Below are 72089 nucleotides of genomic sequence, written 5' to 3'. Positions count from 1 at the left end.
CAGCATGTGGAGGGGTCGCAGTCGGACAAAGTGTAACAACTCAGTTCGGTTGTTGAACCATTCTTCTTAGGGTGGGAATTTTGCTGAGCGGTTTTGACTGTGGCGTTTTCGCTAGGTGACTGGCACTAGTACAGAATTTTGCGAGAAATTTGCGAGAAATGGACACTTTCTCGCTGTATTGCGAGAAGTAAGCGAGAATATATACTTTCTCGCGATCAAGCTGCGAGAACTGTGCTTTCTCGCATGCATCTGCGAGAAATTGAATTCTCGCAATCAGTCAGCGAGAACTATGTTTTCTCGCTCTGCATCTGCGAGAAATTGTGAAATTTTTGTGAAATGCTTACACAGAAGAATACAATTTCTAGCAGATAGAGCGAGAAAACAAATTTCTCGCTGATCGATTGCAAGAATTCAGTTTCTCGCAGATGCTGAGCGAGAAAACACAGTTCTCGCCAGCTGATAGCGAGAAAATTAAATTCTCGTTAAGTTATTGCAAGACAGTTAGGTATTCTCGCTTACTTCTCGCAAAAGTGTCCATTTCTCGCAAATTTCTCGCAAATTTCGGTACTAGTGTGGGTGCCGTACATTGTGAGTTCGAACCAAATTTACTGAATTAACTATATTGTAACCACCCTATTATAATCAAGCACAGTTATATCAAATATCACAAATATCAAACGCTATAAATGCCCATATATTGCAATTTTCATATTGCAAAAAAAATATTCATAGCTTTGTTATTGACTCTGTTGTAAAGTGGATAGAAATTTCGGTGAAATTCCAAAATCCAATTTCTTGTACACATATGCCCTTTGTACCACCCTATTCTAATCAATAACAATTAGATAACAACTACCAAATGTCTATAAATGCACAGATATTGCTAGTTTTATATTAGAACAAGTCATCGTTGATGACACAGTCCCCGCTTGTCTATGTTGTTATAATCTTTGGTGTCTAGCAAGCTGTGGAATTACATTCAGTGTTCTCCATAGCTTAGAAATCGCCAGGGGTGGCTTATTTGCATAACAATGTATCATTTACATATTCTTTTGTTGTGATAATGTATTCTTTTGTTGGGCTATTAACATATGAATATATTTCTCCAAAAATGCAGGGGTGGCCCACCCGTCTAAATATTGGATCGTATCGCAATATAATTCGACATGCATATGTAGGCCATAGTGTTATGCCTTTATGCCAAGTTTGAACAGAATCGGTTCAGGGATGTTTGAGTTAATGGTTCAAAGACACGAAAAATCGCAAACAAAATGGCCGTCTCACGCCCATATTGGATCGTATCGCGAAATAATTTAACATGCATATGTATGCCATAGTGTTATGCCTTTGTGCCAAGTTTGAACAGAATCGGTTCAAGGATGTTTGAGTTATGGTTCAAAGACATGAAAAATCGCAAAAATACTGCCAACTTGCGACCATATTGGATCCTATCGCAAAATAAATCCATGTGCATCTGTAGGTCATAGTGCTATGCCTTTGTGACAGGTTTGAACAGAATCGGTTCAAGGATGTTTGAGTTATGGTTCAAAGACATGAAAAAATCGCAACAAAATGGCCGCCTCGCGCCCATATTGGATCGTATCGCAATATAATTCAACATGCATATGTAGGCCATAGTGTTATGCCTTTGTGCCAAGTTAGAACAGAATCAGTTCAAGGATGTTTGAGTTATGGTTCAAAGACATGAAAAATCGCAAACAAAATGGCCGTCTCACGCCCATATTGGATCTTACCGCAATATAATTCGACATGCATATGTAGGCCATAGTGTTATGCCTTTATGCCAAGTTTGAACAGAATTGGTTCAAGGATGTTTGAGTTATGATTCAAAGACATGAAAAATCGCAAAAATATGACCACCTTGCGGCCATATTGGATCGAATCGCAAAATAAATCCATGTGCATCTGTAGGCAATAGTGCTATGCCTTTGTACCAAGTTTGAACAGAATCGGTTCAAGGATGTTTGAGTTATGGTTCAGAGACACGAATAAACGCAAAGAAAATGGCCGCCTCACGCCCATATTGGATCGTATCGCAACATAATTCGACATGCATATGTAGGCCATAGTGTTATGCCTTTGTGCCAAGTTATAACAGAATTGGTTCAAGGATGTTTGAGTTATGGTTCAAAGACATGAAAAATCGCAAAAATATCGCCACCTTGCGGCCATATTGAATCGTATGGCAAAATAAATCCATGTGCATCTGTAGGTCATAGTGCTATGCCTTTGTGCCAAGTTTGAACAAAATTGGTTCAGCAGTGTCTGAGAAACGGCTGAGGACGCACGGACGCACGGACGGACGGGACCCAATCTATAAGTCTCCGCCGGACTTTGTCCGCGGGGACTAAAAAAATAGTCACAGTTTTCTCATAGACTACGATGTATAGTGAATCAACATTATCGATGAAATCCAAACATCAATTTTTTTGTACACACATGCACTTCTACTTGTCACTTCAAGCGAAGTACATTTATATGAATTATCAAAGTGTGTGTGTGTGTGTGTGTTTCCAGATATAGCTTGTTTTTATTGGAAAAATGTTAATAATTTGCCCAATAGACTCCCATTTATTATGGTTTGATATTTTGGACGAAGCATTCTATCGACAACATTTTGATCTCTAATAGTTGCGCAAAAATGGTGACCTCCCAAAAGGCATGCGTAAAATTAGATGACCCTTAAAATATGCTTGCGCAAAAAAATCGACCCAGCTGTGATTCCTGTCCTATCCCTTTGCGGGGGATTACAAAATTATAGCAAGTCAAAACGGGAATTTCAACGCATTGTGAGGTTGTTAGAGGGCATTCGAAAAAATATGAGAACTTTATTTTTTTTATTTTGTATTCTAACCCCCCCCCGATGTATTTGTGACTGCAGCCTTATTATCGGTGTAAAACCTACGACCTTACATCAAATACACATTTTCCAAACAAAAAGTTATTTTTGGAAATTATCTTTAAATAGAGCATATTTTAAGGCCCTGGACAGAAGGTACACTAGGAGCATTTCTTGGTGTCAACGTAATGAATCGGCAATACTCATAGCATGCCGTGTGCTTACCTGGACAACAAAACCTGACTCTGTAATCTTGACACTGTCCATCACTTTGTGAATCCTTTTTGCAGACAAACCCTCGGGCTGTATCATAATATTCAAAAACCTCTCCTGTAGATTCAGCTGGGGTCCCATCCAGGGTTTCTGCATATATCGCTGATGGAGCTGAACAAATTTCGGAATAATCATGTCTTAACGAGCTGAGATCTTCGTAGTCTCCAGTTCCATCAGGATTATCGCCATCGTAAAATTTAGTGATCCATCCATTACAATCTGCAGCCAAATATTTTTTCGGTATAAGAATGGGACAAATGTGCCATTAGACGTACATCACTGTCCTGACAGTTAATGCCATAAAGGGGACTTTATCATTCCAATACAAATAAGAATGGTGTCAATGACTCTAGATGTCCATTTTTTCACGATCTACTGATACTAATATCAACTGTGTCTATATCAAACAAACTCAGTATCATGCTGGTCAATATCGGTGTTGGTATTTTTGTATTACTTAAGAAATAACACATAAAGACGCTACGAAACAACAAATTTGAAGCTACAAGTCCGTCTTCTCTTTAAAATATATTTTATCAAGATTCACTAATGTTCTTAATTTTGTTTTGTTTTTTCTATATAAAAGACATCCTGTCTGTCACTTCGAAATTGACTTTTAAGGAGTGATTATTAGTACATGGAATCCTATCAGGAACCTTTGAAAACTAGCTTCCAAACATAAAAGGGTACGTTAATGTTAGCATGACACCAAATACACTTGCAAGATACAGTTCTCAAATAACTGTCACGATGTATTACATCACTCATTTTATTTCAACTTTAATAGATGTAATATGTAAAAACACGTGTACGAAACGGCGAATAAAATTTCAACTCAATCCGATATTCAATTTCTGAGAAGATAACTTTTACCTAAATAACAAAAAGCGATAGAATTCACTGATCAAAGTAAAACTTTCATTGCCCCTGTGCTATATGGTTGTAATAGTTAAAATGTTCATTGCGCAATCAGCAAGATTTTTTTAACTTAATCGCTCCGTTGCACGTAATATCAAATGGAGACATAAATGAAACACATACATTTTGACCTTCATTACTAAATATTTAGGGGTTATTACACGAAGTTTGGGCGATACCGCGTCGTATTCGAGTGATGTGTCCGTATTTTGATGAGTTGCGCAGAAACGAGTCAAAATGCGGACAGATCAAGAGAATACGACGCGGTATCGCCCGAACTTCATGTAATAACCCCTTTATCATACATGCATGCTTTGGTTATGACTGTTTTCTTACGGACGTTTCGAAATTAACCACGAAATCAACTGAAATCGACCTTGCTTGCTCATCGCTGTACTGATAAAAAGTTGGTTGCTGTGGAGTGATGACAACCGTATCACTTCTTGATATTATTCCGCTGTTGGACCATTCCACTTCAAAGGAGGGTACACTTTTAAAGCGAACAATTTGAAATTAAGATGTCGACACAGGTTTTCACACTTTGAAGAAGATTCATATTTTGCTTGAAATGGCGGTGGATGTAAAAAATCGACTGGAGTGTGTAAAATGAGTGTGTTTTCGTGTTTTGAAACATAAACTCATTCCTTCGCGAAAGTTATGTGGCCGGTCTAAATTGGGTTAAAATACTCGCGCCGCGCCAACGTTCGATTTCAAACTCGATCGAGTAGCTGAGAGCACAACCATAAAGCATGCAGCTCTGCGACATCTATGAATGTACCAGTCAGTTTATCTCCAAGAATTATACATGTCCTCAGTCGTCAAATATGCCGAATTTACCATCTTAGAAAGGAATTTGTGAGCGGATTAGGGAAAACTTGAAGTGAGTACACTGTAAGCTGTAAGCTGTAGTGTCGTAACTCGTTCGTGGTTTTGTTACTGTACTAATAAAACATTTCAAAGGTATTTTCATTGTCTACTCGTATATTTTCGTCACTGGCTTGCCTTAATAGAAGTAAAATTCTTTCACAACAACCTAAACAAAAGTTTTACTTTCCCTAGTATCTTACATTGTCTCCGAAACCCGCACCGGTGCCACCGGACACTGTTATGACCTGTGAATCTCACTGACGATACAAATCGGAAATATAATACAATGTGCACATCGCCTGTCGTGCGTATTTTCAGTGCGGTTGGATTTTTGTGGCTGATTTATGGCTGTAAACGATGTTATTCACGACTCAGATACTCAAACTCGTCAACAGGAAACTTTTCGTATAGCGGTTCTGTCAACCGAGATCGTAATCTTCGGCAGCGCAGAGTAGACGACATGAAAACACCGCCGTATGGGACTGGCCGTTACGATGACAGGTGTCGGGTCAGCAAAACATACACATTTTCCATAATGACATTCACAATGACGTTTCGGAGTGTCACAAGTCTAATTCGCTCAGCAGTTTTACGTGTATGTGAACATCCCAGCGAAGGTCACGCGTACGCGTAGCCGTAAGTAGTTCGGTTACAGTGAAAATATAACTCGTATTTTCACTAGTTAAAATACGGGTTCATATTAGTGCCGTCTAAACAATAAGAGAATGGCAATCAAGGCATGGCATGTATGATAAAGGAAAGTATTATGCAAATGTCATCATCGTTTACACAAAATACAATGCAGACACGTTAAACAGAACAGAAGGGGAAGGGATTAGGGTTAGCATGACTGCTGGCTCAAGATGACAGCGGCCATTGCAGTGCAGTCTGCCCTGCCCGCCTATTCAGTTTGAAAGAAAATTACGGCTATATTAGAAAAACGCATTAAAATTGATGCATCAAAAACCTTGGCTTTAAACTGCCTTTTAAATAGCCTCAGTTATAATCTTTGGCTTTTACAGACATAACATCTGTGCGTCGACCCTGACAGTTCTGCCAAGGCGTACAATACCATTGTCAACAATTATATTCGTATTTCTCAAACAATCTATAATATCGTCAAAACCACGTGAGCGATCCATATGCCTTTCACAAACTTGAAAGAGTATACACCAACAATGATACAAGTAAAATGTCAGTTCAATCGGAGCATTGGTTCTGGGGAAGATTTTTAAAGATTAAATTGTTATTTCTCAAAAATCAAATATGGCGGCCAAGGTCACGCGACTGTAATATGATTTTATTTGCAAATATCGGAGACCTAAAATCATACTTGCTACACATCAAGTGGTTACCTTGGTTAAAAGTACTTGCACTGATTTTTGTGCAAATCTCGAGCTTGAGTGGTACATTAGTCCTTGTAAAGAAAGGTTTTTAACATCGTCTCGTGGTTATTATAGTTTTTTTGTGAAATCCAATATGGCGGCCAAACCACCTGACTGGTCCGTATGCCTTTCGCAAACTTAATAGTACTCTCACTATGATATAAATGATATGAATAAAATTTCAGTTCAAATAGAGAGAAGGTTGTGGAGAAGAAGATTTTTGGATATTATTCAAAGGTGTTCGCAATAGCCAATATGGCCACCAAACCACGTGACCGTTTGAAATGTTTTCCCAAACTTCAAAATGCTCACACAAACGATGACATGAGTCAAATTTCAGTTAAATCGCTGTATTCGTTCTGGAGAAGAGATTTTTAAAGATTGAATGGGTATAATTCAAAAATCTAATATGGCGGCCAAGGTCACGTGACTGCCCGCGATTTTATTATCAAATTTTAAAGATCTACAGCTATGCTTGCAATACACTTAATTTCAAAGCTTCCAGACCCCTGGGTCATCAGAAGAAGTCATTTTCAGAATCGGGTAAAATCCAATATTGCCGCCACATCACGTGACCGATCAAAATTTGTAGGGTTAGGTGCACGAGTACTTATATGTACCAATTAGCCCTGCAGGTTTGAGAAGTTTACGTCAAGCGGTTTTTGAGCTCCAGGTGAGCAAAAAAGTCCTGGAAGAACATGAAGAGAAACAAAAAGAATATTGATCGCCTAAAAAACAATAGAGGCCAAGCCCCTAGGCTTGGGCTCCTAATAATTCTGCTTTACTATCACACGAAGTGTTCTGCGCGGGTTGAATTGTTGTTCTGTAATATGGCATTAAACTGGTCCAATAATCATTTCAATTCAAGATAATACATTACCAGGTCCATGGGACATTTGTGATTTACAAATTTAAGTAGGGCCATCCTCAACCATGATGCTTAGCTGAGCAGACGCGCTGAACGCATCTCCGATCTGCGTGAGATCGTGTGACGCAGAGTACGACAGGCCGCAGCATTCTGAAAATGCTATACCTTCGACATTTCATGTTAAATTTCACTAAAAAGGTGTATAACATTAAGGTTATTCACAAGACCTTAAGTATTCATCATAATGGTGTATGTCTTTGACGATCGTAATCACTGAAATTTCCTGGTACTGTGCTTCTCGTAAACGAAGATCACATGAAGCATCTTCCATACGTATTTCTATTTGAAATGATTAAAAACTATTTACTGAATTTGATAATCGTACGTTAGTAATTGGGTTACATTTGATGCATGCATGGTGTTAGATATATGAATAAAGTTGGTTTTCTTACCACGGCAACAAAATTTGACTTTGTAGTCACGGCAAGATCCATCGCTTTGGTCTGTGTTACGGCAAATAAATCCGTCCTCTGTGTCATACGATTCAAAGTTCTCGCCGGTTTCAGACGCCGACACGCCATCAACAGTTTCTGCATACACAGCCAACGGGTCACGGCAGATAGCTCCAGCATTTTCTCTCCGTAAATTTGCTAAGTCCTCCCAGTCGCCCGTTCCTGATGGATCATCACGATCGTAAAAGGAAGTCCAGGTGCCACTACATTCTGTAGAGGATATAGAACACGTGAATTTTCTATTACTCTGACGAAGTACGTTTTAAAGAAGTTTTGATGATTCAATTTGTATCAACATGGTAACTGACACGGAGGGATTTTCGTGGCGTCGAATGTGCTGACCGTAAATACTATATATTCCACGTTTGTAGAAGATAAGACAAATCTGTCGTAATATGTTACATTCTTTATACTGAACATGTATGACGAAATTGTCCGTTATTAGATTTGAAATTTGGTTTTCGTTTATATTATCTATATACGTCATCGTTTAGTAAATACACAATGGCAAAGACAAGTTTTCTTCATGTTATTTTCAAACTCGATGTACGACATGTGCACATTGGTGATCAGTACGTTGATAGTCAAGACAAATAAGTCGATATTCAGGGTCGGTGAGCTTAGAGTTGGCGATAATGCAGTCGGGACAAGGGGCCACACAGCTGACACTTAGAGATAGCCAATCGATAGTTATTTTAATGTGAGTCACCTTTACAAAAATTAGCTGGAATTGGTAGTTGTTTTTAAGTTCGTGTTTCTATCGAAGTTGTTTAAAATGTGTTCATATATTTGATATTCCAAGACTCTTGTTTTGTTTTAAATTTTCTGACATGTTTATAGATTTTTTGTATTTAGTATATGTCGAAGCGCACAAAGAATTTATCGCCTTATTTCTGAGTCAAACAGCAATACAAACTAGATAGGTTTCAGAAAATAATTAATAGTTGGGAGGTCTTAACGTTTTAGTTTCCGAAAGTAAAAATCACAATGAATTTCGATCCTGTCTTTTCTACGCTCAATGTATATAATCCTGCACGGTAAAAACAGCGAACGGCAGACGTGAAACTACGTGTGTAATGTTGTTACCCGTGTATAAATGTGAACTCAGAGTATAAACGCCCTGTCACATTTAAAACATCGATATTAAAAATCTCACCACATGTTCAAAGTCTTCGTATCCTAAAACACAGCAAAACAAAAACTTTGTAATATTTAAAAACAGAAAAAAGTAGAACAATGTCCCTTTTCTCAACTTAACTGTGTAACATCCTATACGTATCTTGATGCTATGCAATTCACATCAACTGAAAAGTACCTCTTGCATACACTTTCTAAAACTTTGGTTTTCCACAAAATTCATGTCATAATTCCCTTTTACTCATTAAATCCGGGAGAAAATATTTCAAAAACAAATCGACCAAAGCATCCTTAATGTTCAATTATTAATATGGGAGTGCAAAATAGTATTCTATTCCTAAACACATCCTGTCATACATCAACACTAAAGTGGAGCTATCACTTTCTGTATGGACATATGGTGTGGTTGTTCTCAAGGCCGGACATAGGTAAGGCATCTATATAACAAATCTCGAAAGACCCAAGCAACTAATGGCGTCAACCTTTTCATCAAAAGTTTGTTCGACCACCCACCAAGTACGATTAGCTACGACGGTGAAGACACTGTAGTTGCCTTTGGTTAGCTAAGGTGAAAGTCATGTGCAGGCTGATTACAACCGATGAGGTAAGTTAATCGCCGATGCCATTTTAATCATGAGCCGTAAATAACGGTAAACCGTCAAATGAGCTCAAATATTTAAAATGATCCTCTGATAATTTTATGACATTTTGGTACCGCAGTATTTGTGCAGCAGACAGAATATACGGATAGTTTTCAATCGGATTCGAACCCACAACATACGGCATCAGTCGCCTAGCTGAGAGGCCACAGACAGAACCACTCGGCTAAATCTCCATTCCAAAAAAGAGTGGTTCAATAGCCGGCTAAGTTGTTACATTTTTCTGACTGAGACCGCTCAACACGTTGTAGAGTTCGTGAAGCACTCACGCACGCATGCTCACTATCATACATCGCACATACACGTTTGTTCAGAACGTTTGTTCTGAAGTTCTAATATAAATACAAAGCATTCATTTGTAATATCATGTGAATCACCCAACTCGATTGTTCAATTCAAAATCGTCAATTCTGAATTATCTAAGAATAGAATGACGACGTTCAATTCATCCGATTCAGACATCCGTTTTCAGGTTTTATTATATACAGAACGACAAAAGGGTTATCATAAAAGGGGGTTAAATTAAAACACTTGTGCTTTAGTGTGTTTCTTGCGTTGGGTGGATTACTCCAATATTTTACTGGACACTGGTGTAACAGTGTCTGTTAATAAATATACTCTTTGTTGAAATTTGAAAAACTGCAATCAAAATTGTATCTTAATCTAAGAAACGTGACGGTTACCCGTGTCTAAAGTGTTTCGCATTAATAGCAAAGGGGTGATCAACTTTGCGTATAAGCAGTGGTGACGTCAACACATGCAAGTTAAAGACGAATTTAAATACAACATTTGCTACAAGGTCACATACAATAATTTGCTTACCTGGTTCGCACCCGACGCACACGTGTGTTGTTGCAGGAACACTCCTATAAGATGAAGAAACAAAGAAGGATATAGTGTAGGAAAGATGGTGAATAGCATTTCAAATCTGATGAAATCCGTGTTTAGTATGTCGTTACTGTTTGCTTGGTACCTTAGAGATGTCACAAAAAATTATAGAGACTCTTAAATCGTTGTTGAGTGAGGTGTATGATGTAAATTATCGTTTAAATATTCACTTAAAGCGCATTTTACATCGGTATACAGTCCAGATTAGACATGTATAGGGCCACTGTTGTATAGATACAAGCTTTAATTAAACATACACATGAAATTATTTCATATTTTGACGTTTACTCGTTACTAAAAGCCCCACTGCCTGTAACACTTGAAATTCATTCTCCCTATTCTCTTCTCGGTTTTCTCTAAATTCTTCCCTCTCAAGGGATATGGGCTTTTACTGCATTAGGAAACCATTCCTTTGTGAAGCATTTGACAAGTTGATTCAAATGTGAACAGTCATTTTGATTTTCCGTGATTTTCCAAAATTGGTAATATTACAAAGGAAACAGAACATACGATGTCATAGTTGAAATCATTTACCCATATGCATTTCATTGGACTACCATCTGTAGTTTATGTGAAGATTTCGGTGCAGATATGCACAGTATCGAGAGTTTTTGCTTTTCAACATGGGGCTATACAACTAGTGGGGCTTAAACATATATATTTTACATCGATAATATTCGCACACATTTACTTAGCTCATATCCTGTGACCCGGAGGGCAACGGTAAGATCTTGAAATAAAAATACAGGGTACAGTGGACGTGGATAGATGGTAGCTTAGTATATGTTATCCTTAATATGTTGTCCTCACGTTTTTTACATCAATGTACATACAGTTGACGATGCTCTTCATAAACAGTTCAATTTCTTGTTTCAGATGACACTGGATATCACTTGACAGATTATCCTAAAGATACGGGAGTATGTGTCGCCTCAGTACTATTTGAAAAAGGGATACTCACCATCGCCGAACGCACCATTCCTATCAAATTACTCGACAACGGCTAACGTGTAGTGTGTCCGCTGCTCGTTGTAGACAAGATCGGGCATATTTGTTGAAATACAGCCTTACCGAGGACTAATATCTATCTCAGCACATAAAAAGAGAGAGGTCATGTCTGAATAAAGAGGCAGACAGTCGTATACCCGTCATACCGCCGAACATTTGTACCTACCTTGCAAGCTGCAAGTGCCAGCAACAGATCAAAATTAGGACCAGGAAGGTTTTCATCGTGTAAAGCGAACTTTGTACTGCCGAACGCTGAACAAAACTTGGTATTGGAGTACGGACAGATGTTTATATAGTATGAATGGCTATACAATTCGAAGAAGCATGCATGCAACTGCCCACGCATAAAAATCTTCTTGCACCGTGCTCCTAAATAATTCGGTCCCTTGTGTCTCAATACATCCAATTTTATGAGTCATTGTAAAATTTTATCGACGATTACAAAATATCATTTATTTTAAAGGTTTTCTCTGACCAAAAATACAATCACCCCTTCAAACTTCTAAGGTTGCATACCGTCAGTGTTGTCATGTGTAGACATTCGCTATTAACATGCCAACATATTCAACGTGGCCATTTAAAATGATCGAGAAATCTAGAATGTACATGGAGTAATAGATGAAATAGGGCAATCCAAGATTCTTGATTAAAAACTTTGTCTTTTGTTATGCATGGAAGGATAAAAGGTACATGTCAGAAAAGTTCAAAGACAGCGTTGCAAAGCACTCCAGAGTTTATCCGTACATCCATTATTTTAGTTAAAACTTAAAGTCACCAAAGGCTGATAACGGACCGTTTGTCTCCACGGCACACTAGAAGCTATTCATGGAACCATTTTACAAGTGGTATAGCCAGAAACTTATGACGTCAAATTGCCGTACACAATACATAGTGCCATAATTACAAGGCGTCTGTGTTTTGTGTACGGCGATTTGACGTCATCAGTTTGTGGCTATACCACTTGTAAAAAGATGCCCTATTCATTAACCTCGCCTAAAATGTGCTTGTTTTGCGTTCGAAACAGCTCCAGACGAGGGATAGAATTGGCACTTGACAACAAAAAACCGGGAGACATCTGACAATGAAATCTAGGATCAATATATAAACCAAATGTTCACTTTGCTATTCCTCTGAGCACGTTCTGACTGGTTTGCAGAAATCTTATTCTACTGTCCATTGTACCGCTGCTAATTACCCTACCTCGCACATTTTTGAAATGATTTCTTGAAAATCATTTCAAGTCGACAGATCAAATCACATTCAGAGATTACTCAAGGCTGAATGTTCAGGAGTTTCATCACGAACGTCATGAAACTAACTGGTCCGGAGTTTACAATAGTAATGAAGTAAATGCTGCATATGAGTATTTCTCCAAAACATTCCTAAGTGTATGTAATAAACATGCTCCCCTCAATAATAAAACCAATAATCTTAGGACAAGGATACAAAAACCTTGGATTACTAAAGGAATTAAAAAATCAATTAGACGAAAGCATAGATTATTCTCTAAAGTCATTAAAAGCAATTACAATCCCGAGGTTTTGGCAAAATATCAAAGGCATCGTAATATTCTCACAAATATACTTAAAATGGCAAAGCAAAGGTTTTATTGTGATCAGTTTTCACATCACTGTGAAAATATGAATAAAACATAGGATATTGTTAATGATATATTAGGCAGGGGCAAAAAGAAAATGGGCTTACCCAAGTATTTGGAGGTTACATCACCTAATAGCGGGCTTTTGACGAAAGTGTCTGATCAACATGCCATAATTAACGAATTTAGCAACTTTTTTGTTTCAGTGGGAAAAAACCTTGCACTTGAAATTAATGATATTAGTCAAAATAGTGCACACTTAGAGGATGCACAAAACAGTTCTTTTTTTCTCCATGGTGTAACTAATGAAGAAGTTCTAGATACGTTAAATGAGCTAGATGAAAATAAGGCTGTTGGCTTCGATAACATCAGCCCGAAACTAATAGTTTGTGCTAAAGAGTATATCTCAAGGCCCCTATGTTATGTAATTAATTTATCTTTTTCCTCGGGAGTTTTTCCAAATCAATTAAAAATTGCAAACGTCACCCCTATCTATTAAAAAGGGGCGCCCACAGACCCTGGAAATTATTGCCCAATTTCTGTATTACCACAGTTCAGAAAAGTATTTGAGAAAATAATAAATAAGCAGATCACCTCTTACTAAAATAGCTTTTCTTCGTTGTATCACCATCAATACGGGTTTAGAGAAAAAATTAGCACAAAACTTGCCATTGTGGATTTGGTTCAAAAGTTAAGTTAAGAAATTGACAGAGGAAGAACAGTTATTGGGATATTTTTAGACTTGAAAAAAGCTTTTGATACCGTAAAGCATAGTATCTTAATTGACAAATTATGCATATGGAATACGTAGGGTGGCCTTGGATCTCTTTCAAAACTACCTCTCCGATAGGAAACAACTTGTATGTGTTAATGGGGTTTAGTCCCAAGCACTTCCAATTACCTGTGGAGTCCCACAGGGGTCTGTACTGGGACCCACTCTTTTTCTCACTTATGTCACTGACCTTGCAAAGCTTACAGATTTCTTTGATACTCGATTATTTGCTGATGATACTAGTTTATTTCATTCTTTTGACTCAAGTGAAGTCATAAATTTACATTATGTTAATGAAAAGTTACAGCATGTAGTTGACCGGTGAAGTAATAACAAACTAACAATAAATACAAAAAAGACTGAGTATTTAATATTCCGGGGTAAAAATAGACTAGTACAATGCCAAGGCATAATCAGTATTAAAGGGGAACAGATTTATGAAGTTCAAAGCACTCAATATATCGGGGTTGACCTAGATAATAAAATTACCTGGAAAGAACATACAAATAACGTTAACAAAACAATAAGTTCGAAGGCAGGTATATTATATAAAATTAAGTACATTGTCCCTCAACCAATATTATTACTACTCTATAATTGTTTCATTTTACCACATATCTCTTATTCGTTAGAAGTTTGGGGGAATACCTACGCAACTTACCTTAAGCCTATACATCTTACCCAAAAACGAATAGCACGTTCTCTAACAAATTCCAACAGATTTGAGCACGCACAACCATTGTTTCATAAGTTGGAAATTCTTGATGCTTTTAAGCAATATACTTATCAAACTGTACTTTTTGTTTATGATAATATAAGTGGAAATTTTCCTTCAGAAATTCCTTGTTACTTTTCAAGCATTCAACATCTGTGTCCTACTCGGTCGAAAAACAAGGGAAATCTTCTCATCCCTAAATATACCACTAATATAGGACAGTGTTCAATAAAATACTCTGGTGTTACACTCTCGAACCAAATCCCAGAAAGTATAAGATCCCTGAGATCTATGTCAAAAGTTAAAAGAGACCTGAAACGTCATCTCTTGTTTATCAGACAGGTCTCTTCTCTCTCATGTATATTTTCTACCACAAAGTTTTATAATTTATGTACTTACACTGACATAGCATTTATTTGAAATATCGAGGATAGGTCACAATGTTCAACATGACGCCCTATGGCAAAATGATAGATTCAGCAATTGTGAATGGTAGGGGGCTGGACTCGATTAGTATGATACTATTTCCTTCCCTACCCAATTTACTAATCCTTAATGTGTCTGTATTTTTCTTTTTCTGTTCTGTTCTATTGGTAAATAAAATATCCAATATCCTATCTTTATCCTTATCCAAAAAGCCAGAAAGTGTACTGTATAAAATATAATTTTCTTAACTTTTTTAAATTTCATAAACATCCTTAATCATATACACATTTAATTTATTTGAAATGATTATCCCGGCTTCAAGTTAGACAACAACACAAAAAGCGTAAGCGATTATTTCTTGATTTATCATCGACTAAGGTTTCGAATTTCACTCTGCGTTTTGAGAAACGAAACCTGGTTCAATCGCTTGAGCTTGAAGAGAGCTGATTAATTAAGCAAGAGTTGATAGCTAACTAATGAATAAAAACAGCCCCCTCCGTTACTACTTATGAAAGACAACACGGAAAGCGATTATTGCTTGATTTATCATCGAATAAGGTTTCGAATTTCATTCTGCGTTTTAAGTTACTGTAACGAAACCTGGTTAAATCGGCCCTAATCTTGAGGAAGTTTTAGATTTGTGGCTATAAAAGTCATTTGCATAGGCGAGAAAATTAACCTGGCCACCAAAATTAAGGAATTCCATAAATGAACAGCGACAACACTCCAACAGTTTCACCACGTTCGACAAACATTCATCGACTGGATAGCTGTTGCACACTTGTGCTGTACACACGTGATTGGAACTGTTGTGTTTCACCAAATTCGTCGTTGAAAATATTGGTCCTTGTGCCCTATAACTCAGAAAAATTTTGGCCGTCCAAACAATTTAGGAGATATCATAAAAACTGACATTTCATACATTTTCCTCACCAACAATACACCCACTCAAAGATTGAGCGCTTTTGCACACCAGTTGCTGTTTTCTGACATTCCGTTGAAAGCTAAACGTGTTCCCACTTAACCTTACAACATTTGTATCTTTTAAGCTTGAATGTAGCCAATTAATTCAGCAAGAGTTGATAGCTAACTAATGAATAAAAACAGCCCCCTCCGTTACTACTTATGAAAGACAACACGGAAAGCGATTATTGCTTGATTTATCATCGAATAAGGTTTCGAATTTCATTCTGCGTTTTGAGTAACGAAGCCTCTTTTAATCGGCCCTAATCTTGAGGAAGGTTTAGATTTGTTGCTATAAAAGTCATTTGCATAGGCGAGAAAATGAACCTGGCCACCAAAATTAAGGAATTCCACAAATGAACAGCGACAACACTCCAACGGTTTCACCACGTTCGATAAACATTCATCGACTGGATAGCTGTTGCACACTTGTGCTGTACACACGTGATTGGAACTGTGTGTTTCACCAAATTCGTCGTTGAAAATATTGGTCCCTTGTGCCCTATAACTCAGAAAAATTTTGGCCGTCCAAACAATTTAGGAGATATCATAAAAACTGACATTTCATACATTTTCCTCACCAACAATACACCCACTCAAAGATTGAGCGCTTTTGCACACCAGTTGCTGTTTTCTGACATTCCGTTGAAAGCTAAACGTGTTCCCACTTAACCTTACAACATTTTTATCTTTTTAAGCTTGAATGGAGCCGATTAATTCAGCAAGAGTTGATAGCTAACTTATGAATAAAAAGAGTCCCCTCCGTTACTACTTATGAAAGACAACGCGGAAAGCGATTATTACTTGATTTTATCAGCGAGTAAGATTTCGAATTTCATTCTGCGTTTTGAGTAACGAAACCTGGTTAAATCGGCCCTTATCTTGAGGAAGTTTTAGAATTGTGGCCATAAAAGTCGTTTGCATAGATGAGAAAATGAACCCCTGGCCTCCCAAAATGAAGGAATTCCACAAATGAACAGCGACAACACTCGGACAGTTCAATCACGATCGACAAACATTCATCGACAAGATAGTTGTTGCATACTTGTGCTGTACACACGTGATCGGAACTGTTGTGTTTCACCAAATTCGTCGTTGAAAATATTGGTCCCTTGTGCCCTGTAACTCAGGAAAATTCGGCCGTCCAAACATTTTATGAGATATCATAAAAACTGGCATTCATACAATTTTCTGACTAACAATACATCCATTCAATGATGTGATCGTTTTTGGTCACCAGTTGCTGTTTTTCGACATTCCGTTGAAAATTAATGTGTTCCCCCTCATAACCTTACAACATTTTTTATTCTTTTGAGCTTTAAGTGAGCCGATTAATACAGCAAGAGTTGATAGCTAATTTATGAATGAAAAGTCCCCTTCGATGCTACTTATGAAAGAATTCGGACCGCGAGTAATTCTTTCGCGACTCTGTTTTTCCCTCCATAACACTGTAAATTACCACCAAGAAGTGTATTCGATCCTATGCTTGTCTGACTGGAGTAAATCATCAAAGGGAAGGTAGCTGTAACTTTTGATGAGATTTTCAAAATTTATAATTTCATGTTAACTACAATTTCTAGATCGTCTTCCCAAAAACATGTTGAGAAGGAGATAAAAGTAAGAATTTTACCTGTCTTGCAACGGTCATACAGTGCCACCGATGGTGGATTTCAAGATGTCATCTGTCAGGCTGCTCCGAATGCCCAAATGTATAACCTGAAAGTGATGACAAAATAGTGGTAAAGCTACATTGTGTTAGGCTCTGATGAGGTAGAGAGACAGAAATGACAGTCTTGCTTCGAGGACTGTCTTAGGCAGCCTATGACAGTCCTTGAAGCAAGACTGTCATCTCTGCCTCTCTACCTCATCAGAGCTTAACAACAAAAACGGTGGCTTACCACTATTTTTCATCACGTTAATGTTATACCTTGGGGCATTCGTTCTTTTAATTTTGTTAAACGTCTTGATAGTATATCTTCAATCAAAATGTTCCACGAAAGGTATTTTCATCAGTTTTGCTATCAAGAGCGGTTATATTAGGGTTACAGGGGTTGTGTCAGGGCTGTACCACATTGCGTGGACTGTTCAATGTTCGCGAAAATACGTGAAGGGTCTGATGAGCACAACGACTTATGCGGCAAATAAACTTTGGTTCAGGACTAGGCTTTTGCGACGGCTCATCCCCTGCACCCCTCTGAAAGCACAAAACAGTGAACTCAGAATTTTCCATTTCAATAAAATTTATTACAAAATAAAAAAAAAATATTCGCGAAGTCAAAGGATAGAATTAAGATTACATATCTCAGCTGGGACGGCTCAGACTCCAGAGTTGAGTCAGACACCGAGACAAAGTGAAGTCCTGGGGTTTGCTTGCAGGCTTGAGGTTGTGCAAAAGTCCACAGAATAAATCCAACGTGATGGTGAAGGCAGTGTTGTCCTTAGAAGTCAGTTGTCAGGTAAATACACCGCCTGTTTTGCATATTAATTTCGCGATCGCACTGCCAGCTGTTAGCCGGCACACGTACGATTAGCAGTTTCGCGACCCCACTTTGAACTGCAAAAAAATAAAACAGTTTCTAAATACCCATTTACGACTTTTTGAGCCCGATCCTTTACTTGTTAAATAGTGTGATTGGCCTATTGTGTTGCCTTTGTTACGAGCAGCGTGAATGGTTTGATTGGTATGAAGTTCATCTTAGGTTTGACTCATCTTTAACGATGGCGTCAAAAAGAATTGTGGCGTCGGCCACTGGCACCTTGCCGATGAAATATTTTTTCCCGAAGAAAGCCTGTTCAAAAGGAATACTTGATTCCAACAATACATTTAGTTTATGTATGAAAAATTTCAATTTTCAGAGAAAAGCACCGTAAAAATGTGATTTTTATCAGCGATTCGAAGTTCACGAGACTGGCAAGCTAGTTTTCCGCCGCCGCGCTGGCTGCCAACGACCCAACGTCACTACGAGTATGATAATCTTCTCAACAAATCGAGTTTTTCTCAGAGCAATACCGACGCATTTTCTAGATTAAAAAAATGAGCTAGAACAGATGTTTTAGAACAAACTGTTTATTTGAATGGGTATTTTATTTTCATTGATTATTTTTGGTACTAGAATCCACGGTCATAGGCATGTGTGTTGCCGATCGTTAGTTACACAGTCACAGGCAATAGTGTTTCCGACCGTTTTACGCTGTTCTCTCTGACAGCCTCGTCTACCTACAGATACGCGCGCTATACGTGTCTGCGTGTATACGCACTATTAAAATTAAGGGTATGTCAGGATATTTCATTTTATTGGGTGTCATTTTTAGATAATAAGGTTCATCGATGAGAGAATGTTACTGAAGGACTACGTCATAACATCTATGTCGCATAAAAATCTAAATGTTTTAAAACGTTTTTCATCCGACAAAAACTATGTAGATTGTACTTATCATATATTCTTTCTGATTATAATTTTAGCATTTTTTGAGTGAGTCTGGGATTAAGACACACAACAAAATTAGCTAAATGTTTAATGAATTAGTCGAAAGTCACCTCAGATGCCACCAGAGAACACCATTTCCAATCCGTGACAAAGTGCGTCCATCCCTTCAGATGTCGTGATTCTTGGTATATCATATTCTAAAACACTTGTTTTGACATTTTTGATTTGAAATTTCGATGATCTAAGTCGTGACAATGCTCCGGTGCTCAAACGTTCACAGTGAATAAAACAGAAGGCAGATGCAAGACATCCTTCTTTTTATATATATCAATACAACGGCACAAGACTTTAAATCAAATAAGTCAAAACGTCATTTTAGCCTAACCAATCAAGTCCAGGTGATGTGTCATCTTTCAGCTGTTCTGGGCTATCATCGTGACAGCTATATCATTGGGCACATTGCTTTTATTCCTTCTGGCCTATACAAATATAATATTCAAGAAGATCAACTCTTAATCCGTTCTTGCATGATACCCAAAGCGCCGTCTATCATTAGTTTGATGGAAACGGGGCAGAATACATGGCCATCATGTTGCTAAAAACGCTTTGCTATCTACAGCATCCTCTTGTCGTACACAAGGGCGTTACATTTCATTTTTCATTTTTTCAAATTTTACTCCTATTATCGGGTCTCTGATTTTATATATAAACAAATTATTTAATGATATATATATATATATATATATATATATATATATATATATATATATATATATATATAAGGATGTCTTGCATCTGCCTTCTGTTTTATTCACTGTGAACGTTTGAGGACCGGAGCATTGTCACGACTTAGATCATCAAAATTTCAAAACGAAAATGTCAAAACAAGTGTTTTAGAATATGATATATCAAGAATCATGACATCTGAAGGGATGGACGCACTTTGTCACGGATTATTTCCACTCAAAAATTTCATTTTTCGCCTTGCGAGCCCCCTCTCGTGCTCTCCCCAACTCGTTCGCTACGCTCACTCGCCTCTCCGTCGCTTCGCTCTCTCGCAGTCCACCCGTCTAGAACTTCTATTGATATGCTAATACTGTTCTAAAATTATTCTCCACTTACACGACTAAATGAATTTCGAGACGGTTATAACATGACTACTTGAATTCAATGTCGTGAGGTCGTGAAGGACAGTGACCTTGAGAATGTTGTAGATTAATCAACTCAGGTCATGAGTGTGGGGGTAAATGGCCTACATAACAAAAGTATCACGTAGACTGTCGGTTGTTCGGACGAAAACATTCATAGTCTTGATAAGTGTGTCAATACGGCTAGTTTTCATTCGGGTTCGAACTCACAACATACGACATCCAGTCGCCTAGCAGAGAGGCAACAGACAGAACCGCTCGGCCAAATCCCCACTCTCAAAAAAGAATGGTTCAATAACTGGGCTTAGTTGTTACATTTCTGACTGTGACTGCTCCACACGTTTTAGAGTTCTAAGGCACTCACGCTCGAACACTCACTATCACACATCGCACACAAACTTTTAGGGGGCAATGAATAAATCGCTTAAACTGGGCGAAAGACACGCCAAACAAACATATTATGTACATTTCTAAGACTTTCTTGCAGGCGCTTCCCTTGCTCTCTTCTGAGAGCACTGCAGGTTGGGCGTCAGTGATATTTTGTAAGCATCGTGTTCAATTTCGAATCTGTTGTCATATTCTTACAATTGGCTTAACGATCCATTTGTTGGATTTGCTGTGTTAGCAGCCTTTATTTATCAAAATTTTGAGATATTGCCGTGTTTACGGCCCTTTTAATCACATTGTTTGATATTTGCTAAATGAACAGCAAGTCATTAGATTGTATGGTGCACTTGTTCGAAATGGGTTTCATTGTAATCTTGCCCTATAGTTATTTTCTTCTTTGAATAAGTTTTTGTTTTCCAAAGCAGGATTGTTAGGACCACATAGTAGTCCCACTATATCAACATTTTTTTCCCTAAAAGTATGTCAGATGAAGTCCTGCAATAGCATAATTTCTGCTCCGTTTCCTCCTTATGGCTTTTCAAACGGTATTTGATGGCCAAGTACTACATCTATTACAACAGAAACCCCTGCTCAAAGTGATATCAAGCGATGGCATGCGATAGCAGTGTTTCTTTGGAGTTTCTTTTTTTCTTTGTAACTTACGACAGGTATAGCCCCTGCAATGGTGGTGCTCTTCAGTAGCAGACGGCTAACACAGTCTGACAATGATCATTGTCAGCAACTTCCACTATTCAGTGTAAAACTTCGTTTATTTCATTAAAAGTGGCCTATCCATTGAAGGAATATTGTAAAGAGCCCTACAAAGTCATCGACTTATATGCACATAATTACATATTGATGTAAATAGTGAGGGTCAAAGATCATCAATAAAAACAATACAAACTTAAAAGCAAAGCTAATCAAGCAACATCTTTCATCGAACGTCAGAGACCTAACAGGTGATAGAGGTTTCTAGTTGTACCATTGCATTTAAATCACATAAGGTTGACCCAATTTTTTTTTCGTTTGTTCGTTCGTTCGTTTCTCATCTCCAGAGGAATACTGAAGCAGAGCGGGCGGGCGAAATAGATAAACCTCTATTTGTTTCATTTCAACGTTTTGTCCATTCAGTCTGTACAATTTTTAAGTACAAAAAATGTGTATTTGTTTCAGTTCAATGTTCTGTCAATTCAGTTGCTGCAATTTCTTATCTTTCAATTCGGTGTTCTCTTATTTTAGTCTCTACAATTTTGAAGTACATTGTAGTGTTTCTTCTGAGATGCTACAAGTCCCCCTCTACCGGAATATTGAGTGGGATTTTAAAATTTTTTGGGGATTTAACGGAACAGTTTACCTTAAACGTAAATTTTAATGTTGCAATGATGTCACTTGTGATACATATACTATAAGCCATAAATCACTTGCTTACACAATCCAAGCTGCTTGCTGTAAAGACCATCCTCAATAAGATTTTTCAAAAGTCAACAAATTTGAGTATCACTGTTGTGAATTTATAGGGCTTCCAAAAGTAGCGGATGGCTCAATAATATTCATAATCTTTTATATGCCTGAAAAAATAGTAGCATATTTTGTATGCTACAATGTTTGTACGTTTGTTTGTACGTATTCTGTATGTTTGCTTTCTTAAGGCTTGAAGCACATTCAAGCATGATAACAACAGCCAGCCATTTCCACTGTACCTGCTAGAGTTTCATGGTATTTTATGTGGTATTTTGTTCCAATGGCATTCATACTATAAATGCTTATTACCTTGGCCTTGTACCACTGAGGAGCATGATTCTCATCAAAACACTGATGCAATATTGATTTCCACATGAGTTTTCTCGGATCATCAGTGGACACTGGTTAAAGTTCCTTTAAATGATTGATCAGCAGCTTTTGTCGTTCTCTTTTTACTTTATCTGTCATTTTATTCACAAAATACACTTTCTTTCATTTCATCTATATTTGCATAGTGTAATTACTGTTTTTTCCTGCCCATTTTCTGATGAACATCCGATGGCTTTGTCATGCTCCTGTAAATTTAATTTTCGATTTTCAGTAATTTCAACCATTATATATTAATGACCAAGTCTCCTCCTCTTAAACCAGTGTCTCTGGCCTCTGTACATGTCTTTCAGGATGATATTGTAAAACCTTGTTTTGCGTCCATTTCACAACTGTTTTCTTCTCTTAGATCTTTTGTTGTCAATATCTAATGGACATCATGGCTCTCCACATGCTGCTATATTCTGAAATTGTACTTAATCTCATTTTTCTTTCCTCCTTTCAGCTGTTTTCAGGTGTTTCTCTTCAAGAGCTTTAATTAAAACTGGATTCAAATTGGATGTCCACAAATAAAGCTTGGCGTTCCACCAATCATCATGCATTATCTTAGCCATTTTTCCAGTTTTTCCTCAGTATCTTGAAGTATCGATTTAGGCTAAGTATTCCATCCTCCCTCTCAAATAATCTCCACTTGGGACCCGTAATGATTTTATCGCTAGTGTCGAGAATTCGAATTTTAGCCATAAAAATACCTGATCTCAAAATCAACATATTTTATCAGATCATCAGGAAGTATCTGGTCGTTCAAAAACTTGCATTATGTCATGACGGTGATAATACAATGCGGCATTATTGTAACATAATACATTAAATTTATTTCCTCGTGAGGTGATGTTTGTTTTGATTGCCCTTTCTTGCAACTATTTTCGAAACACCTGACATCACTTCTTGGTCTTCTGGCCAGAGGTCCATATATCTTTCTTTCATGAATGTGACTTTGTTTGTGTACCGTCTATTTACTGTCTGTTCTGTGCTGTTTTGTGTCTATGTTTACAACTATTGTCTTCCGAATTCCGACCTACTGTCATTGGATTATGGATTGGTATGATTGCGATTATTTGGCAAGGTAAGTTTCCCACTGAGAAAGACTCCTGAATTTTCTGAGACATTCGATGTTAAGACCTTAGTTGCAGTAAGCACAAGTCTACAAACTCCTGATTCAGTATTGAAAGAAAATGGGTTTCTCCAAGAAGCAACATCTTGTTCGAATTTATGCAGACACCTATTACATTCAGTGGCAAAACTTACCAAGACATGTATTTTACCAAAATAAATCCCCTGTTGTCGGGACGTTCTTTTGACTAATCAGGTATCTTATCCCAAATATCTTAAACCCTTTTGCAGCAGATCACAATTTACTAAGAGCAGTATTGAAAACAGGATTTACGGAACACCAGTCTGACATGGTATTGGTTATTGTACTGACAATTTCTTCATTTTTTCCTTTTTTAATTCCTGTGATTCTGTTGATGTTAAGGCCAAAGATTCAACCATGTCTTGGAAGCAATCAATCAAACCCTCTGCTCTTGCAGAACAACCCCCAGCCATGCCTGTGGACTTGAGGATAGGCTTTTCCCATCCTGTAAGGTCTCCTGTAAATTTTGATCATGTTTAAAGTATTTGCTTGTTGCATCTCAGTACTTTCTGTCATGGTTAATGGATCTGATTGCTTCAAATAACTCCTTAAAGGCCCGTGAGTTGCAACTCTGCGAAGTTTGTCTGATCTCGATCTCAAGGTACCTCAAATTTTCTCAGATATCCATTGAAATCTGAAAATTGAATGATATAGTCATTAACTATGCCTCAACAGCATTTCCTTGTGGCAGAATAGGCAACAAATATTTTTATTCATTTTAAATCCAACCGCCATATTCAAAATCTTGCCGTGTTATGTGGAAGACAGAATTTTTTTTGTCAAAGTGGAGTGAATCTCTTTCCCGCCCTTTCAGTTGGTTGCATCGTGTTGCATTTGTTTAGATTCAAATGTGTACATGCACCATTTACGCTGTTTATCAGGTAGTTGCATGGAGGCGGCCATATTTGGGTGCGGCACCCGTTTATTAGTTGTCTTACTGAAACCTCCCCATGCAGTCCCGCTCAGTGGATAATTACACTTGAGTAAACATCTCTGAGTAAGAACGTGTCTATGAACTAGCTTTAGTCTAAATCTAAATTAATGAAAATAATGCCAAAAGTTGCTGCTCATGTGCCTTTTACAACCTGTTCCTTAGCCACAGCGTTGACTTCAATAAGAAACCGACAACGCAAGCCAAGATTTGGTAACCTGCCTAGCATCTTACCAACCAAGTTTTGAAGAACAACTTCAATAACCTTATTCATTTTCTTGCCTTTATTCGTCTTTCTATAGTTGGTGGTGCGAGGAAATATTTCAGCTTCACAAGATCTGCAAAGCAGGAGATCCCCTTGGCACTGACGTATACCCCTAGTCTTGTCGTAGTCGTTGCATTTCATCATACATACTAAGAGCAATGTTTAGTCTTCTAGAATGGATGCACACTGAAAGAGTGCGTATCTTATCCCTTTACAGTACAAGCAATCCTTTCCGAAACAGATGTAAATGGTTTCGTGCATAAATATCAATAATTTTTAATTACCAATTATAAAAGCGGCCACCGGAGAGTTTGCTGTATGTATCGCCGTAATAACCGCTTACTCATGACAACAAACAATATCTGGATTGGTGTGAAGCAGTGTTGCTGACCTGAGAGCACACAAAGTAAATATCTCAAACCAAAGACAAGGAGAAATATGTGGTCTCGTGCAATTATCAACCACCCATGAAATCTCCAAAAGTCTGACTGACACCTGTGAAGTTCATTTTATTAAAAAAGGCCGTAGTTTATCCAGACAGCCATGAATCAAACGGCGTGCCACGTTGCTAGTGTGTCTTTCTATTTGTCTGTGAGTCCGCACACAATTTACTGCAGAAAAACTCAATTTCAACTCACTACGATACCTTTCTGCCTACGGTATACTACATAATACGTCTACGGATTTAATTTGTGAGTAATGTCCGTTTGATTGACTAGACACAAGAAGGGTAAAGAATTTGCGTTAACAATGTGATCCAAGTAAAGTTTAACCTCTATGAACTTATCAGTCTTCATGAATATGCGTCGTATTTACAGAAACTTAGAAATGCTGAAATATCTGAACTAAAAACTTACACCGACACCTAAACCAATATAGCTCAGTCTCCGATGTTTTGTCGTCGTTTATTTATTTTCTTTTCAAAATATACTGGTGGAGTAGATAACAATGTAGCTAAAATGTAATGCAATATTGAAATGAAACATAAAAGCCAGAACAGCACGTACACTCTACCGAACTGAACCCTTTATCCTGGCAAAACATTCGATTATAACTCTCTCTCACTTCAATATGTTCGTAAATATTCATATCGAAACAAAAGTATATTGACCTCTCCCGCTTTCTCGTTATAGATAATACATACAGAAAAAAGTCACATATGACAGACCATGGCATATGTTTTGTGATAAGAAATTAGGGGGTACAATATGATAGTTGTTTAACATAGAAGTTTATTCAATTTACATTCTTTGAGACTTGAATGACAAGGATAGAACGACGCTGACGTCAGTGAAATATATAAACGAGACATCTTTATATCTTTCCGCCTATAAGAACAGTTTAACAATAGTAAACCATCCTGGCCGTGTATATGAGTTCTGTCGGCTTTATTTGTATCAGAATGATCGGCTGTTCATTACTTGTCATCACCCATACAACACATGCGAACCTCGTAATCATCGCAGCGTTGGTGATCCTGGTTCACGCACACAAAACCCTGAACGGTGTCAAACATGCGGAAGTCACCGTCGTCAGGGGACACAAGTTCCGTGCCTCCAACTTTTCGTACTTGCATAGCCGCCGCAGTTTCGCATAAATTGTCAGCTGGTACGACTCCTCCAGCGTCCGTAACACGTTCCCAGTCTCCGGAGCCCGTGGGATCGTCCGCATCGTACCATCCTGTTCCCCCGTGGGGGCAGACAGTGCCTACGAAGAAATTTTGCGGCTCAGTTGCGGCAGTGTTCAGTTATTTTGAGTATATTTGCACAAATATATTTATGCATTCACAAACACCTCTAGAGGGGCGGGAGAATTTAACGAAGGACTTGAAAGTATCAAGGGTTTGTTTGGAGCACTTACAAAGATTTGGAACTTAAAGGGGGACTTGAAACAATTTTTTTCTGAATGGTATGAAATGTGTGTCGGGTTTAATTTAAATTTAAAGCTAGAACGTATGGCTAATTTTGGGGTGTTTCTTGTTTGTGTAGCCACTGCAGTTTCTGAAGCTTGATCAAAAGTCCATCACAGACATATGTGTGCGGTAAGCATTGTTATTGTTTAAAATTGAATTAAGTCCGGCCTCGAACTCATTTAACCCTACGATCTCTACACATCCATAGATAGAATATTTTGCAAAACAGAATTAAATTATTGTAGCATGCTCAGTGGTTTTGACTGTGACGTTTCCGCTAAGTGACTGGGAGCCGTACATTATGAGCTCGAACACATCATAAATTTACTATATTGTAACCATCCTTTTCTAATCAAGTATAGTTATATACCTTTATATAACAATTACCAAATGCCTACAAATGCACAGTTTTCTAAAAGACTACAAAGTTATAGTGAATCAACATTATCGATGAAATCCAAAAACCAAAATCGACCGATCTGTAATTTCTGTCCGATCCCTTTGCGGGGATTTCAAAATTATAGCATAGTCAGAAGGGGGATTTGAACGCATTGTAAGGTTGTTATACTGCAATTGAAAAAATTTGAGAATTTTCTTTTATTTTCATCCCCCTCCAGAGGCATTTGTGAATGCAGCCTTATTATCACTGTAAAACGTAAGACCTTATACACATATATACACATTTTCCAAACAAAAACTGATTTTTTGAAATTCTTTTTGAATAGAGAATATTGTGAGTCCCTGGACAGGAGGTACACTGGTACACTATATTTCTGTCAATTTTATCAAACGGCATTACTCATAGCATGGTCTGTGCTTACCTGGACAACAAAACCTGACTCTGTAATCTTGACACTGCCCATCACTTTGTGAATCCTTTTTGCAGGCAAACCCTTGGGTTGTATTGTAATACTCAAAAACCTCTCCCGTAGACTCAGCTGGGGTCCCATCCAGCGTTTCTGCATATATCGCTGATGGAGCTGAACAAATTTCGGAATACTCCTGTCTTAACGAGCTGAGATCCTCGTAGTCTCCAGTTCCATCAGGATCATCGCGATCGTAAAATTTAGTGATCATTCCATCACAATCTGTAGCCAAAATATTTTTCGGTATAAGAATGGGACAAAAGTATCATTAGACAGGGAATGTCTTAAATGTAGTTAAGCATTCTAATAAATATGAGAATGGTGTCAATGTTCTAGACATCACTTTTTAGCTCACTTGTGTAAACACGTGGGCTATTGTCATAGCGATGTCTGTCTGTCTGTCCGTGTGTGTGTGTGTGTGTGTCTGTCTGTCTGTCTGTTTACACGATAACTCAAAAACGCCTGAACGGATTCAAGTCAGATTTGGTACACAGGTACCATGTGCTACTTGCAAGAACTGATTAGATTTTGGTTAGTGTGGCTTGCATATTAATGAAGTTATGCAATATCGTGTTTTTCCATACAATGGTTTCCCTATGGAGACGGTAATGACAGTGTAGACATATATCAAGAAATACTGCACAAAGTTTCATGAAACTTTTCACAGATGACAATCTAAGAACATTATGATGATACTGTGAGTGTCATGTCAATTATCTGCTCATATTGCACATTTTATTAACTTTTGTTATTAGTGAGATAACTCTGAAATTCCTGCACCAAACTTGATGATACTTGCAACAAATATTGATCTGGTATATATCTAATTATACTTTGAAGCATTAGGCAGTGTCAAGTTAATAAATAGCTCATTTGCATATTTTATGAAGGTTTGTAATTAGTCATATAACTCCGATATAACTTCACCAAATGTGATGAAATCTGCTGCAGATACTGATCCGACTGATATCTAACTGTAGTGTAAAGCATTTATTAGTGTTAAATTAATTAATGGTTCATTTGCATATTTATTACACTTTGTAATTAGGTATATAAGTCTGGAATTTCGGCACTAAAATTTATTGAAACGTGCTACAGATATTGATTTGATAAATATTTAATTGTGCTATGAATCATTGAACAGTGTCAAGTTAATGTTAGGGTTTATTTGCATATTTAATGAACTTTGTAATAAGTGACATTACTCTAAAATTACAGCATTAAATTAAATAAAACGTGCTACAAATGTTGATCTGATGGATATCTAATTGTCCCATAAAGCATTGAGCAGTGTCAAGTTAATTGACAGCTCATTCGCATATTAAATAAAGTTTTGTAATTAGTGATTAAACTCTGAGTGTACTGTGCGAAGTTTTAAAAAACCTGCTACATATAGTGATAACATATATCTCATTGTTCTGTGAAGCGTACTACTATTAATGAACATGTTGTTAAACACGTGAGCATATTCAGTTCATATCTGGTTTATCACGATCTACTGATAATAATATCAACTGTTTCTATATCAAACAAACTCAGTGTCATGCTGGTCAATATTTTTAACAGAACCTTTGTGATACTAGGAGGTACGATTTGAACCTCATTAAGGGTAAAGTCGTGAGACATATCTTGGTAGTTTTGTAATAATTAAGAATTAACAGGAAACAACAAATTGAAGTAAAGTCGGTCTTCTCTTTAAAATATTTTTATCAAGAATCACTTTATATTCTAAGAATATACAATGTAGCTAATTTTTGTTTTTATATATTTAAAACACATCTTGTCTGTCACTTGTACATTTAAGTGGCACAACAAAACAACGGTTTCGAAATTGACTATAGTGATTATTAGTATGTAGCTTCCAAACATAAAGGTATATTCATGGTAGCAAGACGCCAAACAAACTTGCAAGATACAGATCTCAAATAACTGTCACGGTGTATTAACATAACTCATTTCATTTGAACTTTTATGTATGTAATATGTAAAACACTTGTGAAAACCTGCGTATAAAATTTCAACTTAATCCCATATTCAACTTGTGAGGAGAATTTTTCACCTTAAAAAGCGATAGAATTCACAGATTTAAAATAAAACTTTCATGACCCTAGTATATCATGGCTGTAATATTTAAAAATTAACACTGTGCAATCAACAAGATTTAATTTAACTTAATCGCTCCATTGTAATTATTAATAGTTAGGTTAGTAGAGCTGAGATCCTCGTAGTCTCCAATTCCATCAGGATCATCGCGATCGTAAAATTTAGTGATCATTCCATCACAATCTGTAGCCAAAATATTTTTCGGTATAAGAATGGGACAAAAGAATCATAAATTAGTTAGTAATTAGGTTACATTTGATGCATGCATGGTGTTAGATATATGAATAAAGTTGGTTTTCTTACCACGGCAACAAAATTTGACTTTATAGTCACGGCAAGATCCATCGCCTTGGTGTGAATTCAGGCAAATAAATCCTTCCTCTGTGTCATACGATTCAAACGTCTCGAGGGTGTTAATCGCCGACACGCCATCAAGAGTTTCCGCATACACAGCCAACGGGTTACGGCAGATAGCTCCAGCATTTTCGGTTCGTAAATTTTCCAAGTCCTCCGAATCGCCTGTTCCTGATGGATCATCACGGTCGTAAAAAGAAGTCCAGGTGCCACTGCATTCTGTTGAGGATATACGAACACACGCGATTTTCTATTAAGCTGACGAAGGAACGTATAAAGAATATAACATTTGTCGTGAAAACAACCATGATTTTGAAATTGGTATGAAAAACGTGAGCGTTTTCATGATTCAGTTTGTGTTAACCAGATGACTGACACAGAAGAATTTTCGTGACGTTGAATGTGCTGATAAAATACTATATATTTCATATTTGTAGACGACAAGACAGATCATTCTTAATATGTTGCACTCTTTAGACTGAAAGTGCCTGGTTAACTTGTCCGTTATTGAACTTAAAATTTGTTTCTCATTTACATTATTGATATTCTTAATACTGAATTAATTAATTACACCACGGCACATACAAGTTTTCTTCATTTTATTTTCAACTCGATGTATGTTATGTGCACATTGGTGGTCAATACGTTGGGGTCACCCAGTTGATACTTAGAGACAGCCAATTGATAGTCAATGTCAATCAGTTGGTAGAAGGGCTATTTATTTCTCATAAATGTTCAGGCCCAAGTCGGTTCATGCAACCAAGTAATCGCAGTGTCAATTCACCCATTATAAATCTGAGCCATTTAGCTCACGTTCTGTACACACGTGAGGTAAAGTCATACTGATGTATGTCTGTCAGTCTGTGTGTTGGTGTGTGTGTGTCTTTCTGTCTGTCTGTTTACACGATAACTCAAGAATGTGAGAACGGATTTAAATTGGATTTGGTAGACAGGTACCATATGCGAATTGCAAGAGCTGATAGAACTATCATTATTCATATAATTGTTTCCTGTGGAGACAGAAATGAAAGTTTCGACATATAGCAAGAAATACTGCACAAAATGTCATGAATTTTTTCACAGAACATTATGATGATACTGAGAGTGTCATGTCAATTATCTGCTCATTTGTCCATAATTTAATGAAGTATACGTGGCTATAGGGTCTTTTCCGTGATTTGGCATCTGAAAATTTCAGCATATATTGTGTGAAATACTGCAGTTAATAGTTGATAGGTAGGCCCAAAAGCTAAACAAAAAGAAAATGACTACTCCGACATCACTTAGACCCAGACATGGTATTTAACGACGGTCTTAGCTTTAAAGCACACAATATTGACTTATTTGTTATATCAGCCGAGCCTTGCTTGCGACATGCGAGATCCCTGTAACCTTTGGCGTCAACTTTTTTCATCCAAAGTTTGCTCGACCGCCCATCAAGTAAGGAACCATTGGCTACGACGGCGTAAACACTGTAGTTGCTTTTGGTAAGTAGAAGCGAAAGTTTTGTGCAGGCTGACTACTGCCGATGAGGTAAGTTAATTGCCGGTGCCAAATTAATCATGAGCAGTAAAAAACGGTAAAACGTCAAATGAGCTCAAAATATTAAAAAACGAGTATGCTGAGGTTCTCTATCAAGGATTCTTGAATACTTTCATGATATTTTGGTACTGCAGTACTTGTGCAACAGATTGAACGTTTGTTTTGAAGTTCTTATATAAATACAAAGTCTTCATTTGTAATGTCATGAATCACCCAACTCGATTGTTCAATTCAAAATCGTCAATTTTGAATCATCTAAAAATAGATTGACGACTTTTGAATCATCCGATTCCAACATCCGTTTCAGGTTTCATTTTGTATACGAGGGAACAAAGGTTATCATAAAAAGGGATTAAATATAAAACACTTGTGCTTTAGTGTGTTTATTGCGTTGGGTCGATTACTGCAATAGTTTACTGAACATTGGTGTAACAGTGTCTGTTAGTAAATGTAAGCTGAAATAGGTAAAACTGCAATAAAAATTGCATCTTTATCTAAGAAACGTGACAATTACCCGTGTCTAAAGTGTTAAACATTATTAGCCAAGGGGTGATAAACTTTTCGTATACGTCACAAACATGCAAGTTAAAGATGAATTAAAATACAACATTTGCTACAACGTCATATACAATAATTTGCATACCTGGTTCGCACCCGACGCACGCCAGTGGTGAGGGAATACTCCTATAAGATGTAGTAACAGAGAAGGATATAGTTTAGGAAAAGATGGTGAATAGCATTTCAAATGGGATGAAATCCGTGTTAAGTATATCGTTGCTGTTTGCTTGGCACCTTTGAGATGTCACAAAAATTTATAAAAATGATTAAATCGTTGATGAGTGAGGCGCATGATGTAAATATACCATTTAAAGTTTCACTCACAGCGAATTTTACATACGTACACAGCCCAGATTAGACACGTATAGGGCCTACTCTTGCATAGATACAAGCTTTAGTCAAGTTTACACATGGAATTATTTCAGATTTTGACCCTTGCTCGTTACTAAAAAGCCCCACTATCTGTAACTCTTGAAATTTGTTGACCACAAAATACTTTCCTATTCTCTCCTTGTTTTCTCTGAATTCTACCCTCTAAAGGATTGTGGGCTTTTACTGGATTAGAAAACCATTCCTTTTTGAAACATTTGACAAGTTAGTTCAAATTTGAACGGTCATTTTGATTTCCCGCCATTTTCCAAAATTAGTATTATTACAAAGGAAACAGAACATACAATGTCACAGTTGAAAACACTTAGCCCTATGCATTACATTGGACTACTCTGTGTAGTTTATATAAAGATTTCAGTGCAGATATGAACGGTGTCCACAGTTTTTGCTTTTCCGCATGGGGCTATACAATTAGGTGGGCTTAAACATATATATTTTACATCGATAATGTTCGCACACATTTAGACAGCTCATTACTTGCTCATTTTCATCGTGTAAAGCTAACTTTGTACTGCTGAATGCTGAACAAAACTTGGTAGGCCGATTGGAGAACGGACACATTAACACAGCTCATTTCAAGTGAACCGGTGGACAATGGGAAATCTTGAAATAAAGGAACGGACAGGGTATAGTGCACATGTATAGGTGCTAGCTTAGTATATATCATAATGTTAGGAGACTCTTTGTCCTCGTGCTTTCTACATAAATGTACATTATTCATTAAGAGTTCTATTTCTTGGTTCAGGTTACACTGGATGTCACTTGACTGTTGATGCTGTAGGCACGGGCGTAAGTGTCGCCCTAGTTCAATTTCAAAAGATGCACTCGCCATTGACAAACGCACCATTCTGATCAAATTACTCGGCAACGGCTAAAGTGTAGTGTGTCCGCTGCTCGTGGCAGACAACATTGGGCATTTTGTTGAAATACAGCCTTTACGAGGACTAATGTCTATTTCAGCACATGAAAAAGGAGAGGTTATGTCTGAAAAAAACCTGAAGCAGTCAGTCGTATAGCCGCCATGCAGTTGAACAATTGTACTCACCTTGCAAGCTGCAAGTGCCAGCAACATATCAAAAGCAGGACCAGGAAAGTTTTCATCGTGTAAAGCGAACTTTGTACTACCGAACACTGAACTAAACTTGGTATTGGAATTAGGTGCTTATATAGTATGAACAGGTACAAATCGAGGAAGCATGGATGCTGCTAACCACGCATAAAAACCGTGCTGCACCGAGCTCGTAAAAAACATTGGTCCCTGGTGTCCCAATGCATCCCACTTTATGTGTCATTCTAAAATTTTATCGTCGATTTCAAAATGTCATGATTTTTAACGATTTTCTCTGACCAAAATACACCCCTTCGAATTCTAACGTTGGGTACAGTCAGTGTTGTCATATGTTGACATTCTTTCAATAGTTTAATATGTTCCACGTGGCCATTTAAAATGATCGGGAACTCTTGACTGAATGCTGAGTAACAGGTGCAGATGGGTAATCCAAGATCCTTGATTTCAAGTTTTCTCTATTGTTATGCATGGAATGATATAAGGTACATGTCAGAAAAGTTCAAAGATAGAGTTGCACAACACGCAAGAGCTAATCTGTTCATTTTAGTTGAAACGTAAAATCGTAAAGGCCTGTAAAGACCTGATAATTGACCGTTTGTCACAAACTTGATGCTATTCGTTTACCTAGCCTAAACTGTAAAGTTAAGTGTTAAAGGATAGAACACCAAATAAACGCCTTTTTGTAACACTTTTTGAACGCGTCTAGACGTTCATAAATTTAACACTACGTGTTCAACCAATGTTCAATTTTTTAACACACGTGTGCAGATTTTGAACACTTCGTGTTCATCAGACATTATATTGAACACCATGTGTTACATATCTGAACACACGTTGCACATGAAATGCGTTCAAAAAATTGAACGCATTTACGCGTTCAAAGGGCTGTAACACTTTTTGAACGCATGGACGCCGTTCAACGATTAGTGTGTTAAAGGTTAGAACACATGATATGCACTTGTTGAACACCTTTAATTTTGCGCGTTAATGGGGTGTTCAAGCCTGGAAATAACAAAACAGACCACTTATATTCAGTAAAATTATTTTATTTAAAAATACACAAAAATTCCTTTTGTAAAATACAATTATTTAGTGTCAATTGGGCACATAAACACCGTTGGTGTTTTCCTCTGACAAACTTTACAAGTGGCCATATGGCCACTTTGTAAAGTTTGTCAGAGGAAAACACCAACGCTAATTAACACCTTCCTATCAAAACATAAACAAAAGAAAATCCCCATAAACACTGTAGATCGTTTTCAAACAATATGAACAAAGTAGTGACAAAACAGGTTTTACTTATTGTGGATTACGTTATATGTTCATACTTGCAAAAACGTACGAAAACATCTGTTTGAAAAAGCTAAAAATTTGGCTTACTTGAATATATCACATTTTGATAATTCCTTATGTCTTAAAAATGTCTGAAATGTCTTTAATGTCTCAAAAATACAATTTTGTGTATTTCATCATAACTTGTACATATATGATTAGGAAAATCCCCGGAAACCTGTACTCCAATATTAAATGAATCGTACTGGCCGTTTTGAAGAAAACGCTTGGGATGTAAACATTTGAGGATGATGCCACACATTACCTATGATATAAGGTCTACGTCCTTAACAGCAAAGCTAAAATCAGTGACAAACCGAGAACGAAGACGTCTTGATCTAAAATATAAAATAATCAAAGATTTGGTAGCAGGCTATGATCAACTAAATGTTACTGGCATAAGCCTTCAAAGACGTGAAGTCTCCTTCATCAGATGCCAGGTGCAATGAACATTTGACGCAGAAAGCGACAGAAAATTCAGATTGGAAATTTCAGAAAATTCCGAAATTTAGAGTGTAATTTTTTACTGTGATTTTCTGTGGCTTTCTTCTTTAATTCTTCATTCCACCATTGCATCTGATAGGGTGACTACAAGTATTTGAAAGCTTATTTTCCAGTAACTTTTAGTTAATCATAGCGTTCTGGACACAGCTCAGATAAATTCAGAACAGAAATACAGAAACTTATTAATTCAATTACTAACCCTCGAAAGTTCAAATCTACATCAGAGATGAACTGTGGTTCTCAAGCTTGTTTCCAGACAGCTATCTGTACACTCATATTCTTCAATTTCTGTACCAATAGCTTCTGTAATAACTCTTCGATTTCACGTTCATCCAACTTTTCACATCCTGAAAATAATGCAACAATATGGCGACATGAGACTTCAAATGAAAGACAATTTGGCCTTATTAGGTCAAGGAAAAGGGGTGACTTTTGTATACAGTGCCTCTTTTCGTCAATGTTACAAAATATTGGCTTCTTCGTGTCATCAACTAATGAAAAGTAAAAGCAAGGCAAACTCTCATATGGTAAAACAATATTCTTCGATGTTTAATTAAAGTTTTAAATTTACATGCGATTGTGGTTACTAAAAGACATGTTTTAGCTGTGATTACGCAGCGGTAATGTGGCATATCGATCGCGCTCGGGTCAATGGTCATCGCTCCAGTGATGACCCTTGACCCGAGTGCGATCGATACCCCATGGCCCAAAACACTGCTGCGTATTCACAGCTAGTGTATGGGCCACCAGCCACTGAAAGAAATAAAGGTTTCTTCACGTAGTTAAGCTTTTTCAAAGTACAATACAATTAGTTCCGAAGGTTAATAATACAGATGCTTCAAAATCCAATACCTTTAATATTTTGGAGAGAAAACTTACCCTTTCTGGTCTTGCTTTCGCACGATCACGACTTCAGCGTGCGCTTACAAGAAAAATGTCGCAACTTCCGTTTTGATGCATCATGGGATAAGAAAAGGCACCAAACTTGAACACCAAGTGTTAAGAAGTAAGACACCTCTTGCACGCCGATGTTAAAATTTAAACGTTCATAGTGGTTTTTTGATTTTCTTTTCAAAATTTCAAAATTTCAACCCGTAATAAACGTGTAAAATTATTTTTTACACTTCCTTTTTAGAAAAAACATGCTTTCAGCAATTGTAGACCAGAAATATTTTCCACTTATTGTGAAATTCGTTACACCGAAATCCGTGTACGTATGCCGGACAGCGAGGCAGTAGTAAAGTTAATATAGCCATTGTAAAGTAAAAAACGCAAAAGATTGTTAATTGTTTCACAGTATTGTAAAATTTCTGTGACGCTGAGTTTTTGAACACTTGAAGGAGATAGTTGTTAACCACTGTGTTCAGGTTAAGAACATCATTGTTAATAATATGAACACTAGTGTTAACAATATGAACACTAGCCGTTCAAATTTGAACACCGACATGTACATTTTGAACGCGTAAAGACGCGTCTAGCGTCCGCTATTTTTACAGTGTAAAACGTGCTTGGTCTGCGTTCGAAACAGCTCTAGACGAGGGATAGGATTGGCACTTGAAAACAACATACCGGGAGACATCTGAAAATGAAGTCTAGGATTCAGATATAAACCATATAGAAAAAAGCGTAGTGTGTGAATATAATTTCTTAATTGCTTAAATTTGAGGAAATTTTAGATTTTGTGTTTATAAAATCCATTTACATATGTGACAAAATGAATTTGGCTCATTGCACATGGCTTCAACTTCCTCAAATGAACGAATTTCTGCAATGAACAGTGGCAACACTCGGAGAGTTCCACCACGTTCGACAAACATTCACCGACTGGATAGCTGTTGCATACTTGTGCTGTACACACGTGATTGGAACTGCTGTCTTTCACCAAGCTCGTCGTTGAAAATATTGGTCCCTTGTGCCCTATAACTCAGAAATATTCGGGCCGTCCAAACAGTTTAGGAGATATCATAAACACTGATATTTCACATATTTTCCTGACAAACAATACACCCATTTAAAGATGTGAGCGCTTTTGCACACCAGTTGCTGTTTTTCGACATTCTGTTGAAAGCTAAACGTGTTCCCACTTAACCTTACAACATTTTTACCTTTTAAGCTTGAAGTGAGCCGATTAATTCATCAAGAGTTGATAATTCATGAATGAAAACAGTTCCCTCCGTTGCCACTTGTGAGAGGTAACGGGTCACGAGTTATTAGTTCTTTTGCGACTATATTTTTTCCTCCATAACATTGTAAATTACCTTGTCTGGAGTGACTTCGATCTCATGTTTGCCTGACCCGAGTAAATCATTAAAGGGAAGGTATAAGCCGTAACTTTTGATGAACTTTTCAATATCTTTGTTTTCATGTTAACTACAGTTTCTAGATCTCCTTCCAAAAGGCACATTGAGATACATTTTTCAGCGTGTCAACTCAACATATACATGTTCAATATTATTGTTGACAAGTTAATTCAAGTCCGGACTAAAATACAAAATGGAAAAAATAGTAAAACATTCACACGTATCGAGAAGTTGTATAAACAAGCTAAATACTGGATGTTTCAACACGCACTGTGGATTACAACAAGAAGTCACGGTTAACGAAACATAAATAGTGAAACAAAATTATCAAAACATAAAGGTAATATCCACTTAATGACCTCTGTTATGACCGACTTTTGATTTAGACAAAACAGAAATCTGCCTGCGTAGAGGAGGTATTGCACCTGAGATTTATTTGAAACAGTGACTCTCAATCAACTAAATTAAACAGGTTTCTGTATATCATGTGAAAACATGGTTAAGAACGTTTGACTATTGCTTTATCCCAACAGGTTTGAAAATTGCTAATTTAACTTTGAAATGTTATATGCTTTACATTGTCACAAGTGTCATGGCCTACATACTCCAATTCCTTTCATGAAAAAAATCCTTGGCAAAGACGTACATGCCAACCACTATAGAAGCGCCCTGTAGGTCAGTAAAGCAACAATGACATTGTCATTTGGTTAGAAGTAACTAATATTGTGGAAACGGTCTAACCTCGTCCATATGAGATAGGTATGCCTCGTCCACGGAGATATTATTAACCAACATATATTTAGCTAGAGTTGATGAGTGGAAAACCCGTGAATATAGTTCATGTAGCTTTTAGTGTCCATGTAATTTCCAGTAGTTCTCTCTTGTCTGTATAAATGTATTTTATCTGTTCACATGTTGCCTTACACTGTGTTACTGTGAGCAAAATCAAAGATTACAGACGTACTTGGACCAATTTGATTCAAGCTATATTCAATACAGTAATTATTTTCTCGGATACCAACTCATGACCTACGCTGAGCAAAACCATTGGCCACATCGCAATTTTTAAAACCAGTTATTTCGAAAAACGGTCTTAGCTGTTGCATTTTGATGAGATCATCTTTCACAGCTGGAGTTGAAACATCGTGCATACACTCATACACACAGACTTACTTACATACATAGATACACACACACACACACACACACATACATACATACATACATACATACATACATACATACATACATACATACATACATACATACATACATACATCAGGTGTTTACATATACACACACAAACACACTCACAAGCCTAAGTACGTATATCCCGTCAAAGTGATGGAGAGATCACCCAGCTTGGCTCAAGATAGCATCAGGGATACGTGTGCGTTTTTTGTTTTGCAACGACACTTGCGGTCGCTTAGAAACGCAACCATTTGTTGGTAATCTGTCATACTCAATATTGAAAAAAGAAATATGGCTCAGCTCCCAAAATTTTGATGCAACGCATCGTTAAAAAGGAAAGTTTTAATCTTATACGGACAAAGTATGGACTTCGTTCCTGCATGCAAACTAAAACGTAAAGTGAAACACTGCCTCAAACCACCAACCTACCCCAACTTTACCATGAAATCCTTTAATCTGGGTAGCATGCACGGTCACATGAAGTAAAACGGTGTTGTCATCTTAATGACTCAAAAATACAAAATAAGTTCCCTAATAGAAATAGAAACCTAAGGTATAAATTTGCTCTACTGGACCACAGAGTAACATAGACAGAGTGGTAACGCCTGCATGCCTTTTGTTCCATTACATGGTCGTCTCGGTAGACTATTGGCTTTTCATATTAAAATGAGCTTCAAAGGTGTTAAACTTGTTGGAGGCTTTGTTTGTGGTTGATAATTACACGAGATTATGCGAAATATACGACGAGATGGCATCATACTGCCAGTCGCGTTGCAACCATAGTTACTTTGTGAGCTCTCAGGCCAGAAACACTGCTTCACGCCAATCAAAACATAACACGCCAGCAGTTTCATAAACATGTCCTTCCTTGACGCACGTGTGAAAGACGGTATGACTGACCGTAAACCATTGAGTAAAACCAGACAGTATCGATAAAAGACTTTCAAATTTGGTTCAAACACACTCATTATATATTCATAAAAATATAAGAGGAATTTTTAAAACGGTAAAACTCACTTTCCTGAAGCTCAAAACACTCCCGTTTTCGCCAGCACGTCAATTCTGCTCAGCACCACACGAAAACAACAACACAAACTTGCCGAACATACTTTCGCTAAACAATTGGCAAAAATCCGAAAATTACCAAAGGATTCATGATCGGCACTCTTCGGAAAAGAGAGGCGAGAGCAACCTGAGGCGAGGCGAACATGGATGGGTTACGTAACCGCTTCACGCCTTAAACAATACCCGTTGCGACTCTATCTATCTTTCTCTATGACTGGACGAAGGCGTATGCCACGATGAATATGTTGAAAATGATTGCATTAAACAGTTCGCATTGAATAACTCGAAATGCGGTAGATTAATGGCTCGAAGAAGTTTGCCTTTTTCCGCTTCTATCCATCACATAATCGAAGACAGGCTGTTTTGTTTTTGGACTCAAACATAAATTTTTATCCATATTTGCCTTTCCGTTCCACAATATTTGACTAGTCTCCATTCCCTGTAATCCAAGCACATGTAGCATGCATCATTTAGTTCGTCACCCTTTTTTTTCATTTATCTCGGAGATATCCGCGGCACGCAGGTCGGAACTAAGTCCCCCACTTTGCAGGTGCATAATAGGATGCATATTCAATTTGTGTTATCTGCTACCAGGTCTGTGTAGGATGTAGGCATGAACTCACCAGTCCTACCAGTCGGACATGAGCAGGACCCTGATGAATTATTCACTTTTTGCCCATCTTTGCACTTTTCGTCGGCCAACTCTTTTTGTTTTTTAAATCCTCCCCATCGTTATGCATTATGGGATACATCGGTGTCGTTTGAATACGACAGTCGCTATATTCATGAGCTAAAAATAAGTATACCACTCCCATTTGAATTTCACAATACGTGAATCTGACTATGGCAAGGGTAACACATAAATAAAGCCGATTCAGTGCAGTCAATTTTCATATGCGACCTGATGTTATAACCTGTCAAAATTTAGAGATGAATATATCATTTGTACACCGTGGCACCATACCCATCAAAGTTTCAGTATTATAATATCTAAACTAAACCATGGTATCTTTGAAATCTGATTAAATTCAGAGCAGTAACTTTTCATTTGTCATAGCTTATTAATTAATAACTCTATGTCTTTACTGAGATATTGTATTACAGCTAAAATCATGATATATGTTAATGAGTCTTAATCAGGCAGTTTCAACCTGTTGAAAATGAGACCTACATCTTCAATCAACGCCCTAGATATTAAATTACATTAGCTCCGGCTAATAAGTCCTTGGAGTTATGCAAGAACTGAACATTGTGTTACAAACACACAAACAGATATCGGTACACAAACTCACGCGATAAGAGTCACGACATAGTCCAACTGAGTGCGTCGCAAATAAGCAAAGGTGAGTTATTTTATTAGTTTGAACACTTGCGTGATTATGCTGCTGTATGAATGGTCCAGTAACAGTTATCAAATAAATGTTATTGTATCAATTTTTATCAAACTCATGATTGTGTCATATATATATATATATATATATATATATATATATATATATATATATATATATATATATATATATATATATATATATATATATTAATAATCCTTTGTCATTTGTTTGAATTTTGAAAAGACTCTTAACATATCGTAGATAACAAAGAATAAGATGTGTTATCATAGACAGTGGCATAGGGATAGTCTATAGTAGAGATGCTGCCTATACCATGTTCAGATATCATAGGAGAGATAATACAATGGATAATACAGAATGGAAAGCTTTGATCGATTATACAAACATTTCCATTAGATGTCAAAAATCTTGAACGAGTCATAGAACTGCTCTTAAAGCATCAGTATACAGTGTTAACTCCTAAATATGCAAGAAAATCTATTAACTTTTACTTCTAAAATTTGTCTTCTGTGGATTGTCACAGATACAGTCGAAATGACCGGTAAGGGTCTAACAACAAACGCCATACAGTGCATTTTGTGTTAGCAGTTTTAAGCAACTTATGTCAATTTCGGCATAAAGTGAACGCAGAGTTTTCCCAGTGTCGTTTCGTCATTTTAAAATGTATCATTCATTTTCCTTGAAACCTTGATTGTCACATTCCAGTGTCTGTGTCTGTGAAGCAAAAGCAAATCAAAGGTAAACATCACTAAATATATGATGGACGTGAAGTCGTTTCACTGACTGAATGGCACTTTGTCCAGCAAGATAGTACGCAATTACATATTCCGCGTTTTTTGATCGGATTTTCTTTTGCAACATGGGGGAAAAGAGTATATCATTATCGTATATTTCAAATGTACATTGATATTGATTCTCTTAGACGTAAGTACTATATAACCACCTTTTCGGTAAGATTTTCAAGACCCATAACACACCGATTTTTATGATCATTATTTCAATAATCCGGTTCATAGGAGTTCCGTAAGTATATAATCACTGTTTCTGTATAATTTTGCCGGAACCCCTTTTTAAAGCCATTCTGTGTAGGCTCCTGTTACCTGCCACCTCCTCCTACGGACAGGGTGCTGCTACGTAGCTACACAGTGCTCTTATCCTGTTCTGTCCACCCATTCACTACATATGCAGTTCATACTTTGGCGCCCTCTAGAGGGGTTATGCTTGAAAATGTTTTTTCTACTCATGATGAGTATGGCAAGTGACTTTGGACTTAGAGTAAGTCTGTACTTACGAGTGGCTTGGGACTTAGAGTAAGTCTATACTTACGGCTAAAATGGAATCCAAGACAAAAATTGGCCGGAACAATAACAGGGATTACACACTCTTGAGAGACTTCATTGGCGACGCAGCATACAATCTATGATATGGGATACTTTTTTGCTTTCCCTTAATATGTATGACAGGAACTAAGATGATTATGAACACACTTTATGACGGATTAATATAAGCTGGATTCACTATTTCCTATCTCCATGGCTTCAGAAACAATGTTAAAGACTGTGGTTGGGAACCGTGGAAAAACCATCACTGAACAGAAGTCTTAAACTACCAGCAGCAGTTAAACGGGCTGCAGCAACAAAATAGTTCATTGGAAAGAAAAAAGTTAAAAAAGAACCTAATATCAGACGTGGCAGCAGCAGTTGGATATATTGATAGTTGTTGGAGCACTGCCCAATGCAATGGTGCTTCCAGGAAGTCATCAGATCAAAGTGAACCAAGAAAGGGAAAAGCATGGCTGCACCTTAGAAAACGTAACAAAGATATTGAGAAGTATCAAGAACAACAACAAGTGATTTATGACTGGAAAAAATGAAAATTCACACTAAGCAGATCGAGGAGAGGGAACCTAGTGTAACAAATGACATTCTTGAACTTTATGCCAGTGAAGGGGGAGCCACTGACATAATGGCAAAACGTAACTTTGCCGCTTATCCACCTCTAACCGTCAGAGGAAATGGTTACTTATATAGCTTGCGGACTTGCTAGTGCTGTTGATGGACTTTTGATGTTGAAATATTTTTAACCAACCGTGTACAGTGATCTTTGCTGAAAAGATTATATCAAAGTTTCTAAAAATCAGCGATAATTTTGGCTTTTGCATTGAACTAGAGTGGTGCAGGGTAACAAGACAAAGAGGCACATCCTTAAAGAAAATCCCTGCATAATTATAAATTTTACTATAATATTCTTGGCCCCAATAAAGAATACCAGAAGATCGATTTCTTTAAAAGATTGGATATTACTGAGATGTTTCGGAATGCAGAAGATGACGAACATATCAATCACTTCCAAGATTAAAGGAAGCTTCGCATAATCCATGACATGAAAAATGGATTTTGTTTTCCATGCAGATGGGATAATTCATGTGAATAGTGTAACTGCATTAATTACAGCAAAGAACGTGTATGAAAACCTTTAGAGGGCGCCAGAGTATGAACTATATATGTAGTGTGTGGGAGGGCACTGATCATAGAAACAGCTTTAAATGTTATCATCAGACAACACTGAGTAACCATGAAGTGCCACCTAGTACGCGGGCAGAAATGGCCGATGACCGCGTCATTCTGCACAGAAATACTTGAATATCAGGTTTCTAAAACAATTACAAAGAAATTGTGATTAAATACTCAAAGAACCTGTCACAACTGGTCGAAAGTGGTTTAAACTGGATAACTCACGGTCATAAAAATGGAGGGAGTTTCTTGGAAAATTATACAGAAACTGTGATTATATACTATGGAAGTAACTTTACCCTTTGTCGTTGTATTGTTGGTCGTATTTCCCGCATTAACTTCACCTGATAATAAACACTACTAACAACGTTTCATTTCACAAACTCACCGCCGTATTCTGCAAGTGTAGCCTGCCCTCAATCCGATTGTTCTCGCAGCCATCAACACTATCATTTAATTTATGTTTTCTGTTTCTTCTGACAAGGATTATCAGCTGTGCAGTCAACATAACCAAAGCTACAACGCTAAAGGCAGCAGCCATCGCTAATATTGCAACTCGATATAGCGTGTTATCGTACTGAGCGCAGGCTCCTTTCTCATCGCACTTTTCCCGCCATAGGATACAAGTGGAATCCATAATTGCTCCTCCTAGAATCGTGGCCGGAACTCGAACTAGAATAAATGTACAACAGTGTCACCTTCGGTATATTTATTAATTCGGAGATCTCTCTTTACCCTGTCTAATCTATGTACCCTTCATCTGTTAGAAAAATGCCATTCGATTATTTTATGATCTAGCTGGCTCAACTTTTATTAAAATCAACTTCAATGAATCTTAATACTGATGCTTTAGATGCTTTTTCAATGATTTCCAAACAATCGGTCAAATTAATCGAGGTCCGTTAAAGGTTGTGTTGGTAGGTGATCAAGTAAATTCAAATTTGTAGGTAGGCAGGTAGGTAGGTAAGTAGGTAAGGTTAGGTAGGTGAGGTGAGGTGAGGTGAGGAAGGGTTGGGTTGGGTTGGGTTTGGTTGAGTTTAGGCAAGATGGGTGGGTGGGTGAGTGTGTGGGTGTGAAGGTGGGTAGGGAGGGAGGTAGGTAGGTAAGTAAATAAGTAGGTAGGTATAAGAGACTTCAGTATTGATGGACTCCGTCAAAAATGAAAAAAAGAGAAATGATCGCAACAACATACATAAGCTTATACATTTGCAGCCGCACACCAGGATTTGAAGGTCGCTCATTTTATCAATTTTTCTAAAGGATATTCTCTCGCAGTTGCTTTGTAGAGAGAATACACTTGCTTAATTTTCTTAGTAAAGCAGTTTCATCAGTGAATGAAAAGATGCTACAAGTTGGGGGTTGAAATTATAGAGACGATATATTGATGTCTTAACAATCGTACAAAGAGCAAAAGTATAAACCGCGACAAGATTTAATTGTAATTAGTACTTACATAGTGTTGATATTATATGTTTCAAACCAAGGGCGAAAGATTTCTGTTTTTTGTCAACACACCTGAAAATGGTAAATTATGAAGTTCGTCAAAATTGATAATCAATTTATTAGTCATATTACCTAATAAGTATTACTAGTAGAAATTGTGCTTCATCTTCAAAAGCCATCTTACGATCTTAAATAGTCCACAGTCATATTCAGAGCAAAGTAACAACCAAAATTGTTTGCTTTGGATAGTTCCAGATGAAGGGCGCACAATTTGCATGGAAATCATGACATTTCAGCTTTAAATTCCGGGAGAGTTAACTAACCTGACTGTTACCATGGTCGTAGGAAGGCTCATTCCGCTGTTTGCTATTGAAAACACAGCAAGAATGACGAGGAAGAGGACGAAATACTGACAGAGAGGACGAGAACACAACCCATTCTGAACATATGTACTGGTGGGATCTTCTGAGTTGATGCACAGGCAGTCAGTGAAATTCTACAAGAAGGTACAAATTAGGTCGAAGTTCATCCAGTTTCACTATGTTGGAGGTGATATGATCTCGTCTCTTGTATCACAAATAGCGCCTATGACACTATGCTCCTAACTGATCAAAAGTAGTGAAATCTTGACATGTCTATTTCAAAGATATAGGACAACCAGAGATATTTTGGCCAAAGATAGAAAGTAGCCTTCAAATTAACATACGCATTCTGCTTCACCTCCTACTTACCTGTCACTATTACTTTTGGGTTATCTCATTGCTGCCTTCCAGAACGAGGCAAAAATTTAAATACACGTGATCTCATCCCAGGCGGAAACCGCCATGAGATTCATTATTCAAACAGTTCTCATTTGCCTCGGTGTGTGAAAACACACCGTGTTTCAGCCTTCCAGTATATGTTTTTTTTGACGTCCGTTTTTGCTCTACTGTTCCTTCCTGGGAGCGTGAGTTACGTATTCGTGTCTATCGTCTATTATTTCCTGTTTATTTGCTCTCTTTTAGCAGTCAGTTTGGTTTGACGGTAGTTTTTCAGGCCGTTTGAAGTTCTGCTTTGAGTTTCTGTAGCAAGTGTGTGTTGCTATTGTTTGCTTTCCACGCTTTTGAATGCAGTGACGTGTTTGGTCAGTCTGCAGCTGTGCGAGCCATTTTCTTGTGCATTGTGTATTGTACTTATGGTAATTTATCGCGCTGGTTTTTGTGTACTGTAGGTTTACCGGTTCTGCTTGTATCATGGACCTATGTGATGTTCCTGCGAGTGACGGTTCTAAGGTTTGCGCTGCAGCTAGATGTAGGAAGATTATTCCTGCTGATGACAGCCATGACAAGTGTCTTGCATGTCGCAAGTGTTCAAAGGCTAAGCCTTGTGATATTTGCAAGGATTGGTCGGATGAACTATGGCGCATTTTTACTAATCCTGAATTACTGCAAGGTAGGCAAACTTCAAAAGGTAAGTCTCAGAAGGACAAGTCCAGGAAGTCGGCTAGTAGTGCAGCTGCTAGTTTGCCCTCTGACGAGTCGTATGTTTCTAAGGACGAGATTGAGGGTATTCTGGACACTAGATTTGAGCAATTTTCGGAGAAGGTTTCTTCTTTGTTGGCTGGTTTTCTTGCTCAATCTCAGAGTGCTGGTGTAGCAGAGGGCAATCATGTGGAGCCCCAACACCAAAAGCACAGTCTGAATAGGGATTTACATGTGGACCCTACAGAGGTGATAAGTAATCAGGAGACGGCAACTGTGTCGGGAGTTGTTCCACAGCTGTCCTACAAGTATAGAGATCCTGATTCTGTTTCTTTGTTTGCTCCGAGTGATCTTGATGAGAGCGCAGATGGAGACAGTCATTCTATGTCTAAGTCACAGGATTATGTGCGAAGTGACATTGCTCATTCTGATACTCATTCAGAAATTTCTACTACTGATGCTGACATGTCAGAAGCTTTGTCTGGGAAATGGCATGACATTATTAACATTATTGGCAATGTGCTTGGCTGTACAAAAGATGATAGCAGTCATAGTCAACGTCAGTCCTTTTTACTTGGTGGAGATAGTACAGTTACAGGTGCTCCTCGTTTGCCCATTGAGGGACTGATTGCACAAAGATGGACAGCTATTGAGAAGAGTTTGCCCAGAGTGTCTAAGTACACAAAGTCTGTAGACAAGAATTTCAGGTTCCTTGAGAAAGACTTGAGGAGTTTGCCAGAGCGCCTAGTGTAGAAAGTTTTGTCCACACTAAATGGCGGCTGATAAGAAACATTTTTCAGCTAAGGATTTGAGAAGTTTTACCAATAAGGCTGATCTTGGACATCTTATGGTAGATAAAGCTCTGAGAGTTTTACTGAGATGCATTTCACATTCATTGTTGGCAACTGCTTTTGTACATACGGCAGTTTCGCCAGGCTCTAATATTCCTGATGACCAATCGTCTGAGGGTTTGGAATTTTTGCAGTTTTCTCTAACTTCTTCAGCAGATCAACTCTTGCGTGCCATTGCTTTGTCAGTTTCTGCCAGAAGAGAATTATTCCTTGATCAGATGGATTTTCCTACTAGATCAACTCGAAATCGTTTGACTAAGCTTCCTATTCGGGGTGATAAACTCTTCCATGGAGAAGTCTCAGATATTTTTCACCAGGAAGCTGAAGCAGCTAGAGATGTTAGGGAAATAGTCTCCCTTTCTAGACCACGTCAGGGAGTTAAGCGACCTGCTTCTTTTCAGCCAAAGTCGCAGCCTTCCGCTAAACTAAACAGACTTTCTGCAAAGAAGTCTTTTTCTGCTACACCTAGTAATTACTTTAAGGGTAAAAGGGATAATAAGGGCTTTAGACCACCAGTGCTGCCCTTTCCGGATAAGCCCAGAGACCATTCTTTTAAGCAATGACGGTTTGCCAGTGGCTCAGTGTGTAAATCTAGCACAGTTAAATATTCAAATTCCATTTCCGGAGGTGCCAGTAGGGGGAAGATTATCTCTTTTCAGTCAGCACTGGGCCAAGATAACCAACGACCCGTGGGTGTTAGGGGTAGTTTCAGAAGGTTATCGATTGGAATTTCTTCAAGTTCCCCCTCTTACAAGCAAGGTTATAAATTTTCCTCTTCCGTCGGGTTTAGGAAAGAGAAATGCTATCCTTCAGGAAATAGATTCATTAATCTCAAAGAGGGCTATCGAGCCTGTCACAGACAGATCAAAAGGTTTTTACAGCTCAATGTTTCTAATTCCAAAGAGATCAGGGGGTTGGAGACCAATTTTAAATCTCCGTCCATATAACCATTTTCTCAAAAAGAAACACTTCAAGATGGAAACTCTAGTTCCGTATTATCGGATCTGTCAAAAGGGGATTATGCAGTTTCAATCGATCTAACAGACGCTTATCAACATATCCTTATTCACCCAGACTGCAGACATTTTCTCAGGTTTGCAGTGCAGGGCAAGGTGTTTCAGTTTCGGACACTGCCTTTCGGTCTGTCGTCAGCACCCCGTGTGTTTACCAAGGTCACAGCAGTTTTGGGTGCCTTTCTTCGAAAGCAACAAATTTATGTTCACATGTATCTGGACGATTGGCTAGCCAGGCAGACGCAGATCAGGTTATTGCAGCGGGATACAGCACGTATTTTAAGGACAGCTGTCAGTCTAGGCTGGCTACCAAACGAAAAGAAGTCAGAACTTTGCCCCAGTCAGACATTCATTATATAGGGGCGAAAATAGATTTGGAGGAAGGGATTGCTACTCCTATGCCAGAGCGCTTTCAAGCTATTTGCGAAATGGTAAGTCATCTCTTGCCCGGCAGTTTTCAGACGGCGCGGCATTTTCTTCGCCTCCTAGGTCTAATGGCATCTTGCGTTCAGCTCATACCTTTGGCAAGGTTGAACATGAGGCAGTGCAAATATTCCTTCTGTCTCAATGGAGACCACATCAGAATCCTCTAAGTCATCCTATAAGGGTAGACGCCCTGTTAATACAGCATCTTCATTGGTGGACCAACAGAGTCAATTTTTTCAAGGGAGTTTCACTGTCCCTGGAGCCCCAGAGGTTACAATAACCATGGATGCTTCAATGCAAGGTTGGGGCTCATATGGGAGATTTGACCATTTCAGGAGTCTGGTCAGTAGCCCAGAGACAAGAGCACATAAACTTTCTCGAGCTTCAGGCAGTATGGGAAAGTTTAAAAGCTTTGTCCCTCATATCTTAGGGAGATTGGTTCTTGTAAGGTCAGACAATTCAACCGTGTAGTATCATATTTGAACAGGCAAGGGGGAACACGGTCTCCATCTCTCTGCATCCTCACTTGGCATCTAATGAATTGGTGCATTATCAGAAATATCAGGATCAGGGCAGCTCACATACCAGGCAGGTGCAATCTAATAGCAGATGCTCTGTCCAGGAGACGACCTATCCCAACAGAGTGGATGTTAAAACATCAGGTGGTAGAGTCCCTTTTCAAGGTGTTAGACAGGCCTCACATAGATCTGTTTGCAACGCACACAATGCCACCTGCAGGTGTATTGTTCTCCAGTTCCAGACCAAAGAGCAGAGGCAGTGGATGCCTTTTCAGTTCCCTGGACAAACATGTTCGCATACGCGTTTCCTCCAGTGTCTCTGATTCCCAGAGTACTAAGCAAGATGAGACACGAGGAGTGTGTTGTCATTCTGATAGCGCCGAATTGGCCAAGACAACCGTGGTTTCCTCGATTGCTGGAGTTGCTAATAGAGATTCCAATAAAGCTACCAGAGACCCCAGACATTTTGAGCCAACCGTTGTCGGGTTTTCTTCACCCAGATCCATCAGTCCTCCAGTTGACTGCTTGGAAACTGTCAAGAAACGTTTTGCTCAGAGGGATTTTCAGCGAGAGCTGCAGAATATGCAGCGAACTCTCGAAGATCATCAACCATTAAATCATACAATTACAGGTTCAGAGTATTCAGTGATTGGTGCAAAGAACATGATGTCGATCCCATGCATCCACCTCTAAGTTCTGTGGTGACTTTTTTTTTTGAGGCTAGAGGTCTAAAGCCCCAAACTATTTCAACATATCGTTCAGCGTTGAGTTCTTTCCTTCCGAGTTATGGTGAACATAGTGTAGGTCAGCATCCTCTTTTGGATAGTCTGATTAAAGGGTTTTTTGTTAAGCGTCCTCCTCAGAGGAGACTTTTGCCTTCTTGGAGTCTTCCTTTGGTGTTAGACTCATTAAGGCCAGCTCCTTACGAGCCTATTAGTGAATCTGGTTTGAAGTATTTAACTATGAAGACTGTTTTTCTCATAGCTGTGGCGTCTGGGCGTAGACGTAGTGAGATTCACGCTTTGTCTATCAACAGTGCTTATCTCAGATGGGAGCCTACAGGTGTTAGATTGTTGCCTAGGGCAGGTTTTCTGGCAAAGAATGAATCTGTATCTCGTGTTGGTACAGAGATATTCATTCCGAGTCTTGAAAATATTTCAAGTGATCCTCAGGATAAACTTATTTGTCCTTGTAGGGCTCTTCGTTACTACATTAAGATGACTGCACACCTTTGTGGTAATACAGAACAGTGTTCATTAAGGTGTCTCCAGGTCAACATGGTCCAGCGTCCAAGGACACTATTTCTAGATGGTTAAGGGATACAATCCAACTCTATGACCTATGAATTCATTCCATCAGAGCACATGATGCTGAGCTATGGCTGCCTCGTGGCTTTGTTTAAAGGAGTGTCAGTGGATGACATTTGTAAAGCTGGTTTTTGGGCTTCTCCAAATACCTTTATTAACTTTTACCTCAAGGATGTGCCTATGGAAGCTAGTTTTGCTTTAGGTTCTTTGAGGTGTGGTTCTACCTAGGTTGGGAGTATTTGTTTGACATACCCTCCTCCAATTAAGCTTTGGATTCTGTGTAACCCAAAAGTAATAGTGACAGGTAAGTAGGAGGATGAAGCAGAATGAAAGTTCCCCCCAGGAAACATCTTTCTGCGAGAACTCCTACTTACCTGTCACTCCTCCCTCCCTCCTCCCCTCTATTTTGATAGTCTATTATGGAGGTGCTGTTTGAATATGGAATCTCATGGCGGTTTCGCCTGGGATGAGATCACGTGTATTTAAATTTTTGCCTCGTTCTGGAAGGCAGCAAATGAGATAACCCAAAAGTAATAGTGACAGGTAAGTAGGAGTTCTCGCAGAAAGATGTTTCCTGGGGGGAAACTTTCAAATTGTATCATTTAAACTGTACGACGTCATTTCATTAGAAACTGCACAAAAATTTGGACAAATACGGTCCTATGATACATATATACATAACGAGCTGAATATTATTGTCTTTTCAGTGGAGATCGTTAGGCCGGCACGTTTCAGATCATTTCCACATCGCATTGAGCAATCGAAGAATATATTACGCCGTACAAGGTTTTGCGAGATCTTTCGAGGCGAAGTATAGTTTGCTTGACAAAAATTCATGGCATATGATAAAACTGCGAAATCCATGGCATATGATAAAACTGCGCATAATGAACTGGACTGCATACAAGTCACTTATTTCTCAATAATCAAGAAAGTAACTCACCGTGGCGGTAACTGAAGATGAGCATCCTGCATAGCAAGGCGAATAGTAATTCATTCCATTTGACCCACAAACAGGTTGATAATGATCCAACTGGCAGTCACATCCCGCGTTGCATTCCACGATCATCTTTTGCCCTGGTCTTAAAAAAGAAATCGAATAATATCTACATTTTTCTTTATCCGGAAAATAAAATCATGTTTCCACAAGCTAAGCGTATGGTGCCACCTCGGGGAAATCATATTTTTTCATTCTAGTTTTCAAAGTCGTTTAGTAGGTTCTGTATGGTAAAGCTTTCTGAACGAAATGTACAATAATAATTCTACATTTGTGACAATATTTCAAAACTAGATAAAATATCTATAGTATGACGGTCATGTCACACGATCCTAAGGACATTCTGCCTCTCGATAGGGAATCTGATTTCGACCAAAAATGGTAGCGAGCTGTAAATGTCTGACAGATTTTTCATATTTTATTTTCATAATTTTATAAAAAATAAAATCGGAGTTGTAAGAAGGCTGTTGATAAGAACGATTGCGACTCTCAAGTATCTGTATGTTGTAATTTCCTTCTACGAAAGTTTCCTAGGCTACATGAAAAAACGTAAATCAAACGTTTTACCTGGATCCTTCGAAATAAGGTCCCTCGCAAGGAACAGCAATAACGAGGCTATTTGTAATGACAATAAGTGCGACAAATACCATGAGTAGCTTTGTTAAACCCAGCATGGTCATCTTTGTTTTCTTGATGGCCCAGCCAATTATTATTGCAACCGGAAAGTTAGGAAATAACCACAAAAGACCTAAAAGGTGGAAAAGTTTTTAACTTTTATTAAATATAGCTTGGCGATTTGTAAATATCATTGAACTAAATTGACAGTATGACTCTTTGCTTTTTAGGACAGCCGAATTCGACATTCTTTGCCTCATTAAAGGGCCATTATTTGTAACTTTTGACCGTTTTTTACCTCAAAAAATTCCATGTTGGAGGCTCATATTTGTTGCAAAATGTTGTTTTACGAAGAAACAAACATGATTAGTGATGTTATAGCCACATAAAACTGCTAATTTTTGTTCAAACGTGTTGCCCTTCCGAGCTCATTTGTTGACTTCTGGCATGCTCAGCGTGCTGGGGAGAACGCAGATATGGTTACGCCGCGATCACGCCAGATGTACAAGTTCACGTTTATTGCGGGATCAAAACAACATTGCGTCGAGGATTGCCAGACATCTGGCTAAGCAACGTGCTCGGACAATGGACTATGACGTAAGTGCTGGGCATAAGTAATGAATATTTATTTTGAAATTGCTGTAAATGGCTCGCGCAGGTGCAGAAGAATGCCTACGTTGCAATCCGTGTCAACAGAGTTTGTATTTCTGTCCGGACAAAAATTGAAATTTTCGTTGTAAAATCACATGTTATTTAGTTGTAGGGCACGTAATGTTTCCGAATAATATGCGATTCTCTGTTATTTGACAGGCTATTCAACATGAGCCAGTGATCATTTCAATCAAAACTAACGGAAAAATCGCAAGAAGATACAGCTAATGGAACTTTAATAGCAACACCGCATATAGATACTGGAATACTGGTCCGTTGGGTAAAATTAAATGAAGGTCTACTTAAACGCTAGCAGAACACCGTCATCAAGAAAGGGACAGTCGTGATTTACAGTCTCTTGTCGTTATCGAATTTCGAAATTAGGGATATTTGAGTGGAAAATTTCTCTTCACACTTCCTACATCTTTATCTTTCCTGGATCAGCAGCTGCTGATGAAAAGTTAAAACGAATTGGTAAATTTGCATGTTTGAAGACCACAAGTTTTTTAAATTAAGAAATGGTTCGAAAATCACTCACCAACTATTAGGTTAGACCTAGCCACCGTAAACCCAAGGTCTTTCTGAAAGTACTTTGGCATAAACAGATTAAAAGTAACCGGATTATTGACGATATAAGCCAGAGAAACAAGCATAAACACAGGATTTCGTAACAAACACCACGTTGTTGAAAGCAAATCTGGAGATGGAAAAATAAAACCAGTATCTAGTCAGGCGCTTGTATCATTATCTTTCATCGTATCATGTTATCGATGCTGTCAGAAGGGGTAAGAAATCTCATTCATCTCACCATGATCATTCGTCATCGAGCTTACAGGTATACTGCAAAATCGATAGTCTTCACTGCAAGAGACCAGGTGCTCGGCAGCTAAGCTTGAAGTTTGATTCATTGTAAATATACCACCCACTTTCCGTCCATGGTTTTGCTTGTCATTTGTGATAAACCTAATGTACTTCGTGTTCGGTTATCTGTCAATCCACCCGCACCTACCAGTTGTCCCCTCCACCCTCACCTACCTTTAATATTTACGAGAACAGATTTCCCATGTGAATTCGACGATCCTTCTATCTCCTTCCGGTCAACATTTTTGACATCCCCTTCTTCACCCTTCGTGTGATTATCAAGGTGCATACTTTTGGGGAAGAAAAAGAGGGGTATAGACAACAGTATGAGCACGCTGCCTCCCGCCATGCCGACCAACCACCATGCCCCGACCCACCGTGGATCGGATTCATCGATGTTGATGTCAGTCATTTCGACGCGGTTAAAGTCAACGTAGATGGAAAGACAAAAGACGCTCAACACGCTGAAGCCGAAGGGTCTCCCTATGCCCCATGCTCCGTCCATAATACCTGTATACAATGTGAGGAAGTGTGGAAATAACCTATTTTTATGAATAAAGTAATTAAAATAAAATGCAAAGCACTTTTGAATCAACACCTTCGTTATAATCTATTGTAAATAAGACATGTTTCAATTGCTGATATGCGGCGATGACAAAGAAGATGGGCTACGATAACACTCTCTTCAAACTATGCCTTCATTCTTTTATTATTCGTGGAAGCAGATTATTTTTCTCACCTAGGTACATTGACGATTTGTCTCCGGCAAAGTCATCAATGTAGGAAATAGCGAGTGTAATGATAAAACCAAACCCAATGCCAGTGCAAACATTGCTGATGAAAAAGATGGTGTAAGCCATTTCATTGTCGGCTGATGTTACAAGCTGTCCAACATCACAGTCCTCGTTTCCGGCCGCCGACGGGCTCTCTTCGCACAAGCCAGACCTGGAGCCGTGCCCTTCAGAGGCGTTGCTACCAGCTCTGTCGTAGTCATACGGCGCCGAGAGAAACTGCGGCAAAGTACCGAGAATATAGGAAGCGCCCAAGAGAATAGTACCGACACCGAGCCAGCGTGGACGATGATCGGAAGGCTTTCCCAGGAAATGTGTTATGAAGGGAATCGTACACATGCTCGCAATACCATTTGTACTCGTTAGATATCCTTGCTGTGTGACGGTAAAGCTGCAAAGGGGTTAAAGTTTAACATTAGATAGTAAGTAACGGTGCCTAACTTTGAAAAGGCATTCAGCAAAAGACCAATATATTCAATTAGCTATAGAATTCAATCTGTGTTTTTAGTGTTAGTAATTTATGCTTTGTGAGGCTGTAAGTATTATTTTGAAGATATACATTTTCCCTTGTTCGCAAAAACGATTGAGATGCATCCGTCAAACTCTATGTGCAACATCCGCACGGGTATACATACTAGGTTTTAAAGATGTAATGTTTCTAAGTTGCGAGTGTCCTCGTCAATTGTTATGTATCGATTGACATCAATCGGATATCCATAATGCGAAACCGTATGGAGCTAAGAAGGTGCCAAGTGCGAATTGTATCATTTCTGAAATTATGGTAATGAAATTTCTAATATTACACTCATAAAATTGCAGACCAAAACTTGGTTTCCGACATGTGGCTAGAAGCAGAAAGCACTTAACAAATTTCGAAACTTTACCCATATCTCATTTCAAGTGTCAACATAATTCCCGAAGTAAACGAGAAAACGGCGGTATACACGCAAACGATGGTAAAAATCAAGGCTGTAAAGACACGGATATCATTCACCATCCAGAATTTTCCATTTACGTCGATTCCATCTCCATTATTCTCGATAGTCGATGCGCTGCTTCTCTTCTCAGCCTCTGTTGCAACAAATTGAATTTGTTTTACTGTCATATGTGAGTGAGAGTACCGTCTACACATTACAATTACATGTAAATAATTTGCTGGAGTTTGCGTTATTTATAACTGAATAATGATCTACACGCGTTTCACAGAGATTTTGAACGCATATATAAAGATTTACAGAAAGTATCTCACGCCAAGGATAAAATGCAACTTTCAAAAAAATGAGTGAGAAACTTTTGCGAAAATTGTGTGCTCAAACTCTTGGAAGAGAGCAGCAAAAAAAGTTGGGATGGGATTAGAGAAAGAAAAGAAAATGTAATGATACCTAAATTTTGAAAAGTCTTCCATGCCCTGATTATTAGTTGCGGGGACCGGAAATAATATATTTTTGACCTTCACGAAAAACAATGCGGTGAAAATCTCGTTCACTTCATATGCTTCACAAATAAAGTCAAATCAAGCAGCAGACAAGAAAAGGAAAACAATATTCGTGTGCAAAAACATTTTCTTGCAGTGCATTCTACCTCAATTTACAGATTGCTACTTTTGGCGGATGAATTGAGGTATGCGATCATTTTATGTCGGCTGCCCCCACCATAACATTATTTTTGATGAACAAATAAAAATAATGAGTTGATTGTCTAGTATATTATATGCATGTTTGCCGTGCACTAAACTTGAAACATATCAAAGGCATTTCTAGTTCACAAAATATGACAGCGCTTGTTCATGTCATTTACCCTCCACTTTCGTGTGTATGTAGTACAGATTGCCATGATTGAATTTTGTGTACGGGATCGGTGCTTTGACAGTCAAGCACCGAGCATTCTCGTCAAGAGACAAACTGAAGAGAGAGACTCTTTCTCGTCATCTACGATCCGCGTGAGCTTTTACATTGACTTATTACTTTTAATACGCTACGTTCACAAAAAAACAAAACCAATATCTCACAAGTTCAAGACTGTGCTCATTGATTATTGGCAACGCCAAGTGGGCACACACGTCACCAAAAAGTGCATGCCACCAGACAGTATAAAATAAATGTACGAAAGGGGGCGTAACTACACTTTAACATGTGTGGACAACCTGATAAAAACCTGACCATGATCAACAATTGACAAACGCAGCTATAGAGACACACTTCAAAGATGTCGTCATTATTGCAGTTGGAAGTGGACCGCAGATACCACGATACTCGTAACGTAATGTATTGAGAAAACCGAAGAGATTGTATTTTTTGCCAGTATTTAGGATTTAAAATGCGTAGTTCAGTTTCTGAATCGTAATGCTTTCTTCAACCTAACCTGTGACATTTCTTCTGATGAAAATGAATAATGAATCCATAGACCTTAGAAGAAAATATTTTCTGATAGTGTTAGTAACGACACGTGTACAATGATTGCTGAGGGGGAACAGAAAATGCACTAGAAAAGCTAGAACTTTGGACTTTGTGAGTTGGTGTGAAAAGCCACCACATCTAATCACGACTGAACATCATCATTCATTTTCCTGAGGATAAGATTAGATACAATAAAGAAAACACTTTGGAAAAATCAAAACCATATGGATAGGTGGCATGATGCATCCGAGTTACCTAAGAGTTATAAGTGTATAGCAAACCCATTATAACAGACAAGGGATACGGGAAGTGTACGTCACAATTGTGAAATCTGTATGTTCAGCACTTACGATCCATCCACCTTCACTCTCAATCTCTCTGGCATTTGCAATTTTTAGTGAAATAAACATACCAAAGTCGACAAATTAAAGTAAGTACTTTTTGACAAAACTGGATTACGGCTTACCGATTGCATACCTAACTTTCATATGATGTCTTTTGTCAAAGTGTGCAGCAAATTTCCTAAGATACTTCAAGAATACAGATCAACATGCAGTGTTTGTCGATCTTGTTTATTTACAGTTCCTAAGTACTTTGCCTTGACTTTGCATGCCAATCAACATTTTTAAGGTCATTTGGCAGCCTGATACCTGTATTTGTTTCAATATTTGCAGCATATAAATTCTATCGGCCAGTTATTGATCACTTTATTATTTTGTCGACAGCCTTCAACTTATAATGTCATATCTCCGTGTGTGGTATCAAGTTTGTAGATCTTAGCCAATAATTCACATTAGATAAACTTGTTATCAAGATCTCAAAGTCGAATACTGTTGAGCTATTAAGATTGTGTACTATTCCGAAATTCAAATATTGTTCCAATCGTGGGAAGACGCTGATGAATATAATAACTTTAATACAAAGTGTGGAGCAAAACTGAAAGATATGTGCATTTCTAAATTTAGACAATCCGAATTTTCGAATTACTAAAGCATGCCGAGACAGGGAGAGAAACAGTTACTGTTTTCACTTTATGTAGTTCTATGTTTACTGTTTTTCGATATTTGACTTCACTCGGCGAAGAAGAGAATTATCTTCACCTTGTTTGTAGATTTAAAATGTTCTAATTAATTTTCAATTCTTTTTTCTACTCGCAATTGTTTTAAATGTAAGAATTCAGATCGATCTACTTTCAGGCCGTTTGACCCAGCCATCCCTTTGGTTGTAGTTTTCGATCGAGAGAAAAATCAGGAATCTAGTCAAAAGGTCTTTGACAAAAGCAATCGATTGACGTACCTGCAGCTTTGCCTTCTTCTTTGCCGTTTGCAACGGTCATCATATTATAGAGTTCTAGTTCCCTTCGCGTAAATTGCTGATCAAGTTTGTGTTTTCACGAATGCTGGAGGAGGCGAAGTAATGCGTTGAGTTGCCTCCCTCTGAATGTGAGTTTAGAAAACGCATTTGGGACAATGGAGAACGACTTTTTGTAAGTTATCGCCACGATAAATCAAAGTAAGTACTCGCAAATACTTGTCACCTATGAGTGTGTTTATCTACAGACATGTCAGAATCACATGCCGCTTATTTGCCCTCATAGTGGACCCATTTCATAGGGTGTGTGTGTGCGTGTGTGTAGAGTGTTTATGTGTAAGTGTGTGACTAATTATTTTTCCCACCATATATGTACTTATATTGTGTATTAAAACTGGCAGCACTGGACCACAGAAGAACAACAGTGTTCATAGTGAGGCTCAGTCACACTACAGTTTGCAGAGCGCATCAAGTTGACTAAGAACTCGGTTTTCATATAGCAAATTATTGTAATTACCTGTATCTGTGACACATTATTTTAAGGTTCCAAGACAAGAAATTGACCTTTTTAAGCTAACAGTTCTCTGGTGGGTAATAAGCTCAGAACCCCGTAAATTATACATTTTCTGAAAGCCTAGATATAGGGGAACATTTTGGTTACCATAGTGTCACCATTGTTTACATAACTATCACGTAACAGGTAATTTGCATAACCTTTCAAAAATCGAATGAGTCGGATATTATTCTTCTACCACACTCTGTACCAGAAACCATAAGTAACTTGCTAAATAACTCAGTAATGTGTCCCAGAATGTTGTGATTCTACAAGATGGAATAAACAAATTTCACCTCAAGTCGAGACTACCTACATCTCACTTAATGATATAACAATATTCAAATTTGTCAACTGAAAATAGTAGAATTTTGTGCAAAATCTGTACGAATTCTTGGCAAGCTTTTCGAAAAGTAGGTCATGTGGGCATTGCATGTCTTCAACCTGAGCATCTGCTCAAAAGACGTGTGCAACAATATTAGTGATACGCTATGTCTGATAATGTAGCCCTGTGTAAATCTTCGTCAACCCCAGTGTATCAAAGCAGTCCAGTGACAAGAGGATTTTGAGTTTGCCACTTTTCGACGGATGACCTAAATCTGTGAACAAAACAGTTTTGTAACCGCCAATCATTTTGCATTAAATAATTGGAGTAGCTGTCAAATCAACCGACTTTTATATGTTTTCGGTACGCCGGTACCGGACGGTCGGTTTTATGAAAATAAATAAATTCTCCTTTGTTTCCTTGACAATTTCGTTTTGCATTTAATTTTGCATTGAACAATAGTTGCATGTTACAGCGCCATTTGAAAATAGGACAAGTTAGGAAACTATTTCTGAGTTAAAAATCGGTGATACAGATACATATTAAACACGTTACCAAGGGTACCATATCGATTCAGATTAATGAGACATTTGACCTTTTGATTTTGATCAATATGAACTCGTCAGTAAGAACATTACAATTTAGCTGGCACCTATGTGTGCGTGGAAACAAATCTTAATATGCATATCAATGCGAAGGAAATATGCATTTCGTATTGCTTTCTTGTAGTATCGGCACAAATAAAATGTTCTTATGAACTCTATAATGTTGCTTTTGTGACGTCGCACTTGCGGCAGTAGAATTTGCATAACAAAATATTTAAATACAACATCGCAGGCCAACAGATAGATGCAAGGCGATCGGGATTCAAGATATCGTTTCCATATGATATCCAACCTTTGTTTGAAAGCAAATAATTTTATGTTGTTGCTCTAAAACGATAAGCTCTTCCTGGTAGAGAAGCGTCATTGAAGCGGTACAGTGAACATTGTACGGCAGGATTTGTAATAAAATTTGTTTTTTGATTTTACATGGGCTTACATATAAAAAAACTATTAACAATTCTTTCAAATTTCAAAATGTGATTTTCAAGAAGTACTTCAAATACAAAAAATTGTGCCATACAAATCTTATCTGTAACCTTGTTAATAGGCTGTAAAAATTCCATGTCCATATCTCATTTCGAAGGTTGGATTGAATTGGCATAAAATTATGTAGAAAAACTGTTATTCTGTCAAAATGTTGAAAACAAGCCATATTTGCACCCTCGTTTGAAGTCACAGAGCAGTCTTTTTGGTTAATCTCACTTTTGACACCTCTTTGACACTCAAAGAATCTAAAAATGCATTTACAATAGCAGTCACGCATTCTGAATGCAAGCACTGCCTTGTCAAAACTTTTCTGAAAAACAGTAAAAAGTGACAAAGCTAGGGGACCCCTACCACCGTTAATACACTAATGACTCCCCAACTTCCTCTTATTTGGTCAGTTTTTCAGAAGTTTCAACGGGCTATAACTCTGCAATGTCTATGACCCCAAATGTCTAGGTTTTTTTTATTCCACAGAGAATGTTGACTACTTTTATATTTTAATAGTTTTATTGAAGTTTATAACTGACGCTCTAGCCTTTACCGCCACCTTAAATTAGTTCGCGCCTCCAAAATGAAAGGCTTAAACTTTTACTCAATCTTTCTGAAAGGAACCATTAACCAGGCCCCTTTCAAAATAAAAAAATCAAATATCAAGGGATTATACCGTGCAAATTCTGGTACTAGAGGAAAAAAATTACTCAAAATTGACCAACAGATAAAATTCAACATAACCATCCAGTCTTGACCCAAAGCACTCCTTGTCTGTACTGTTTAGGTTACTTTAATAAACATTCTCCCATACTCCATTGTGCTGAGTTTGGACGAGACTGTACAGTTTCCACTGTTTAAACTGTAGGTGTCGAAAAACACAAATTTTAAAAGAAATTCAATTTACAAGTTTAAAAATTAACATTCTCTTAATTGTTTTTGCTTCTGCAAGTTTGCATCGGTCAAATGGGACACACAATATCAAGTAAAAACACTACATGCATTCCAACAGTTGAGATGCGATCTGACTCTTATGTAAATCACATCATATAAAACGATACATAGTCTTCTAAACCGAACGTAGCATTTTTGTTTCATCTTGTCAGTTCGCTTTCTCTGCTTTGTTGTGTTGTTTTGAAAGTTATCACTTCTTTCAAACTGTTTCAACTAATCCTTTAAATGAATAAAATAGCGAGATTAAAATCTAAGAACAAGGAAATTCACATTTACACTCATTCATTTTGTATGTGTCCCACGAGTAGCACAATTGTGTGTTAAATAATATGGAAACAAGTCTTACAGGGAATGCCTTACCTGAGCAGAAGACAGGTTGGCACTTTGTAGTTTCATTTTGTTTTTCCTCGTCCGTTGTGCAAGACGCAAACAGGCTCGGATAAACCATGATGCACACAAATTTAACCCTATCACAGCTGACCGTCGACAGATCCAACGTCCCTGCTATGTTCCCGAACGTGATTTGATGCCAAGGCAGCAAGTCCATTTCCTGTTGATCCAAGCTTAGTTGAGCTTGCACCGCCATGATAGACGGCCTGCCTAGATTGGTAGAGGCAGTGTAGATACTGAATGACCAGTTATCATCGCCCGTGATGGGTTACGAGTGGTTATCGCTCGATACGGTGACCAGAATTTCCACAGCTTGACCTCCACCGATACGCATGACCTTGTCGTCTGGTTCAATTATTTTCAATGCAGTAAGCATTATTGACGGCAAGTTAAGAACTTACACGACAGAAACAACAAAACAAACAAATTATGAATAAATAATGCTCTGCACAATTTCAATGTAATTGTATTAATTATATATGGGGGCGCTATGCAGTGGCTGACCCCGGCTCATCAATTCGTCTCCGGTTTTTGTTGTATTTTTTTTGGTGTTCGAGGTCGTGTTTGTCCCTGTAACTTTACCTGCACGATTCGAAGTATGGCAGGAAAGTGCATCTTGTTCATCGTTGTGATTTGTTGTCTACTTGACTGCGTTTTGACGACTTTTTATGCCAGAGAACCCGAACTTACCGACGCTGCCATTGTTCTCCGGAACAGTCGTGAATTTCTACTCACATTCCAAAACACCATACCAGACTCTAATTTGAATATTGACTTTAACCCATCTTCAGCACAAGTCGAAAACAATGGCGATATATCATGTCAAAATAAGAAAAGCAGGAAGAAGAGAGGATCAAGAGGAGGGATCAGAGCAAGACTCTGAAAACTTGGTAGAAGATATCCACCTCCTACCATCACGTTTTCCAATGTAAGATCACTTCAAAATAAGATGAATGAACTGACGGCCCTGGTAAGATTCAACGGGGATTTTCGTCGTAGTAATCACAGAGAAACATCTACTATTTGTCTGTGTAGTAATCTACTGTGTTTTTCAGAACGTGGCTCACAGAGGAAGCTGACAATATTACTTTGCCCAGCTACTCTGTAATTCGTGCAGACAGAGACCCAAACAAAGCAACGAAGCGATGCGGTGGAGGATTGTGTGCTTTTGTTACCAACAGGTGGGCTACCAGTTCAATATTCACGAGCAAGTGTGCACCCATGACTACGAGCTGATGTCGGTGTCATTTCGACCCTTACAATAGAAGGTGATTTCAATCGATGTGACATGACTTCTCATCTCCCTAATTTATATCAGTACGTCACAGTTCCCACACGTCTTGGCAGTACTATCGACATGTGTTATGGAAATATTCCCGATGCATATCGCTCCATTGGCAGACCAGTTCTCGGGCGTTCAGGTCATAATGTGGTACATATCTGCTCCCGAAATATCGTCAAGAGCTGAAAACTGAAGACCACAAGTCAAAACCATACAGGTTTGGTCTCCGGGAAGCATTGGCATCTTCAAACTGCTTCGAAATAACAGACTGGGACATCTTTAAAACATCTTGCATTGAACCCTAAGAATTGGTTGATACTGTTTCCTGTTATATGAAGTTTTGCGAAAACGTTGTAGTAGAAACCAAATCAGTACACCCCTGTATGTGTATTCCCGAATAACAAGCCTTGGGTGACAAAAGAAATGAGAATGTTTCTAAATGAAAAGAATTAGCATTCTACAAGGCGACAGAAGTAAATATAAGGAAAAAGAAAAGGAATTTAGACGGCAGGCTAGAATTACGAAATATAAGTACAGAGTGAAATTGAAGAAAAATTGAAAACAAATAGTTGTAAAGCTGCCTGGGATGGGTTGAAAGTTATGATGGGTAAAATACAAAACACTAGCCTACATTCATTCCCTCGTGATCTACTTGCCTTCCTGATGAATTAAACAAATTTTATGCTCGTTTTGATGTAAGAGATTTCACCAATGAATGTGTAACATTGTGTCAGAGTTCTAAAGCCTGTCTCTGATCAGATTGAGATCTCCCAAAGTGATGTTGGAGAGAGCTTTTTAAAATTAAACAGCAACAAAGCAGCAGCAGTCCCGATAAAATTACAGGAAGGGTTTGAAAAATTGTGCCAGACAACTCGGTCCCATTTTCTCCTACATTTTCCAGATGTTATTTAATCTTCATGTTGTCCCCCGTACATGGAAGACATCTACAATTATTCCAGTTCCAAAGAAGCCCAACCGAAAGCAGCTGAATGACTATTGTCCTTTGCCTTAACATCAATTCCGTGAAAGTGTATGGAAGGTTTTGTGCGGAAGCATCAGCTTTGTAATGTGGCTGATAAGTTAGATCCGTTTCAGTTTGCGTACAAAGCTCATAGAGGGGTTGAAGACGCATCTATCACTCTATTTAATTTACTTTCTCAACATTTAGAATCCACAAATGCATACATTCGTATTCTGTTTATAGACTTTTCAAGCGCCTCCAACACCATTGATCCATATGTTCTCCTTAGACGTCTTATCAATATGAATGTCAATGCAAACCTCTGGATCAGTAATTTTCTTAGAGAAAGACCACAACGGGTATTACCCTAAGAACAACACTGGAATACAGTTAAGTGTCTTTATTTTTACCTGGATATTTAGCCACAGCTGTTGTGAGTTCTGGGATAGAAAAGATGCCGATGATTGTGGCAGCTCGCGCATTGGAGGAACTGTCGTTCGCGGGCACAAGGGCATGTGCTTCTGCCCTCCCACCTGTTGGATTCAAAGCACATGCAGAGAAAATGCTATTGTATATCAATCTGACAACATTCTTTTGTATTTTATTAGTATCTTATCTTTCATGAATCACTGCATTTACATGAATAGAGAGTAGCTGTATACACGGTGCACTAGACCGCCTCTCTCTCTCTCTCTCTCTCTCTCTCTCTCTCTCTCTCTCTCTCTCTCACATTTTTCTAAACCAGCCATTCTTTAATAAAGAAATATCAAGTCGCTTCACAATTATTATTACCCCTGGTCATTGGACCTGATATGATACCACTCAACTCCCTGGGGAGCAAACAACAGTTCACATGTGCAGCCAATAAGCGCAGCAGAGCTAAACGCACACATTACAACCACTGTCCTACCAGGTACCCATCACTCCTGGGTGAGGAGAAGCAATGAGGAATAAAGTGCCTTGCTCAAGGACACAACACCATGGCCATGCCGGGGCTCGAACTCACCATCCTGTGATCGTGTGTCCACTGCTCCGGCCACTGGCCCGTGATGCATCCATAATAGCCATAGGAAACCATAGGAAAATCGTCTTTATGGATCATTACATAGCTACTCTTTTAAAACATTTGTAAATGTTTTGACAGTTTTTCTGTGTTATACATGTACGATATCGAATAACTTCTTGAGTTTAAAAATGTAGCATTTTTCCAGAATAAAGTAAACTTGCAGTGATGTGGCGGTTAGTACATCTTTTTCTTCTAGTAAGGGTTATGCTAATACAAGTGATCCTCTCATTCGGTGAAAAAAATATCCAATACGTCGAGAAACCATTATTTGCAGCCTGATTATAAACGTCACAGCTATATTTAAAAATGGAGAAACCTTTAAAATGAAGAGAGTTGTCAAGCAGCTAAGGAAACAACAGGAAATGGATTACTTTATAAAGATAATTACTGTATCAACGATAGCAAGGATAATGACCAGGGGGAAATAACGTCGACTTTAATGAAAATATATATCGAGATCAGTATGTGCGAATTAAAAATGCTGATTTTAAATTCAATTCCATGATAGCTTTGAACGCTTTAAACTTACTGTTTCGCAGATTGACTTCTGGCACTTTATGCTTGTGATGATAAATAGGGATGTACCTCGAAACACTTACCCATCACAACAGCCGTATACATTAGCAACGTCGAAAACAAGACAAAGTCGGAGCTTGTGAAGAGTTTCATCTTTCTTCAGTTCCCCTAACAGTCTGCAAATTACAGCGGAAATCCGAAATCGATGCATGGACCTATTGAGAGTAGCCCGGGTCTGACGTCGATACATTAGCCCTACGTTATACGCTACCGTTTGACCACAAAGCGAGTATGGTTAACAAGGGTGACCACTGGACCAATAAGCGCCACTCGATAATCGGGTCAGTCACAATCAGGGTACTCTGGACATATTTCGACATGTTACGCCCTAATATAAAAATATGTTGAGCATAATTTAATGAAACATTGTTCTTAATATGAAACAACCAGAAGAACCAAACAGGCCCATTGAAAAAATGGAGTTTTTGTGATGATTTTGAGCTGAGCAGTGAAAAAAGTACCCTAAAAATGGGTCAAAATAGGCGTTACGCTGTTTCATCTGAAAAAGCACATTTTGTAAACTCACTTTTTGAAACTGTTAGATTATTTTTTTCGATTATTCAGAATATTTAAAGTATCATATAGCATTCCTTCTTTCTTTTGCAAGTTATTTCATCTGAAGACATGGATTTGAATGGAAATGGCTGATAACAAGTGAAATTTTTGCGTCGTTACGCTTTTTACATTTGACAACAGCATTGATTTATCTCTCTATTATCACTTGAAAACATTACCCTAGAATGTTTCTTAAAACATCTATTTGATTGGAAGACCAACTGTGATTAGTTGGTACTAAATGTTATAGGGTCAACGTATTGATTATGAATGACAAATCATGATAGTTGCCCACATTTTTTGTCCCAAAATTTTGTAGTGTCCGTGACACCCTCATAACTTTCAGCCATATTCAGATAGTAGAGATCTGATATCATTAGCCAAAGTGGTCCTGTTTGCCTTCCTTATGTGTTATAAAAATATAATCCATTTACCACTTGTATTGTTTCTGTATATCAAAAAGGGGCAAATGTAGTGTCCGTGACCGCCGTAGTGTCCGTGACACCAAATCCATACATTACTTGTTACAGTGATTTAAGCAGGTAATTCTATAATTTATCAGCTGAAGTTACATTTTATAAGAGAGTAACTTAGTTTTTGAGTAAGACATCAAATGAAATATATTAAACCAGTGAAAGATGTTTGTCTACCTTTTAAGATTGTAATGTTAAAAAACGTCCTATGAAATAACGGTATAGGGGTTTAAAAAGGAACAGAAATAGTGTTATCAGTTATTTCCCAATATAACTTTAAGATTGAAATGTTATTTATAGTGAAATTAGGGCATAACACTGAACACACTAATTTACTTTCACATTAAACCACTTTCCATTTGCAACTGGCTTCATGTCACGGACACTACACCTAACAAGTGGTTAACCTGATTTTTACTGCATTTACATTTAAATTCACCTGACATCTGAAGTAAACTTCACAGACCATAATAAATCATTTTAAAAACAAAAGAAAATGTGTTTTTGAATTATATAAGGGGGAATGTGGTTGCAAATCTGACTTTTTATGATGATGCTGCAGTAATGTTAGCCCAGTACAGATCTCTGTCAACAGTGATGCATATAAGGGGAGGCTTTATGTCCCTTCAAAATACTTTTCTGTTTTAACCCTTTGTTTGCATTATAAGGCTGTATTATTAGTGTTTGATGAAATTTCAGTCGTGTGTTGGTTGTTAAGGGATCTATCATGCGATGTCTATTGGATGCTGTGATCCTGAAATCTGTTTGGAAACCCAAGTGTGTGGTTTCTCCTCAGTCGCAAAGTTCTGTCTTTCCTAAGTTGTTGGGTCAGATATTTTGTTTTTGTTATACTTGTTGATGTTTTCACGTGTTATAGGCTTCAAATAACACCAATATTTCTATATTTTACTCTTATGTTGAGATTATTGTTAACGTTTTGTCTCTTTCTGTGAACTTTGTTTTGACAAGTGTGTCTTTTATGTTCTTGTTTCTTTTCGTGGGTTATTATTGGGTGGTTTGGGAAAAGGATTTTTAATGTTTCGTCCTTTTCAAGCTCTTGCCCGTATTTTGCAAGACTTTCTTTCAAGTCTTTGGGCTATTCAACAATGAACTCTACCGCCAAATATGTGGCTGTTTAATGGGCTGAAATGCATTGCTGGGGATTGCCATGATTGCATTTCATAAACTAGAAGTGGAAATCATCTCTAAATACCAAAATGTGCTTCACTTTTGGAAAAGATTCAGAAAGGACATTTTCATAATTTTTACTGGAACACAAAACCAACAGGTAGAGTTTAGCTATAGAATAAACAAAATGCACCCACATTTAAATTTACAGTTAAGAAATCACTAGAAAAAAATAACATTTCTCGACGTCAAAATTTTGAAGGTCCCAAGGCACAACCAAGAAAATATTTTGGATATTAAAACCCACACAAAACTAATTGGAACATTCCAATACCTGGACAGAGAATCATGTTACCCAAATCAAATTTTAAAGGACTAATTGAAGGTGAAATTCTCAGATACTTCTGTACGTCCAATGACCCAAACGATTTCAAGGAGATAGTTGATTTCTTTACAAGCAAATTAATTTACAGAGAATACACGGAAAAAGAAATAACTAGAATTACAACAGAAATCAAACACAGGAATTGAACTCAACAAAAAGTACAAAAAAGATAAAGAAGGAAACAACAAATAATCTAATCTTCACAACAACATACATTAAAACAAAAGACTGGAAAGAAAGTCTTGCAAAATATTGGGAGGAACTTGAAAAGGACGAAACATTAAAAACCCTTTTCCCTGAACCCCCAATAACAGCCTACAAAAGAAACAAAAACATAAAAGACACACTTGTCAAAAACAAAATTCACAAAAAAATCTCAACACAAGATAAAAATATGGAAATATTGGCTTTATTTTTTAAGCCAATAACACATGAAAACGACAACAAGAACAAGCATATAAAAATCAAAATATCTGACACAGGATCACAGCATTCAAAAGACACCACGTGCTAAATCCGACTATATCTCGCCATAACTTTCCATAAACAAACAACACAAGACTGAAATTTTATCAAACACAATAATACAACCTTATAATGCAAACAAGGGGATAAAAGAGAAAAATAACATTACGGGACATAAATCCTCCCCTTATATACATCACTATTGACAAAGATCCGTAATGGAGCCCACACTACTGCAGTACCACCATAAATAGTCAGATGTGCAACCTCTTTCCCCCTTATACACAATAGATGCTGACCAAATACTTAAAATACTCAAGTCACCCACAAATATCACTATGAGTGGCAAGAGAGTATTTAATACTCTTCATGACTTTAATTAGACTTCTGATATAGAGAATTTGTGTTTAATATCGTCTGTTAAAACTGGTAAAGAAGTTGCCCCTTTAATTATTCAAATGTGTATTGTCCGTGACGCTACTGAAATACAGATCACAATAATATGTTGGAAACCAAATGTTCAGTAAATCATTTATTGTTCACTTTATAGGACAGTTTATAGGACAGTTTTGTATTGTTTAGCATTTTCTACATACCAGTTATCATTGTCTACATACCAGTTATCTCAAGAATTTTGCATTCAGTGTTGTATTTCTGATAAAATTTTCTGGTTATTGAAAAATACCAGTACTACAAATATTCTTTATGTCAAACTTCCTTAATATAATATGTTTTGATTTGTTTGTAACCAATTCTTGTCATAATTTTACTGTTTTTACAGGTTTACTGGTTTTAATAAACAACAGTTATTTCACCACACACATTCCTGAATGTGCAGTGTCCGTGACGCTTTTACCATACTACAAAAATGACTAGAAAACTAACAAAAAATGAGCAAAATTTTGCTGCAAATACTATTAATGTTTTTTAAAGACTTCAACAATTGCAGTAAAAAATAATATAAATGTACTAAAGGGCAAATCTGTAAACTAGAGGAATCATAAGCTCATGGGGAGAAAAAAATGAAAAATTCCTTTTTTTTCGTAACAAATCATTTTGCAGGAAACCATGCAAAGCTGGGTAAAATCCTGATACATTCACCTTATTTTCTACAACAGATGTATATATTTTCTGGTTAAACTTTTAAAAAGAATATTTGTACAAATGTTGTATAGTCTACTATGTTATTTCTCCATCAACTCATAATATTTTGTAGTGTCCGTGACGATGTGTCAACACAATAAAGAACTGGTTGCCATGGAAATACTGAGACAGTTTGGTTCACAACTTTTCAAGCAAATATGTACCAAACCTTAAGCTTTGTGAATTTAGTAAATTTAGATATGTGTCTACAATATGAAAATTTGACAAAAGTGAAACACTCTAGAGCACCCTGATTGTGACTGAGCCGTAATGGATTTTTCAATTAGTTAGCCTAGCCCGATGAAGATATTGCATATATGCATATTGTCTGGTGTTAAGTCAAGAAATATGGCCTGACCCATGTCCCGTTTCTTCAAGTCTAGCAAGGACTATATTTGCGTTTCGGAGTTCTTTTCTACGCCTATTTTTCATGGCGCTATGTTATCATTATTATGAAAGAAAACAAGTTTGCTGTTAATAAATATCACGTTCAACGGAAATTCGTATCTCGTATACAATGTTCAGAATTAGCAACAATATTTTTTCTAGTCAAAGGTAACATAGATATCGTGACGATTTAGGATGATATTTTCTTCATAAAATTATTCACTCCATGAAAATTCACATCGCTCATAATAACGTTGTCACAAGAGCTCAATTTTAAAAGAATACACAGCATTATCATAACAAATCAATAGTAAATAAATAAATGAAAAATAAGTAAATAACGGTAATTGAATGAATGATTTAATACTATTCTTCTAAATGAAGCTATGCTGGTCATGTACATATTCGATTTTAATTTTGAATTATTCTGTACCCTATGGAGTAAGGGCAAGTGAATTGCGTCGTTACATGCTACAGGCAAGCTGCCGTTGCTTTTCCTCGCACACACTCTAGTTTTGAGGGATATGGCTGATCATCGCTAGTTCCTTTATACCTACGCCAATGCTTACAAGCACACACTAGTAACTATGATAATTGAGACCTCTAGTAATTCCGATTAGATTGAAATCTGGAGCGCACAACATACAATCAAACCGACCATGTTCGCTCATGCTACTCGCTATTATATCATAGTTACAATGCCTCCATTCTGTGTTGATAGATAATGAATTTCTTGTCGCGATACGTATAAATATTTTGCGTACATGTCCATTGAAAATATGTACACCTTACTGTAGAAATCAAATAGACTACAATATGAATGCAACCTTATGTGTATACAAATCCTTCCTTTTCTTTAATAAGAGCTCCGGCATGCTGTATGGACACATCACTGAAACACAAATAAGCCACAAGACGTAGGGTATACGTACCCTAATATCTGCCTAGTGCTACATGTTTTAAGCTGCTGATAAATATGTTTTAATACGTCTTTATACCAACAACATTTCTGGACGAAAATCTAAAACAAGCAAGTTGGATGGAATTCTTGATGACTTTGCGACTTCGCTATGGTATCAACGTCGCGCCGAAGCGTATTCAGAGAGGTCAACTTATTAGTCACAGAAAGGAAGTACAAATTAGCCTACATATAATTCATATATAGAAATTGCCCTCACTGATACTGGCGAGAATCATCAAGACTCGCCGTGCATGGTGAGAATCATCAAGACTCTCCATTCATTGGAAAGAATCAGCGGTTTACTAGCGGTGTGGTCTGTTATTAAAGTGAGTCAAACGATGCAAAGATTCCAAGTAGACATATTAATATATTACATGATCAAGAAGCGAGCGTATAACAAAACGACATACGAAGAATTAGAGCAAGAAGGGATCTATGAACTTTAATTCGGAAGTATTATGTAGAGAGGAAAACGGAGAAGTCTTTACGACAGAAAAATATCGAATTGCTACAAGATTGTTTGTGGGATCTAATTCTAAAATCGTACTGAATTTTTGTTTGCGGAAATAATACCACGCGCACACACTTTTTAAACAACCATTGGTTATTTAGCCGTACTTGTGAGTTTCTTAATCAACAAGTATATTAATTACAATCAAACGATAATGAAGTTGACTTAGAGTAAAGACGAGTAGACAAAACCTTTTGTAAGCTTCAAACTT

General features: G+C 37.7%; 4 protein-coding genes across 4 annotated transcripts in view; all 4 read right to left on the bottom strand.

Moving 5' to 3' along the window:
* The window catches only part of LOC139150272 (mucin-5AC-like), a 13370-nt gene extending 1684 nt beyond the window's left edge, over positions 1-11686 (bottom strand). Inside the window, exons 1-4 of the mRNA XM_070722529.1 lie at positions 11542-11686; positions 10302-10345; positions 7624-7893; positions 3086-3352 (exon numbers count right to left, since the gene is read on the bottom strand). Coding sequence (XP_070578630.1) covers positions 3086-3352; positions 7624-7893; positions 10302-10345; positions 11542-11597 — 637 coding nt within the window. The 5' untranslated portion in view covers positions 11598-11686. The remainder of the gene's footprint in view (positions 1-3085; positions 3353-7623; positions 7894-10301; positions 10346-11541) is intronic.
* A 14519-nt stretch (positions 11687-26205) lies between these two features.
* LOC139150710 (uncharacterized) lies at positions 26206-33851 on the bottom strand. The gene is made up of 5 exons (XM_070723126.1): positions 33761-33851; positions 32411-32451; positions 30175-30444; positions 27724-27990; positions 26206-26697 (listed from the first exon to the last, which is right to left on the bottom strand). The coding sequence occupies exons 1-5, from the start codon at positions 33814-33816 to the stop codon at positions 26408-26410; spliced, it is 924 nt and encodes a 307-aa protein (XP_070579227.1). The 5' UTR covers positions 33817-33851; the 3' UTR covers positions 26206-26407.
* An 8306-nt stretch (positions 33852-42157) lies between these two features.
* On the bottom strand, positions 42158-52119 carry LOC139150709 (solute carrier organic anion transporter family member 3A1-like). Its single transcript, XM_070723125.1, has 5 exons — positions 52006-52119; positions 45811-45983; positions 45498-45559; positions 44433-44716; positions 42158-42245 (listed from the first exon to the last, which is right to left on the bottom strand). The coding sequence occupies exons 1-5, from the start codon at positions 52057-52059 to the stop codon at positions 42198-42200; spliced, it is 621 nt and encodes a 206-aa protein (XP_070579226.1). The 5' UTR covers positions 52060-52119; the 3' UTR covers positions 42158-42197.
* A 19647-nt stretch (positions 52120-71766) lies between these two features.
* Positions 71767-72089, bottom strand: part of LOC139150708 (sodium-dependent multivitamin transporter-like) — a 15932-nt gene continuing 15609 nt past the window's right edge. Inside the window, exon 16 of the mRNA XM_070723124.1 lies at positions 71767-72089. This exon is cut by the window's right edge and continues 1011 nt beyond it. The gene's annotated coding sequence lies outside the window, so the exon portion shown is untranslated.

This window comes from Ptychodera flava, chromosome 14 (genome assembly GCF_041260155.1).
Source record: "Ptychodera flava strain L36383 chromosome 14, AS_Pfla_20210202, whole genome shotgun sequence".
Classification (NCBI taxonomy): Eukaryota; Metazoa; Hemichordata; class Enteropneusta; family Ptychoderidae; genus Ptychodera; species Ptychodera flava.
Note: the sequence above shows the minus strand (reverse complement) of the source record. Positions and strands in the feature narration are given on the sequence as shown.

Coding starts and splice junctions, on each gene's coding strand:
- LOC139150709 (XM_070723125.1), bottom strand. CDS start 52,059: ATGAATTACTATTCGCCTTGCTATGCAGGATGCTCATCTTCAGTTACC. Junction 45,984..52,005: donor CATCTTCAGTTACCGCCACG/GTGAGTTACTTT, acceptor ACCTTCTTGTAG/AATTTCACTGACTGCCTGTG. Junction 45,560..45,810: donor ACGACCATGGTAACAGTCAG/GTTAGTTAACTC, acceptor TACCATTTTCAG/GTGTGTTGACAAAAAACAGA.
- LOC139150710 (XM_070723126.1), bottom strand. CDS start 33,816: ATGAAAACTTTCCTGGTCCTGCTTTTGATATGTTGCTGGCACTTGCAG. Junction 30,445..32,410: donor GTGCGTCGGGTGCGAACCAG/GTATGCAAATTA, acceptor TATCCTCAACAG/AATGCAGTGGCACCTGGACT. Junction 26,698..27,723: donor AGTCAGGTTTTGTTGTCCAG/GTAAGCACAGAC, acceptor ATTTCTTCGTAG/GCACTGTCTGCCCCCACGGG.